At 39.7% G+C, this 71772-nt stretch overlaps 3 protein-coding genes across 6 annotated transcripts; 1 reads left to right on the top strand and 2 right to left on the bottom strand.

Moving 5' to 3' along the window:
• Positions 1 to 8646: 8646 nt before the first annotated feature.
• SMIM8 (small integral membrane protein 8) lies at positions 8647 to 11331 on the bottom strand. Of its 2 annotated transcripts, none has more exons than XM_018077822.2 (4): positions 11306 to 11331; positions 10706 to 10747; positions 10121 to 10262; positions 8647 to 9242 (listed from the first exon to the last, which is right to left on the bottom strand). In XM_018077822.2, exons 3-4 carry the CDS (start codon positions 10238 to 10240, stop codon positions 9084 to 9086), a joined length of 279 nt encoding a protein of 92 aa, XP_017933311.1. In that variant the 5' UTR covers positions 10241 to 10262; positions 10706 to 10747; positions 11306 to 11331; the 3' UTR covers positions 8647 to 9083. The 2 variants fall into 2 exon arrangements, with proteins under 2 accessions (XP_017933311.1, XP_017933313.1); XM_018077824.2 differs by having other exon boundaries at positions 10679 to 10747; positions 11306 to 11321.
• Positions 11332 to 11406: 75 nt separating this feature from the next.
• GJB7 (gap junction protein beta 7) lies at positions 11407 to 27882 on the top strand. The gene is made up of 6 exons (XM_029962826.1): positions 11407 to 11477; positions 11612 to 11674; positions 14789 to 15004; positions 22531 to 22588; positions 25541 to 25583; positions 26574 to 27882. The coding sequence occupies exons 1-6, from the start codon at positions 11407 to 11409 to the stop codon at positions 27329 to 27331; spliced, it is 1209 nt and encodes a 402-aa protein (XP_029818686.1). The 3' UTR covers positions 27332 to 27882.
• A 3434-nt stretch (positions 27883 to 31316) lies between these two features.
• Positions 31317 to 59846, bottom strand: ZNF292 (zinc finger protein 292). Of its 3 annotated transcripts, XM_025895737.2 has the most exons (7): positions 59695 to 59846; positions 59100 to 59178; positions 57633 to 57768; positions 47044 to 47246; positions 44095 to 44231; positions 42737 to 42878; positions 31317 to 41019 (listed from the first exon to the last, which is right to left on the bottom strand). In XM_025895737.2, exons 3-7 carry the CDS (start codon positions 57748 to 57750, stop codon positions 33850 to 33852), a joined length of 7770 nt encoding a protein of 2589 aa, XP_025751522.2. In that variant the 5' UTR covers positions 57751 to 57768; positions 59100 to 59178; positions 59695 to 59846; the 3' UTR covers positions 31317 to 33849. The 3 variants fall into 3 exon arrangements, with proteins under 3 accessions (XP_025751522.2, XP_017933457.2, XP_017933458.2); XM_018077968.2 differs by lacking the exons at positions 59100 to 59178; positions 59695 to 59846 and adding an exon at positions 57991 to 58110; XM_018077969.2 differs by lacking the exons at positions 59100 to 59178; positions 59695 to 59846 and adding an exon at positions 47819 to 47911 and having other exon boundaries at positions 57633 to 57740.
• Positions 59847 to 71772: the final 11926 nt, after the last annotated feature.

The raw sequence follows: 71772 nt of genomic DNA on the forward strand, positions 1-71772 counted from the left end.
GTGACTGTACCCAGAGAGGCTGAGGTGTCTCTCTCACTGGAGATATTCAAGAACTGTCTGGACACAATCCTGTGCCATGTGATCTGGGATGACCCTGCTTGAGCTTATAGACTTGGACCCATATTATTCACTTCCAAATGAGCTCAGTTCTTTCAAGCAGTGAATGTCCTCTTACACTGCCAGACTTTCAAGACCCACTTCAAGTCACTCAACATATTGCTGCTTAGATAGAACCAAGCACAGGAACAGATGAAACTAAGGCTTTCAGACTTTTACAGTATTAGAAGCTATTTGTTCAGGAGAATCTTTGAACCATGTACATTTCAACATCTTAACCTTGGATTTAAAGCTAAAAAGACTGGGGGCACATACTGAAAGAACTCTGCTAGTGTGGTGTGTGTGGAGAATCCCAGGCTATTTTCCTTCTGAATGGAATAAAAGAAAATTTTGCTGTCTTTTTGGCAGCCTCCCAGGAATCCTCTGGCAAGATCATAGTGGTCCCATATCATACTATGAAAGGAATCCAACTCCCCATTGTGCTCGGTGAAAGCCCTGCAGAGAATGGTCTCTACAGAGCTCAGCTCAGAATTGGCAAACCTGCAAGAGCATTTGCCAGCTTGCACAGCAGAGACACAGATCAAGGCCTCAGTCACATGGGGGCATTTCTAATTGACCAGCAATAATGTCGGTGAATCACAGTTCATGTCCCATATGCAGCAGACTGGGTGGCTGGTGGCTTCTGTAACACTGCAAGGTCTCCAGCAAAGTCAGCCAGGAACTCTCCAGTACCTGCCAATACAGCCCCTTTTGGCAGCAGAATTAAAAGAATAAGAACTTTCCCTTGGCAGCAAAATTAGTAATTCCAAGCTTTCACTTACAAAGCTCAGCTTACTGAACTGAACCTAGTATTACAGCCTTATCCAAGACGTGCTTTGAAACAGTTTCTTTCACATTGTTTGTGAGGTACCATGGAAAGTTTCTGCTCTTGACTACAGCAGTTTCAATCTAATGTGGTTTGTAACAGAAGAAAGGATCAGTCCAGTTTGTGATGGAGATCAGATTTCTCTCATTAACAAACACAGCATTCCAAATCCTTTAGGAGTCTTTATCCAGCAGGTCAGCAAGTCTTCTATAGAGAACTATCTGTTTAATAGCCAAGAGGTGAATATTATTGAATAGATCCATACATTCTTGAATGTTACCCAGTTTCCATTCTCAATTATTCATAGATAAATTACTATTTATATTAAAACAGTCCCTAAACAGAATGGGTAACTAACATTAGCTGGTTACTAGAATAATAATTTCACAGATATTTTCTGATATTAATTAAACACATTAAGAAATGGGAAATGCAGCTATTTTTTACTTCCTTGAACTGCCTCCTCTTCCTCATCACAGTCTGTTGTCTTTGCTTTCTGGTTTTTCATTAGCACAAGGATGCAATGCTTGGGTTAAATATATTCACAGACGAAAGTTCGAAGTCAAGCACATTTACTGTCTGTTTTATTTTCTGTTGTGGAATTCAAGAGTTGTCCTGTAAAGAAACACACCACAGGTAGTTAACTTTAAACCTAGGCTCGTCCAAGCTATTATTCACAAGAGATTGCTATTGTGACTTTTAGTTTCTAGTGGAGAAACAAGTTTTGTAAAAAAACCCACGAACAACACAAAACAGTCAGTCTCACAGATATGAGTTTAGGAAAAGTTTAACATAGGCATTACAGCAGCAGGCAGTTCCTCCTCTGCATTCCCCACATGATTAATGATAATGCATTAAACTCACCAGCAAGCATTTACCTTGCTCTCTATTGAATCAAGAGTAAAGGTCCTGTTTTATAACAAAAGATCTAAAAATATGTTGCCTGGATTCTCAGCTATCCCCTCTTAAAGTGGAATCAGGTCCCTGATCCTGTTCACAGCACCACACCAAATGGTTGGGCCAGAATAAAAGAAGGGTGGGGAGGACAATAGGTTAATCCAGTTTTACTATGGGACACTTCATTATGTGAAAATGTGGCCTTGCTTGAAGGTAATGCTAATGTATTTTTAGTAAGGTGAGGGTACTTCTATTACCTGATTCAGAATGTGAAGGGGCACAATCTGTTTTCAATATGTAGCTCCAAGTGCAGAATAACTTTCCAGTTTTAATGAGGAAACTCTCCTTTTGTACAAAGGGGAGAGGCTGTACTAAGAATTACCCCCAAAGGATCCTATCTTTAGTGTTGCCTTGCAGCCCTGCAAGTACCTTGAGGAACACTGACACTTCAGCTTCAGTCCTGACCCAGCTGACATTTTGCTACTAGCCTTGCCAAAGGTGGAAATGTTTCAAGCCTAGTTTAGTGCTTTGATATATCTGTGACACATGCACCCTGACTCTTTGGGATTAGCGACTTTGCAGGCCTCAGATATTTCTGACACTCTCCTGTGGTGTTTGACAGCAACTCCTCATAAAGGTAGTCTTCATAAGAGCCATAAACAACACTTTCCTTTTTCTAGGACTGCCCATCTTCAGGTGACTTGCATGCACATTCAATCATGGCAGGTCCTACTATAACTTGGCAAAAGCCTCCACAAGTTTCTGCTATAGATTTTCCATACTTTTTCTAGTGAAGCACCAGGCATGCTGTGTAAATGTTTAATTTGTAACTCATTATCTTGCACCTATGTGTGCTGTTATAAAGATTGTAACAACCTTGGCTATAAAGTGCCTTAAGTACTGTGAGTGAGTGCCCAAAAGAAAATGTGCTCTACTTTTCTCTAGCTAAACATTGGCTTTGAGTGCAGTTTCTCAAAACCTTCTGTGTTGGTCCTACTTAACAATGAACTAATGAAAAGATTCAAGGAAGCATTAAGTCTCCCTTTGCAGTATCATTTCATTTTGGTTCCTCCATCCTTGCAGGCCAGGGAAAGTCATAAGGCAGAAAGCACAAGTATTTGGTGTTCAGAAGTAAGATATTAGACTTTACAGGAAGAGGTCTGGGAGCTTCAAGACTTTCCAAGGCTATTTAAAGCTATGTCTGTAAACAACAGCTTATGTATATCAGTTTATGAAGTCAAGATGGAAATGTAAGAGAATGCATATCCTGCTGAACAGTATTTTAAGAGTTGACTCCTCATGTTCTTTCCTCATGACAGTCATCTCTAAAGGTTTAATGCAATTAAATGTTCTAGACCAGGTAACCTAAGAATAAATCTCCTCTTATTACAATGACCTTTATTTCAAAAGTCTTTAAATTTCATATATACAAAGGTGTTTATAATACAACAGTATGCAGAAAACCAGTTTCCTCAAAATACAGGAAATTATACATTCAAATGGAGATTATTATTGATACTAAAAATATCCTTCATAACTGAAAATTGAGATGCAATGCCTGAAAACTCACCAAAAATGAATGGTGATGTTGTCCAGCTAGAAGCAGGAGAGCAGAAAACAGGTTTTATGGATGAGATGGAATCATCTAGTCAGTTGATCAAGCATTTCTGGCAGATGGACATATTTAGTACTTTAAGGGGAATGTCACAGAAGGGCTTCAGTTCACTTCAGCTAAGTATCTCAGCATCAGATTCCTACCAATATAATGAAATTATAGTGTGAAACTTCAAGGTGAAGTTTAAGACTGAAAGTGCAGGCCACTGACTTTTAAATCCACACTGAAAATCAGAACTGGGTATAAATCAGGATTATAAACCTCATATTGAAGAGGGACTATCAGCAATATGTCAAAGATGATCGACACCCTAGGTATAGAGGCAAAATAGCTCAGATGTTAGCCTCAGAGTTAAATTACTCTTTTCCAAAATCTAACACGTCCAGTACATGGCAGTAACAGTAAAAAAAACCAAAACCACACAAACCCCAGGAATCATTGTGGGATGCATAGGCAGCACAGGGAAGGGACTGCATCTTTTGTGTCCAGTAGCAATCGTACTCAGAGCCCTGCAACTAATCTGGTATCAGCAATTTATGTTCCCAAGAAGCTGTGAGAAAAGACAGAATTAAGTGGAATAGTCAGCAATATTCTATTTATAGTATGGATTAAGTTTTCAAATAAACAAGTTCAAAGTGCCTGTGTCTTTTGGAAAGTTTATTGGAGGAAGGAAGAATGTAATCTTATAAGAAAAATAATGGAAAAATATGGTGCTTAAACACTTTGATAGGTAGGATTTTTCTCTAGTCACTCAAGCTTTAGGAATAGCATAACAGAGGACTGCAGCTATATACTGGAAAAGTCCAAGTACACAAAAGAAATAATAAGAATGAGCCTGGAGTTAGTTTACTAGCTGTTGTTTATCAAGCTGTTTACCTAACTCTTAGTTTGCTCACAGACCAAAAGGCAGCTCATTATCTGCTAGTCCCAGCAAACTGCAATGGAGGGGGCACAGGTTTTCTCACTTCCCAGGATGTTTCTATCATTGTTGTTGGCTCAGTCTTTCCTTCACTGACATGTCCCCAGGAAGAACCCTGCCTAGATATCCCCAAAACACCCATGTACCGTACTTAATAGCCAATATTAATGCCAGTTGTTCCATCACCTGCATCTCCCACCAGTCACTTGATGCATTCTATTAGTCACTCGTATTCCTTTTCTCTATCTGTATTTTAACTAGCAGCAAATGTGACACTGAACTGTTGTTAATTAAGCCCAGCAAAGGAAATCACATCAGTAACTTATATCACAATGGCTGGATTCTATCTGTGTGGGTACCACACACCCATGCACAGACAGTGTAATCGTTCTGTGGTCTGTTGCCTGTCAGGCACTGTGGTTCCTTAATTGCCTCACATGCACAGACAGCGTGTGCTCACACTCCAAATGCCACCAGCATCATTAGTTCCTTTCACACTTCATTTCTCCACGCATGGCATTCAGAGGTTTCACAATCTGCATATCCTCCTTTTAAGACATCACAGAGCTCCTCTGCAGACCTTTGAGGGACTAACAAGCAAGATGTCTCTAGTTTATTAATTAGCTGCTTATCAGCCATGTTCCACAGCTCTCTACTAGTTCAGCTGCTCAGCTGCAGTAATTAGACAACCCACTTTTCAGTCTTTTATAGCATTGCCTTAGAGAGAAAGTTTCGCTGTTCTTGAGACTGTGGTACTTTCTGGCAATTATTAGACATCTCCTGAATGACTAATAGAGAAATCCTACTTTCTGTATTATTCACTGCAGCCTTACAGCTCCCCATTCTATGTTTTGTCTCATGCACTCTGCTGTCAATATGTGCCATCACTGGCACTCGAGCATCCAGATGTTATCTGAAAGCTTCTTTATTTGCATTATTCAGATAAACAGTCAAAAAGCATGTATTCACACTCCCTCAGAATCAGACTGCAAGTAAAGTGGGTAGTGTTAGTTCTTATGCTGTAATCTTTCTCAAACAGGAACAAAACCAAGCCAACAAACGTATGCCGTCTGCTTCATGCAATGAAAGGCTTGCTTGTATGTCTGAACTCAGGATTTTTATTAGCTACCAATAGCTCGTGCAGTCATAGTACCTGATATGCAAAATTTTATAGAATATGAAACAGCCTTTTCTTTTTCAGTTTGCCAATCAGTCATAATTATCATGGTGTACTGAGTACAACTGGAGGGACTTACCCCTGCAGACAGCCATGGTCTGTATCAGTCACTGCCACTGTATCCCAGATAAAAAGTGGGCTAATCCTGTAAGACAGGGTGACTTGTTTTTCTTCATGCCATCAGTAAGGCATTGCAGAAGTATATGATGATTATATTATATTCTCCATAGTAGAGAAAAACAAAACAAATCTACTTATCTATTACTGTAAGAGAACTTCAACTTTGTTTGTTCAAAGAGACTTGAAAGTACTTCATCATGATGTTGCTTTTCTGACACGCAACTTGCAGAATTGCCCCTCGTGTTGCCTTATGCACAGACATACAGATGAAAACAGCATGCTCTGTGCAGTTTATGCATTTGATTAGACAATTGTGAACACGAAGTTTGGATTTTTTTTTTTATGTGAATGTAAGGGGGAAAATGAACAGGGAACGTCAGCTCTCCACAGAGCTTCCATAATTCAGTGAAGTAAGCTTTACAGACATGTCAGTCAGAAGTATTGCCAAAGTGTGCCACATATCTGTTCAAAGTATTCTATATGAATTAAACTGTTCCACAAGAAACCACTGACTTCACTTGCCTTTACTTCTTAGTTTGGTAGAGTGATGGACACTTGTGGGATTATTCTGCTTTTTTTGTTTGTTTGTTTGTTTTCTGGTGTTGTTTTTGAGCATAAGAAAGAGATGGTTGCACAGATTACTTCACTTAAAATTTCCCTTAAACAAGATGCCTATGGAGAGTTTCTTTCACCATATTATACTTTCTGTCACCTACAGTAAGGAGCAGCTCCTTTACATTCCTCAGCTCACACTCGAGATCCTACACAGTGTTTTCAGATTAACAGGTAACAAATGAAATAGACACAAAACTTCAGTGAATACTACCTGAATGCTGTGAGGTCTTATTACACAGTGAAGACAAATCAGACATTTAGGCAGGCTGAAATCTCAGACACAATCAATGTACTTGAAGCCATGCAGGCTTCAAGCATGTGTGAATAGATAAACTTGAGTCCTCCCATAGGTAAATTATTTTGCATGCCTGGTGGCACATACTTTTTGCCCAAAAGCTGACTTTCAAGCCCCGTGAGTTTTCAGATCATGTAACCACTCACTTGCAAGTACTCTACATACTCATTCACACTCTTACATAGAGTAGCAACTCTGTAAATCTCAGAACCCAAGCTGTAGGTGCTCAAAGCTTGTGTGTCTTACACCACACCTGAGGATACAGGTGTGGAGCCAATGGTCCTCACGGTCCAAGTGCTGATGCTCAACTAAGTGAAAGATTTTCTGATCGAATTTTCTGATTTTTTCCTTCTCAAGAAGGACTTGGTGGGAAGCTCCTTAAGCACTACATGTTCCAACCTCTGCCCTAGCATTTGCAAAACAAAAATTAAGGCAAAGTGACAAGTAACAGTAGCTGCCTACAAGAGTCCTAAGTAAAATCAGTAGCCGTGGTGGAACAGCCACATCAGCACTGCTGCAAAAAGCCAGTCCTGAGGCTCTCAGCTGAAAGCAGATGTCTTTGAACTATCCTACACTTAAACCCCCTCTTCAATCACTCATTCAGTGATGTGTTTGCTTAGATAGATGATGAGTAAATTTTCTGCTACCACCTAAGCTAGTTGTTAGTGAGCACTGTCAACATACCTCTTAAAATGAACTGCAAGAAACAACCCCCAACGAATATAGAACATCTTGCAATTACTTCTGCTGCTTCTTCTGTTTCAGCTGTAGAATTCCGTACCTGCTCCCCAGCCCTTAGTCCCTGGAGTCACTACTATCAGGACAAATGGTTCATGTTCAAATCCTCAGCACTTAGGGTCTGGGAAGATATATAATAGGCTTATAGCAAGTAATTGAATGGTTAAACACAAGGAACTAAGCTTCTGCCAGCTACTGTCAGCAGATGCTATGACAGCAAGAGACAGAGCTCCCTTGGAAAACTTCTCCATAAAATGGAATGAACTCTGTCAAAAGCTTTAGATCACTGTAAACCTCCTCGCTTTTCCTCTTGAGATGCGATGCATATTGCTCTGACCACATGCAGTATAAGCAGACAGCTATTTAGAAACTTATATGAAATAAAATTTCAAAGCAAAACACTCCAGCAATCCTCTGTGTGCCTTTCAGCAGTCGGTGGGAGGCTGCAAGACTAAGGCTGACAGGTGTCAGACGTACTGTGTAATGCCTGGCTGAGGAGTGCTCATATGCTCTAGCAGTAAAAAGCCTCATGAAGCAGTGCAGGAAGGCTCAGATCCAGAAGGCAGTTGCCTTCCTTTTCTTTGCCTGTCTTTTCTCAGTGTAGTGGGCTGACCCTGGTTGGGTGCCAGGTACCTAAGGCCACTCTCTCAGTCCCCTCTGCAACCGGACAGAGGAGAAAAAAAACAACAGTGAAGGATTCATGAGTTAAGAGCTGGGAGAGGTCACCATCATGGGAAAAACTGTCTAGGAAATTTCAGGCACCCAGAAGCAGCTGGGGAACCTCACGAGGGAAGGCCTCAGTGCTGGAATAGAAAGATACTGCCTGTACAGTTCACCCAAAGGCTCACAAGGGATAACCACACGTGCTTGGGAAATGCCACCATGCCCACCTGCCCTCCAGCCACACTCTCAGCAGCACCTGTGGATTTTAGACTTTCCATTTCTTATTTTGAGTTCAGTAACGTACAAGAAATGTTATATAATGTTATATAATCTGCTTTGTAATAGAGTGAAATTTAATTTTTGAATGGAGCTTAAATAAAACTAGTCCTGCTGACTAGTCAAGAACATTGCACAAGCTCTGGACAACCTGGAGTTAAACCTATCGACTGGCAGGATGATGCCAGCATGTTCACTGATCTGTTGTATGATGCCAAACAGGAAAGGTAACAGCTGAGTTGCTCTTGTCTTTCTTTGGCAGAAATATTTCACTTTTTCTCCTCTATCTGGCTGCTGATTTACCTTTTTTCATTTGTAAGGAAGAATATATTACCATCCAATTATAGATTATTTTGGCCAGTATTTTACAGATTCCTTTATTAAATTTCTCACCAATTGCTTTATCAGATCTTTCTTGCCTTAAAATTATTTTATTTGCACCACTGTTATCATCTTTCAACTGACCAAGAGATCAAATTTTTAATTTCACAGACAATACATTATGCCTCGTGTTTTAAAAATAAAAGACAAACACCTGATTTCGTTTAATCAAAGCAAAGAGAAAAGTAAGTTGATTTCTAAGGCATTCACCAGTCCTGACTGCAGGTCCGAGGTAATTTCACGTCTTCTGACATGCTGTGGAGATTGCAGACAGCAATTCTTAAAATCACTTTTACGTTTGCATGTATCTTTATTGCAATTTATTTGTACAGGGCCGGCATTTTATAAAGGAACTTGAATTGGATTAGATAGCAAGAGACATTTACCCATTATGCAATGGAAAGAGAAAAAAACACAGCCTTGAAAAGTTCTGTGACTCATTTGCTGATTTCCTTTCTTACATTCTCAGTCCCACTTGGAAGTTTTCCTTCTCATGTACCTGGCCCCCTCACTGTCGATTGCTTCATAGAGGTCTTTTTTATTCTCTGCTGTTGCATGCAAATAACCAAGGTAGGCCACACAGAGGCTAATTGTTATCAGTCCAAATGCCATCACAGGTTTGTTCTGACAAGAAATAAAAAGATAGTACATGTTTTTTAGTGAAAACTTTTTTCATTCAACTCAAACATTACATTCTTCTATTTTATCTTAGAAAGTGAACAGTAAACTATTGTGACATCTGCAAAAATCATCACTGCCTTCTTGCAGATTGAATTTTTTGATAGCAAAAAGAATTTCCTCTCAAAAAGGAGACAGAACACCACGTTGCCCAGTGCTCTGTATTTTGCTGGGCAGAAATGCTGCTTGAGCATGAATGAATAAGCCAAAACCAATTACCAAAGGTCCTTACTACAAACTTCTAACAGAATTCACCTGGATATACTGCTGGGACAATGCCCTCTGCTCCTACCAAGCAACCTCGATTATAGGTTTTGTACTATTATCACAAAATTTACTTCTATTATACGCATAAAATGTCATTCATTGCTGTGTTCTGCAAGTGCAAATAAAACCTCAAGTTCATTAACTTAATTATAAAAGAAAAAAAAAATCCAAAATCCCCAAAAGCTAGGAAAAATCCCCTCATTTCATATCAAAGAAGTTTGCATTTTATGATTTGTTCCCTTTTAAATATTAAAAACAACTCCTATTAATTACATGGGTATTAATTACATGGGTAACATGTCTGTACACAGACTTTCTGAAAGAAGCTTGACTAGGTACAAAAGAACCAGACAATACAACAGTGAAATAAGAGCTGCAATAAACAGTGTAATGTTCTGGGCTCTTAACAATCGGAGTGGAAAGAAATAAAAATATTTTTAGTTACATTTCTGAGTGGTTTGCATGACAAGAGATTGTTATATAACACACAGAATTGTGATCATTATTTTAAAGCAACTGTGTCTCTTCAAGCATATTTAGTTTCTTGAGCATCTTACAGGTTTAATGAAAAGCTCTGGGTTCACAGCTCGGAAGAGCATAGTTGTCTGGACACTCCTCAGTCCTGGTTTCCTCTCTCCGGGTGTTTCATTTTCATTGGAAGGTTTGGTGGAAGACATGTTACTTAATATTGAATACTTCCTAGAAGCAGAATGAAAAACAGCTGTCATTTTTGTAAAAAACATAAAAGAGCTACATTCACTGAACAGGAGTTCACACTCAATTTGTCTTCCTTCAGCATGAATTTTAGTTTGTGTATATATTAATGACTGCCTTTGGTGTCATCCAACATTCCCAGTTTAAGCACACCAATTAATTTTGTGCACCGTAAAATTAACTTTTGGAGATGCACATCTTCACACAGCAAATCTGAATCTTCTGATAATGGGCTGGGGGTTTTTCACTTGCCTCTGGCTAATGCTTTAGCTACCTGTGCACTGAGCAGCATCAGTCTTCAGACCACTGGCTAAAAAGACAGTGCCAGGAAACATTGTTTTGGGGTTTTTTTAACCCTTATATGCGTCAGGACAGCCCACACCCTGCTGTAGTACACCCACCCAGCAGCCCCAGGACTCAGGTCTCACTTTTGCACACATTGGGCAGGTCCAAGACGCCTTGGGTTCAAACTGAAAGAGAGGAAATCCAGGCTAGTTAGAATACAGAAGAATTAGAGCATGGAAGAAACTCTTTACTGTGAGGGTGGTGAGGCACCAGAACAGGTTGCCCAGAGAAGTTATGGATAGCCCATCCCTTCAAGGCCGGGTGGGATGGGGCAACCTTGTCTAGTGAAAGGTGTCTCTGCCCATGTCAGGAAGGTTGGAACTAAATGATTTTATAGTCCCTTACAACTCAAACTATTCTGTGATGCTATGATTCTATGCCACCCGAGCAAAGGTGGCAAAACGCCCTTGGCTAACGCTGCTGACTGAGGGGCAGAGGCGACACAGGGCTGGGGACCTCCCCGGGAAGGGCAGGGGAAGGGCAGACGCCTCCCGGCGGGCGGCGAGGGGGCTCCCGGCGTCGCCACCGGGACGAAGGGGGCCGTTTGGCAGGGGAAAAGCCCGGCAGGGACTCCCGGGACACGCGGGACTCCGCTCGTCCCCCCCCCCCCTGCGCCTCAGGAGAGACAGGAGGAGGACAGGGGGGAGCGGGGTAAACACCGCGCGCGCCCGCCGCTTACTCACCGCGCGCCGCCAACGCTCCTCCCCGCGGGCGGGGCGGGCAGGGCTGCGCCTGCGCTTGCGCCCCTGCGGGCGGAGGCAGTTGGCGCGCGGAGGCGCGGGACATGGACAGGCCCGGGCCCGCCCGTCTCTTTCAGCCGTCGGCGGCGGAGGCGGACCGGGAGGTTCCCATCGGGCGGGGCTGTGGGCTTGCCTCCTCTATGAATCATAGAATCATAAAGGTTGGAGGAGACCTACAAGATCATCCAGTTCAACCGTCTACCCAGCGATACCACTATAACCCCTAAACCGCTGAACCATATCACCCAGCGCCAGATCCAGGCGCCTCTTGAACGCTTCCAGGGATGGTGATTCCACCACATACCTCCTTGGGTAGCCTGTTCCGACGCCTGACCACCCTAACAGTGAAAAGTTTTTTTTCTAATGTCTGATCTAAGTCCCATCTAAGGCCATTTCCTCGTCCTCTCACTGCAGGCGTGGTAAAAGAGACGATGAGGCTCCCCTTGAGCCTCCTCTGGGCTAAACACTCCTAGCTCCCTCAGCTGTTCCTCATAAGACGTGTTGCCCTTCCCAGACATGCTCCAGCACCTCAATGTCCTTTTTAAAGTGAGGGGCCCAAAACTGAATGCAGTGCTGAACAAGGAGGTGGGGGAAGGAGCTGGCTCTGTGGGCAGAGGAGCCCTTCACTCAGCGCCCGGGCACGGTCACGCCAATCCCAGGAGCTGCCCAGGATTCATCCAGCAGTGCAAATGCTGGCAATCAGGATGTCAGCAATTATGTTTTAAATGTGGGAAATGGAAAAGGAGGGGTAGTAAGTTTTGCCCGTCTGTTGATCTCAAGTGCCAGGATGGGGAAAGGGTGTTTCATGTGAAGACGGGTCTCTGGAAGTGCAGTTGGTTGAGCAGAAAAATACATTGGATTTTAAATATTTGATTTCTGTTGTGTAGATCCAAACCCAAGACTTTGGGCATCTGAAAACTCCTGGTTATGTAAATGCTGCTTTGTGGTGGTGTTTTGTTTCCTTTCATTTGTAAACAGTAAAATTAAGAAAATTGCCCGGAGTCCAGAGGAAACAAAGCCCACTCGATCACCTCTGACTGCTCATTCCACCCTTTCCACTTCCACTGACTTCAGTGCCATTGGGCAGTTTCAGCCCCATTAGAAAGTAGAGGAGAAATTTGAAATTTTAGAAAAAACAATACATGGAGGGTAGGGAGGGACACAGATCAGTGTTCCCCTAGGTAACCAGCTGGCAGAACCAAGATATGATGGATAATATTACAGACTTCTAGCTGCAGCCAGCTGGGGGATTAGCACATATGTAATTCTGGGCTCACCAACTCCAGTTCACACTTCTCCATACCTGGAGGGTGTGTGAGAGGACTTTGGTGGAGCATATTGCAACCATGGGGACAGAAGGGGACAAACATAAGTCTTGGCAGGTAGCTGGCTGAACATGAGCTAGCAGTGTGCCCAGGTAGCCAAGAAGGCCAATGGCATCCTGGCTTGTATCAGAAATAATGTGGCCAGCAGGACTAGAGCAGTGATTATCCTCTTGTACTCAGCATTGGTAAGGCCACATCTTGAGTGCTGTGTCCAGTTCTGGGCCCCTCTGCTGGTTCAGTGGAGGGCAATGAAGATGATGAAAGGTCTGGAGCACAAGTCCTATGAGGAGTGGCTGAGGGAGCTGGGGTCTTCCAGCCTGGAGAAAAGGAGACCTGGGGGGATGTTATTGCTCTCAACAACTCCTGAAAGGAGGCTGTAGCCAGGTGGGGGTCAGTCTCTTTGCCTAAGTAACAAGTGACAGGACAAGAGGAAATGGTCTCAAGTTGCATCAGTGGAGGTTTAGATTGGATATTAGGAAAAATTTCTTCTTGGAAAGGGTAGTCGTGTTGGAACAGGCTGCCCAACAAGGGCTCAAAAGGCATGTGGATGTGGTGCTTGTGGATATGGTTTAGTGGTGAACATGGTGGTGCTAGGTGTATGGTTGCACTTGATAATCTCAGAGGTCATTTCCAACCTTAATGATTCTATGAAATGTAGAGGTATCCAGATACTCGGAACCACTTGCTCCATGGTTTGCTTTTTTTCAGTAATTGAGCTACCTTTTTTTTTTTTTTAAGATGGTGGATTAATAGTATATTGCAGGTTAACTTGTCCCTTCTAAATCCAGATGGAGTATCTAAAGAATTTTTTTTTGTTTTTGTGACTAAATATAAGACGAGAAAATTAATAGGGAAATAAGTTTTAGTGTCAAGAGAGGATTGAGTGGTATGTCTGGGTTTTGTGTCAACATTTAATTCACAACATACCATCTGCTAATCTGGTAGCTATTGTTTTGGCAGCATATGCCACACAGCTGATTTTGTTTGGAAACTATTGAGTAGGAAATCCAAGTGAAGCTTGCTGCTCTTGTTTGTTTTCATTTTTGTCTAATTGAAATAAGTCAATAGGAGGTTTTTGCAGGAGCCTTCATTTTTGGGAAGGTAGCTTGATTTTCTTGAGGGGAAGGGGGATTTTTTACAGTACTGTAAGAGATTATCTGCATACAGCTCCCAAGCAATTTTCCTCCCCACATTTTATATGGGAAGGCAAAAGATTTATATCACCACACTGAGAAAGCACACTTGCTTATCGGCACATGCACACCTTCCCAGCAATTACACCATCCATGCAGATAAAAGTTCTGATCCAATGTCAGTCAGGGTCATGATAGTATTTTCCAGGTTGTGGTAGGATGGGTTTATGTCAGAACACATTTGCCATATAATGGTGGCAAGGACTGTTAGATTGGTGCTAGTTGTCGGGCACTTCCCATCTTCCTTATGGAGGACAGGTAAGTCCCAGACACCCTTGACAGGGAAGGATTCAACTCTGTAAAAAGAACACCATTGGCCAGAGAGAAAATATTCTCCATGTGAAGAGCTGTGAGATAAGGCTTTTTGCATAGAAAGAGAAGCAAAGAGGGACATAGAAGAGAGTTTGGGTTTTGATGTAAATGTTGGTACTTGGCATGTGTACTAAGCATGTTCCAGCTAGCCAGGTTAACCATACAGTGATGAAAAGCTTGTATTGCTTACTGTTTCTAGTTTTGCTTTATGACTGTGGGAAAGTGTTGTATTTTATCTTTAATGTGAATATTTTATTCCTATCATCTGACCTAACAGGATGTTGAAATGTTCAATCCATCAGGGCTTATAAAGCTCTTTGGCATCTTTTTATAGAAGAGACTCTATAAAGAGTAGAGTAGTAAATATCTGTGGAATTTCTGAGTCACCCATCGTCTAATATCTGAGTATCTCTTCTGAAAAATAACCAAAAAAACCTTCCTTTTCCAAACCTAAGTCCGTTACCGAGATTTATTTTCCTTTCAAATAAATTCCTTTGGGATTTTGCATTCAGAGGATTCTGCTGTATGCCATATTCATTCAGAACGTAATAGCGGTTTCTGCTTTTTTTGAGACTCACATGCCCTTATCGTTTGAGCTGCAGAAGAGCCTCTGTAGGGAACAGAGCAAACCCGGTGCTGTGCCCCGCAGACATCGTTAGCATGCGACAGCCAGCCTATTGCAGTCCGGGGAGCAGCAGCAGTGCCTCCACGTCTTTGCTGATTGACCTCACAGCTCCTTCCTATTTCAAGTACCGCACAGGAACAGAGCTTCATATCGTCTTCAGCATAAAGACAGGGTGCCTCAAGCTACTGATAAGATTATCCCTGCTTTAGAAACACAGTTACAGAGCTGTTGTGGGAAGAAAAAATTCTTTTTGCATCAACAGTGGGACTTCACTGGTATGACTTGTACTGAGAGGGGCAACTTTCATCACGTTTGTTAGGGTTTTCATACGTGAGTGTAAACTGTGTGTCTGCACTCCTGTTTTGCCTGATTTTTAAAATGTTTTATACACTGTCAGTTTCACAGTATTTTAATTAGAGTTGATAACTGGGACTTTTTTTTTTTTGTCCTGAACAAGTCTAGGGGAGAAGGGAAAGCAAAAATTAGGAATGAGAAGTACTCCCCCTTGCTCACAGCTAATGATGAGGGAACCCATTGTTGCACTGAGGCATGTGCAACAGTATTGTCATAATAAGGACATAACTGCAGAAGAAAAAACAAACAGACCAGCTAGACAGGGGTGGCATTGAGAGTGTTCTGTGTGGTTGTTGCTCCGCTCATGTCATTCTCAAGAGTTCTTATGCTGCTTTTCAGCAGCTCTTGCTCATTTCTGTCATTCCCATTGAAAAAAGGCAGTTTTCAGACAGCAGCATGCAGTGGTTGGGACCCCTACCACTGACAATCCAAAACAGTTTTAAGGCAATTTACATTTTAAAAATGAAAATCTCTTAGAGTGAATCTTCTGTGTTTCATAACATTTTATGTATGTCTTCTATAATACTTGATAGCCAGCTGTGTCTCTGAGAGACAAACAAGCCTTCCAGCAAAGATTAAAGCAATCATTATTCTTCAAACAAAAATTATTCTTCTGATTAAGCTTACAAATTTTTTTCAACAGAATTCAGTATGGAAGGGAAAAGACACTTTCTTTGGTTCTTCTTTCATTAATGAGTAAGCAAATTGTTTCTAACTGGGAACAGAATAATACCAAAACTGAAAGCATCCCCTCTGGAAAGAAAAAGCTAGGTTCTACTACAAAGGAAGAACAGAGAAACATGTGCAGTACTGAATTTTCTCATTACAACAATATGGAGCCAGATACCTTAGAGTGGGTTTAAAGACAAACTTGAGCTAAGACTGCATCTCCAAAAAGGAGGGGCAAGGGGAGACCTGTTTGTGCTTGTAGTTGCCCTGGTCTTCCTTGCGTGCGATCTCAGATTCACTCAGCCTTGGAGTAGGCCAATTTTTTGCTCAACTCCCTAGTCCAGCTGAAAACTAATATTGCCAGAAAACAAACAAACAAAAAGTATTTTTTTCAGCTGGATGAGTGAGACGATCTGATGTAAGCAGGCCAATGCAGTTGGGAAGGCATTTGGGAGTGGGTCACAGACCCGGACTGACCTCTGCCTTCAACACTTGGGCTCCCAATAAGTTTAAGCTGGGATAAGTTAAAATCCTTCTAGTGCCCTCTCTCATCTAGGCACTCTTCAGATCTCAGACAGGGAACACAGCTCCTAAGAAGACTACAGAGGGCAGAAATTTCACAGGTTCAACAGAGCGAACTCCATAGTAAGGAACTCTGTCACGCAGTAACCTGGAACTCTCAGATTTTCTGCACCTTACAGTTGCTTTTTAATATATAAATACCACCACATAGAATCATAGAATCATTAAGGTTGGAAGAGACCTCCAAATCATTGAGTCCAGCCTTTGACCGAACACCACCATGCCAACTACGCCATAGCGCTAAGTGCCATGTCCAGTCGTTTCTTGAACATTTCCAGGGACGGTGATTCTACTGCTGCCCTGTGCAGCCCATTCCAATGCTTAACCATGCTTTCAGTGACAACAATTCTAGTCTCCAACCTGAACCTCCTCTGGTACAGCTTAAGGCCATTCCCTCTTGTCCTGAGAAGAGGCTGACCCCCACCTGGCTAAAACCTCCTTTCGGGTAATTCTAGAGATTGAAAATGTCTCCCCTGAGCCTCCTTTCCTCCAGGCTAAACACTCCCAGCTCCCTCATCTGCTCCTCATAGGACTTACCCTCTAGACCCTTCTCTGGATGCACTCCAGCACCTCAATGTCTTGCTTGTAGTGAGATGTCTAGAACTGGACACAAGACTTGAGGGGTGGTCTCACCAGGGCCGAGTACAGGGGAACAATCACTGCCCTAGTCCTGCTGGCTACAGTATTTCTGATACAAGCCAGGATGCCATTGGCCTTTTTGGCCACTGGGGCACACTGCTCGCTAATGTTCAGCTGGTGTTGACCAGCACCCCCAGGTCCTTTTCCACCAGGCAGGTTTACAGCCTTTCTGCCCCCAACCTGTAGTGCTGAAGGGGTTGTTGGGACCCAAGTGCAGTACTCAGCACTTGGCCTTATTGAACCTCACACAACTGGCCTTGGCCCATCAATCCAGCCTGTCCAGATCCCTCTGCAGAGCCTTCTTGCCCTCCAACAGACCAACGCTCCCACCCAACTTAGTGTCATCTACAAACTCACTGAGGGTTCACTCTATCCTCTCCTCAAATCATTAATAAAGATATTAAAGAGGACTGGCCCCAACACTGATTCCGGGGGGCACTACAGGTCACTGGCTGCCAACCGGACACAGCACCATTCACCACCACCCTTTGGGCCCAGCCATCTAGCTAGTTTTTCACCTAGCAAAGAGTGAACTTGTCCAAGTCATGGGCTGCCAGCTTTTCCAGGAGAATGCCATGGGAGATGGTGTCAAAGGCTTTGCTGTAAGTCCAGGTAGTCTACATCCACAGCCATCCCTCACCCACTGGGTGCGTCGCCTGGTCATAAAAGGAGATCAGGTTAGTCAGGCAAGACTTGCCTTTCACAAAACCATGCTAGCTGGGCTTGATCCCCTGGTTGTGCTGCATGATGGCTCTCAAGGTGATCTGTTCCTTGACCTTGCCCAGCACTAGAGATAAGGAACCTGTAGTTCCCCGGATCTTCCTTCTTGTAGATGGGTGTCACATTGGTTAACCTCCAGTTAACTGGGACCTCTCCAGTTAGCCAAGATTGATGATAAATGATGGAAAGGGGCTTGGAGAGCTCTTCCACCAGCTCCCTCAGTACTCTCAGATGAATCCCATCTGGTCCTACAGACTAAATGGGTCTAAATGGCTCAGCAGTCCACCAACTACTTCCTGCTGGATTGCAGGGGCCTGTTCTGCTCCCTGTCCCTGTCTACAATTTCAGGGGCCTGTTTGCCCTGAGGATAACCGGTCTTTCTATTGAAGACTGAGGCAAAGAAGGCATCAAGTACCTCAGCCTTTTTCTCATCCTTGGTTACAGTGTTCCCCTCTGCGTCCAATAAAGGATGGAGATTTTCCTTGGCCCTCTTTACAATGTTAATGTATTTATAAAAGCACTTTTAATTATCTTTCACAGCAGTAGCCAGATTGAGTTCTAGCTGAGCTTTTGCCTTTCAGATTTTCTCTGTACATGACCTAACAAGACCCTTGTACTCTTCCTAAGTTTCCTGCCCCTTTTTCCAAAGGTCATAAACTCTCTATTTTTCCCTGAATTCTAGTGAAAGCTCCCTATTCATCCAGGCCAGTCTTCTTCCCCACTGGCTCATCCTTTGGCACACAGGGACAGCCTGCTCCTTTGCCTTTAAGATTTCCTTCTTGAAGTATGTCCAGCCTTCCTGGACCCCTTTGTTTTTAGGGGCTGTTTTCCAAGGGACTCTCTGAAACAGTGTCCTGAACAGACCAAAGTTCACCCTCTGAAGTCCAAGGTAGAAGTTTTGCTGACCCACTTCCTTATTTCACCGCAAATTGAAAACTATATTTTCATGGTTGCTATGCCCAAGGTGGCCTCTGACCACCATATCTCCCACCAGACCTTCTCTGTTTGTAAACAGAAGGTCAAGCAGGGCCCCACCACTAGTAGGCTCACTTACGAGCTGTGTCAGCAAGTTATTTTTCACACACTCCAGGAACATCCTAGACTGCCTCCTCTCTGCTGTCATGAGCTTCCAGCAGACATCCAGCAAGTTAAAGTCTCCCACAAGAAAAAGGGCTAGTGATCATGAAATGTCAGCCAGCCACTTATAAAATAGTTCATCTGCCTCTTCGTCCTGGTTGGGTGATCTATAACAGACTCCCACCAGGGTATCTGCCTTGTTAGCCTTCCCCCTGATCCTTACCCATAGGCACCCAACCTAATCATCACTATCATTGAGCTTTATACAGTTGAAACACTTCCCAGTGTACAGAGCCACCCCACCACCTCTCCTTCCTCTCCCATCCCTTTTGAAGAGCTTGTAGTTATTCACTGCAACACTCCAGTCATGGGAGTTATTCCACCATATTTCCACGATGTGGACTATGTTATAGCTTTCCTGCCACTCAATGGCCTCTGGCTCCTCTTAATTCAATACAATAGAGTGGCACTGTCTAATGTTTATATACTAGGTACGATGGAGATACAACTGTGAGTATCATAAAGATGCTTAAACAGTTTGACATTAAAGTGATAGGATTGTAACTACTCAGTTCAATAGGCTCTTGGGGCTTTTTTTCTTTTCCATCTCTGTAGGACAGTTACAATTGCTCAGATGTCTTTAATGCCATAAAAAAGTTTGGATTTAAAGTTGAATTTTGATTTTCTCAGTTCTACAGGTGATCACAATATTCCTACAGTACTACAGGTAATCCCAGTATTCCTACAGTGATTTTAGCCTTTGAATTACTTATGTCAATGGGACCTTGTTCAGCCATCCATGGCTTTTGTCAGGCATTCAGCAGCAGTACCGGGAGGAAGGTGCTCACCTGGCAGGTAGCTCCCTCCAGCAGGCAGCTGGAAGGCTTTGTTTGGACTTGCAGTCCAGCTCCAAGATATGGTACCTTCAGTCACACTCCAGAGGCATCAGCTTCTCTGGGGTACCAAGGTCCTGATTCAGGCACCCATTAGGCTATGTGGTACCTTCCTCTCTGTAAAACTACAGAACATTCACATATAATTCCTGGATAACAGTCACAGTAAGTTTAAGCTAAATAAACTATACTATGAATAAATTATACTGCAAAGAATTCATGTAAGAGGCAAGGAATTCGGTCTTTCTCCTTATTTTGTGATGTTACTCAGCAGTACAGCCACATCCCAGGTAAAAATGGCCACCAAAGCATTGATATTCAGTAAGATGCATAAGGCAGAACATAAACACTTATTCCTTAGCTTAGTTATTAAAAATAAAGCTATAGGCTTTCTGGTGAGGAGTGGTTCATCTGCTTAGTCCAATGTGGGAATCAATTAACAGGTACAGTAACCAAAATATATTTTAATAAAAAATTCAGGCTTCACTTGCTTAGGAAAACCACCATAATTTAAAATTCTAAGAGAAAGGCTTGTGCAGTGTATTGTTAGGAGTGATGTGTGCCTAAAAGAATATTTGTGTTTTATGGACAGTTGATTTGCCCAAGACAACACAAAATACAAATCTGATGTAAAATGTCAGACAGCAAACAGGGTGGGAGTTAAGGCTCACAACACACGTGTCTTCAGGCTGTGCCGTTGCTACTGTGAAAGAACAAAGTGTGCAGTGTTTGAACTGATGCCAATGAGTGCTCAAAAGATGCAGATAAATCCTGTGACTTCAAATAAATGCCATGGTTTCCTCATATCTTTCTGATGATACAAGAGGCTTTATGGTTCTGGTTTGAACAGTGTGCCAGGAGAGATGATCAGGTTTCACTCATTTAGTTTATATTACCTAGAAGATAAGCAGTTTCCATCTTCAAGGCTTAAAGAGTAACTCCCTTTGTCGGAATGTTAATTGTTAATTCCACTAGAAAGCTAGGGTCCAGCTGCAATCATTCACTGAGGTGCAGGTAAGTTAAGAGTTTCTTGTTATAAAATGTAGTTTCACTGAAGGAGAAGTTGTTTTTCAGATGTCAGATAGGCTTGATAATAGCCTCAATCGAGTGTAGCATCAGTCAGCATAAACCAAGGATATAATCCTCTTTTTGCTGCACTACCGCAGTGCTTTATAACTATAGAGTTAAAAATTTTAATGGGGCCATTGATGATTGCTTGTTCATGTGGAAATCATTTGACTTTTTCAATTCTTTTTTTATTTTATGAGTTGACTAAAGCATTAAAACAGCAACATTAGCCTGAATGGAACCGTAATACTTATTAATGTTGAAGATCATTTGCTTTGGAAGGAGGTTTTTGGTTACATCAGGAGAGCATGAGAGAGATGAGTTATTCATTTGGCATGAAGGTGAGGAGAAATGCAGTTGTAGTTGTGTAGGTGAAATATGTACATCATGACTTAAAAAAATTAAGTCATTTTGCTGAACTTAATTTTTTTTAATTACAGAGTTTACTAAGTAACAAAGAAAACAGTGAACTGTGTCTGCCCTCTCTCAAAACCCATTCATTGCTGCAGAGAAGAGACCACAGCAATTAGCAGCTGGCAAAACATCACACTCAGCAGCTGCTGGTTTTTTAAGTAGTGGTTGTGGTTTTCCTAAATACAAAACAAGACAGAATTTTGTCACCACTTGCTATAATAATAATGCCAAGCATGTTTTATGTTATGAAGCCACTGAAAATGTAGTTTAGAAGTTGTATTTTCAGAGAAGTGAATGTTTGGCAGCTAAGATCCTGAAGCCCAGAAAGGAAGATTTGTCCCAAATCACTGCAGAAGCTCATGCAAAAGTCAGGTGTAAATGCCAAACCAACCAGCTTCAGTATGGAGCTAAATGACCAGCTGAGCCCTTTTCCATCTAGTCTTTTCTTTTCCTTTTCTGTAGTTGTTTGGCAAATAAATACCTAGGCTAATGTTTTTACACACCACATGTATATTTTAAGCACTATTTAATTGTTTGTGGAATTCTACTGTTAACATCAGAGTAACCAGCAGTTTATCTCCCAATGTACGAAAAGGCTTATTTCTTGCTCCAAGGAGCTAAAAGTTAATAATAGGCATAGAACAGTGAGTGGTTAGAATCAGTAAGCTAAGGGGAAAGCAAGGGACTGGGCTATGAGAGATCATCATTCTTTTCACAGATCTGCTTCTGATGTGCTGAGTGATGCTGGATAAACCTCTCTGGTGGACATCTCCACCTCAGCAGCAAGTGTTGTCTTTGTCTAGATTGCCAATGTTTTGAGGATAAGACTTCCTTTCTTATTACATGTTAATGAAGGGTTTATATCAATGAAGTTCATTCTAAAGTGTCTATAGATTACTTTTGTGTCTGTCCATGAGACAAGAGCAAGCTATTGTCAATATATTTACCTCTGCCATTTGGAGGCTTCCACCTTCCACTGAAAGCATCTGAAGGATGAAACAGGTGGGAAACCTTTGGCTCACATCAGCCTGAGAACCACAGACTCTGCTGCACCACCAACCACTAGCAACTGTCGTGGCAGAAGTGAACAACTTGGCCAGCACACGGCCAGGAGAGCTCCGTTTGCTCATGGGTTGTCACACCTTACCTGGCTTGGTTTTGAAGAGCCTTACAAAGCAATGAGTATCAATACTATATTAAGGTTACAGCTTTCCTTATTCTATGATAAGAGATGAGTTGTCTGAAGAAGTCAAAGTTAATTTTTGTGACCTCTGTTTTCTCGTTTACTCTCTTATAAGGATCTGGAGATCACCTTGGAGTTCTCATCATTGAACAGGAAACAAAGGTGTTGCAAGGTTAGTGTCTTGTAGTAATAGTTCTTCAGCTCCTATTGCAGATGTGCAACAGTTTGAACAGCTGGTGCATGTGCAGCTTGGTAGTGTGACTTTGAATTGAATTATACTGTTCCTTGGTGTTCCCAGGAGGTTTCCTCATCCCTCCTCTTCTCTAGCACTGGAGCACTGAAATAGATAGACCATGATGGGGACTGGTGAACTGTCAGGAATAGTTTCTGCACAACTAAGCTGTTTTAAAGCCAGAGAAAAAGTAAATCAGTGTTTTTCAGCCTGTGGACTTCACACCTCTGGCAGTCAGTAAGGAAGCAGTAGGCAGTCCATGAAATAAAGACTCAGCAACCATAAAATGGATGCACACTTCCTTATATCAACAAACAGGGAAGGTAAGGGGAAAATGCAGTTACTAAACAAACATCTGAAGTTAGGCTTCATTATTTGTTTGGTTGTTTATGGAAACCATTGTGCCAATGCTTCTTTTTTCTTTTCCTTGCTGTTTGGGAAAAAACTAAAAGTGCTGTGATGCTGTTTTGATTAAAGTGTAAAAAAAAAAGTTGAGAGGATGAACTCTCAAAACTGTTACCAGCTCTGATATTTTGTGATTCTATACCCTCCTCTGTGATTTCTAATTCTGCTCTCTGCTTTATCATTATTGCCACTATTTACGGTTCTCTTTCTTCCTGTAATATATATAAAAAAAGGGTAAGTTGTAGGTGCAGCAAAATATTCCCCAGGAATGTTTAGTTTAGAAAAAGGAGTTTTTCCATCTCTCAACCTGTGAGGATAATTCAGTTTGCATGTGCAGAATTGATAGATCCACTGTTCACAGGATTGTGTTCTTTCTCTTCTTTCTTGCCATTCCACTTCCATTTCCCATAACACTGTGCCTTCTTCCTGTAATTTTTCAGCTCTCCAAGCTCCAAACTGTCTGCCCTCTTTGTGCCTCTAACACTTTGGATGCTTTCCCCACTTCTTTTTAGTTATTCAGTTTGTTCTTGCATTTTCTTACTGTCCCTCTCCTCTCCCCCAATTTTCCTCCACACAAAGATACCTTTTCTGCTTTTAAAGTAATTAAATTAGCAGAGCTGATTGAAATCTAGGTGAAGCAATTCTCTGAGCCCTGTGCTTTTCAACAGATGCATTACTCAATATACATTAGTCAATCTTCTGTAGACCTCAGTGAATGACAGAAATGAATATTTGATGAATATATTCAACAACAATAGCATTATTCAAACACTTTACTCAATGAAGTACATTCAGCACATTCAGAAGTTAATGGTGCATTCAGGTTACTCTGTTTGCTCAGCAGAGCATGTGCCTAGCCCCAAGGGGGGAAACCAAGTCACTCATACATTTGAGGGAAACCAAGGGGTGGGGAGGCTCTTCTGGTCATTTGTGTCTCTAGCGAGCAGGAAAAAATGTGTGTGTATGTTGGTGGTGGTTGGTTTAAGTCACATCTAGGAAGTAAATTATGTATGTGAGGAGGAAGAGAGATGACTTGCTCTATTTACTGACTGGCAGAACTTGTTCTCATGCTTATCACTTGTACTTCAGTCAGAAATGAGTAAAACAAATCAATGTATCTCTGATCTTCAGCTTTTGTCCCAATTGGAGTGTGCATATATGTATCAAGCCGGGGGTTGAAGTAAATCTAACCTCACTTCTTGTTCCATTCAACATTTTCTTGAGCACTTGGTGGGTCCTTCCAACTCAGAATATTCTGAGAAATGATTCTGTGAAATAATCTATCTTCTACTGATTAAGACTTTTTAGTGCCTCCTTTGTAATTTCCCGTAGAGGCCAAGTCTTTTTTGTGGTCTTAATGTCCACAGTGCCAAATAGATGCTGCTTTGACCCTTTTGTAGCTTTTTTAAACCTTTGAGTATTTTCATTGTCAGCCTCAGCATTGGATGTAAATTGATGTAAATTGATGTCATCTACATTTTCCACAATCTACTCAATTTCTTTAGCCAGCTTCCCTTCTTGACTCCCTTTGATTCATTTTGCACAAAATGAACCTCCTCTGAACGCTAAGGCTGAAATCTCTCCTTGGCTACAAAGATTTGAATCACATTTTTTCTTCTCTTGTCCTCAGGTTAGTCAGAACATAATTTTGCCAAGTGTCACACCCTGACACCACTCAGCATCTGCTTTGATGTGTATTGCCACTTCTAGAAGTGCTACAAAACCTCTTACCACTGTCATATTTTTCCTACTGCTCAGCTGTGTGCTTATTAGAAGATTTCTCTTTTACTGTTGTCTGAATCCTCACCTTGCTCTTAATTTCATACAGCCCACATAATGTCTTTGTCTTCTCTAGCCTCAGCTAACTTTACTTCTCATCAGTCTGTGCCTGTGCTGTTCCATGAAGTCAATTTTCTCTTGTTTATCAGTTGAGTAACTCCTTATCTTTGAGGTCCATTTTAGTTTTTCCATTCCATATGTTCTTTGCAAGGCTTCAGTGCATTAATTGCATTTTCAAAGCATACAAAAGCATCAGTTAACATCCACATCTATAGCAAGAGTGGTGCATAAAGCAAACGAATCTTTTAAAGGCACATTTGCAGCTCCTTTGAAGAGAGGAGCTGTGCTGGTTATAACCCAAATAATACCACGAAACAGGCTCTGTGGCCCTTTAGGCTTGAAGCTGAAGGTTGTCCTTTACAGCCATTTCTCAATATCATGTGAAGGCTGCCAAGTGGAAAAAAATATAACCAAAGTTCTGCAGGCTTCCAGCTGTAGAAGCACTGCTGGCCACAAGACCTGACCTGCAGTCCTTTAGTAGATTTCAGTTTCTCCTCAACAGAGCACATAGACCAGGAACCATCTTCAGATCTGTAAAATCCTCAAAGTAAATTTCTCAGACTATATTTAGGTATCTCCATGGCCTGATTTCCACCAGTGATTTTTGTGCCTTGCTGGTGACCCAGCATATCTTTTATTTCTGTTCAGCTGAAGGCTCGGAACTGGTATAATTCCAGGCATGGATTAATAGGTGACATTAGGCTTTTTACATTAGAAAGGGATGGTGTGGTTATTGTGGCCATTAGCAAAAGCCCCTTTCAGCCATACTCATTTTACATGGCATAACAAAAATCAGTCTTCCCTTCGACAGTGCTTGTGTGCATCTTAAAAATCTTAGGAAGGGCCTCTTTAGGTTTTCTGTCTAATCTTCAGAGGACAGCTCATCCACAAGATGCACACATATGTGCTCACATTCATACCTGCTCCTGTGAACGCTTTGTTTCCTTGCCTGTGCTATATCACAGTGGTATCGTTATGCTTTGCTGTTCAGCTCCTTTGAGACTGATGCAGTGATTGCATTTTACTTACTTAGGAAGCATCAAAGCGCTGGTGCTGCTGTCTTCAAGAACTTGGTTTAATCTTCTGCTTGAGCTCTGTTTGCAGATGTGGAGGACAGAAACAGCTCTTTAAAGAGGTATTTCACGAAGTCACTATCCTCCAAACATGTTTAAAAGCATAGGAGTATATGTCTGAAAAGATATAAGCTAACTGATATTTCCCTGTTATTTTTTATCTGCAGCATAGAGAAGTAGCTTGGTAACCATTCTTCCCAGTATAAATCAGCAATATATTAATTTCTGCAGCTGTCCTTCAGCTCCTTGAGTAAGTCATGAGCTCTAATGGTAGCACTGCAGGAATACCCAAATAACCTTGCTCCCCAGCAGAAGTCTGGCCATAGGCAGAAGTCACGATGGGCTGCAGAATCAAGAGAGAGCAAAAGAAGTACTGAGCTTTACAGAATCACAGAATCATTTAGGTTGGAAAAGACCTCCAAGATCATCAAGTCCAACCTTTGGCTGATCACAACCTTGTCAACTAGACTGTGGCACTAAGAGCCATGTCCAGTCATTTCCTGAACACCTCTAGGGATGGTGACCCCACCACTTCCCTGGGCAGCCTGTTCCAGTGCCTGACATTTCCTGTGAAGCTTTGTGATGCTGTGGCCTCATTGCTACTTGAGTGAATAAATACTCAACAGGAGTTGGAAGAATTTGGGTAGCTGTTGTGTTCATGTTCCGCTTACTGGTTTATGTTGCAGCCGCAGAAGATATCTGGAAATATGAACATGATGAATTTGAATGCAATATCAAACAGCCTGGTTGTGAAAATGTCTGCTTTGACCATTTTTTCCCTGTCTCCCACATCAGACTTTGGGCTTTGCAATTAATCACGGTCTCCACCCCTTCACTCTTGGTTGTTTTTCATGTTGCTTACAGAGAGAACAGAGAGAAGCACCACAACCAGAAGCTTTACAGAAACCCAGGAGAGATAGATGGTGGATTGCTGTGCACTTACCTAATCAGCTTCATTTTAAAAATAGGATTTGAAATAGTTTTTCTTGTTCTGTTTTATAAATTGTACAATGGATTCAAAATACCGCATCTTGTGAAATGTGACATGAGACCATGTCCCAGTAGCGTAGACTGCTATATTTCCAAACCCACAGAGAAGATGATTTTCCTCTATTTTCTGGTGGCAACTTCATGCCTGTGCATCATACTAAATCTAAGTGAATTGACTTATCTAATTTTCAAATACTCCCCAAAATGTTATCTGAAGAGATACATGAAGAAACAGCAAGGCTCCAAAAGCAATTGTCGCAAATCAGAAATCATTGGTTACAACAGAGCAGCACCTGCAGGACAATTCCCCGATAGCTCCTCATCTTTGCCTCTGAATATACGAGATGAACATGAAAAATGTTCCCCGTTGACTTGAAAGAAGGCTGGAGACCACCCTCCCATTACACAAGCTGCTTTTGACAAATTGCTTTTCCCGAGTGCTTTACAGAACTGAAAGGATAGTTACAGAGGAAATACTGTTTCTCTACTAGTTCCCCATTACTCTAGCTGATAAATTCAGTAACGTTATGTATGTCATACATAAAATCATCAAGATCTTTTCATGTTGAAACAAGAAGTGTAGAAGTCTGAGAATCCCATGAAGTTTTAATATAAACACAGATGCTTATGATAAATCATGTGAAACAATTGCTCACAGTTGTGTATTGAATATTGCACAGAATTGCTTTGGTACAAGCAAAAAGAGGCTTTTTATATGCAGAGGTGGAAGAACCTGGGACTGATTAAGAAACTGAACAATAAGGGGATGTACAGCATTTGTCAGGTGGGTGGATCTGATGACTGTTGCAACAGCAATAGGAAAGTGCTGGTGTTTGAAGTGAACTATGTAGTCACATGCCCATTCCACCAGACTAGAAAACATACCAAAACCAGAAAAAAACAAGAAGAGGTAGACGCATCTATTTTAGCCCATGGTGATAAAGACAGACTTGCTTATTTAGCTGTTTATGGAGCACCTCCTTCTGAAAGCATCTGAGCCCTTTACAATTTTAAGGGTATTAATCATCAGAACACATCCTCTAAGGAAAGGCACTTGCTCAAACTTGTGCAAGCAGCACCAAGCAGCTCCCGAGTCATTAGATTTGTCTTCTGCTTTGTGGTTGTGGCATTTAAGAGAAAGGATCATTCCCAGTTCCACAGGAGTGAGTAGAGAAATGCAGACCACGCAATATGGCAGAACAGTAGCCAGTAGTCCCTAGTATTGAGTAGCCTGGAATCTGGTCCCTTAAGTAAGGCTGAAAATACTGCTGCTCTTTCCTTCAGTAGATTTCTCTGCTGTAAAAATATGAAAAACCTCCAGTAGAAACAAAGTAAAAAAGAATCATCTATTCCCTTCCCCCCAAGTTTCAGAGTATCTCTTAAATACCACACACTTCTGCGCCGTGTTATGTGCATCATTTGGGAAAACAGGAAAGGGATAGAAATTAGCTAAGACATGTCTTCTGTTGAACCTAGACTTTTAAGACAACAGAAACTAGTGCCTAAAAAAACTTATTTCAGGGTGGTGTGCTCTTTCTGTTGCTGAAATGAAAGACCTTTGAACAGAAATCAGTAGTGAGCCTGATCAAAATGCACCCTTTAGCACTACATTTATGAGTAGTGGGGTAGCAGTTACAGAATTAACTTTAAGAACTAGTGAATAAACTGTGTGCTTTTTGACTGTGATTTTCAAGGTGTGTTGGTTTTTTTCCTAAAATAAACCTACTTTTATAAGGTTTTGCTGCCAAACTGACCAGTGACAGCAGTCCCTCAGATACCACCTTGCCAGCCTGTGGCCAGTTAAAGTTTTACATCTCGAGTGATGCTGCATCAGTACCTATATCAAGACAAGGTGCTTTATGCAATTCAGGATGTTTCCTGTTAAATTTCTACATACACAGAATGTGGCTCATGACAGAAATACCAGTTAGAAAGTCTTTTGCAGCTACTGGACAAAACCCACCAAAGAATGCATGAAGCAAAACCACTGCCCATGAGCCCTGTGAAACTGTGACTTCCACAGTCTGAGTAACGGAGAACAAAACCCAAAATCATCTTGGACCTTTTGTGCCCTCATGCATAATTTTTTTAAGATAAGGGCAACACTACGAAAGAAAAAAGTGTTTCTAAAATGTCTGGGTTTTAATTATTGAGGACAGATTTTAAGACAGCACACTAATGAAAAAGTATTCATTGTTTTTAAAGTAAGGTTTATTTGGGAGAAAATGAAGAGAAGCAAACACAGTTTAGACAACACAGGTTTCTGATAAATTTGTGCATTAGCTGCTCTCTAATAAAAAAGTGTATAAAGTCAGCGCTTGAAGGGTTTTAGAGCATCCCCTAAAGCTCTGTGGCTGGTCAGAGATTCCCACTTAGACCAAAAATTTTCCCATGAAACAAGAACTCTAATTCTTTGGAATGTATGTTCAAAGTTTTATTTTTAATTCTATCTTCCAACAGCCATGAAATGATAAATAAATTCCAAAATCAACATGTTTCGAGTCTTGGAGGATACTTCAGTTCTGACAAAGCCAGTACCTTACATGAGAAATATTCTGAGAATTTATTATTACGGACCAACTCTGTGTAACCCAACTCACAGCAAACTGCCAAGTAGCCTTCACATCATGTGCTGAAAAATTTGAGTGTTTGATAGAGCAACTCATGAAAAGGAAGGGAGAGTCACACAAGGCAGCTCTGTCAGATTTTGCTGAACCTGAGAGAACAGAAATAAACTCATCTCTTTCTGAACCCTTGTTCTTGGCCATCATTTGGTCTTTTACTGGCTCCTTCCCTTCCACAGTCCTTTCCCTGCCTTTATAGGCTTTTGTTCTCCAGTTTAAGTTTCACTCATCCATACATCCCTGAAGGCGTTAGCTGTTATATTTTTTGGTTCAAATGAGTTTACAGGCTTGGCCCCTAAACTTCTGAGTCACCCAAATAGACATGTTAAAAAAATTAATTCAAGTGCTATGTTCCACAAGGATATAATCAATTGATAAGCTGATCTGAGCCTATACAGTAACGGAGAAAAAACATGATCACTCCATGCACATTCATAAAAAAATATTTACCTCATTCATATTCCAAAACATCAAAAGATCCATGTCTTACATAGACTTTCATTTTCTTTAAAATCCAAGTAAGCTCCTTGCCTTGGGACAGAAAAGGTTTGAAAAAAAGACACAGAAAAATATTTCCCTATTTGCTGATAGTTTATTCCCTCTACTTCCTTCTCCAGTACCACTGGCCCTGTTTCCCACCCTTTTAATAGTATCACCTTCTCCATGCCAAGGCTCCAGCCAGGGCTGAGCATGAGCTTCTCCAGCTCAGGGGACCTAAACCTCAGGGCAGCATGTCCCTGCCTGCACAGGTGGGAGCCATAACCAACTCTTTGGCACAGAAACTCATTGCAACAATTAGCCAACTACTTTTCCTCACCTGATCCAACAACTGGTTCTAGTCTTACTTGTACAAGCATTGCTCACTTGCTATCCAACAGCCATAGACTTGACATCCCAGTGTAACCCACAGTCCCCCCATCCTGCTCAGAAGGACCCCCTAAAACATGTGAGGACAAACCCACTACTCTTATTTACACTGAATTAGGGCTTAGACAATAGATTTCTTTATAAACATAGTTAACCACAAGAGAGACTGACTGTGACTTTCAGTCACAAAACAGTCTGTTCTCTGCATCCAGCCAGACTCCTCGATTTGGTTGTTTCCCCATCAGCACCAACTTCTGTTTTGGTCAGTACATTCCTGATGGCAACAAGGGGCTAAAAGAGCGAGCTTTTGCCTGAATGCCTTCCCCCTGCCCACCCCCCCCTTCACAGGTGACAAGTCTGGAAGGCAGAGACAGAGGAAGGAAAAAGGCAAGGCAGAAGACAGAGAGGGACTAAGCAATGGGGCCAGCGGCACCTCTGGGTGTTGGGGCACCCTGCGGGCTGAGGTGCTGCTGGTAGAGCTGCCTTGGCCACTTTGGAGCCCCATCCTGCTCTGCAGCCCCAAGGGCTTCAGGCTCCAGAGAAGCCATCCCTTCAGGCATCCTGCCGCTGCTACAGTGGGAGGTTTCCTACATCACCGAAGATAAAACATCCAAATGGTATGTTTTATATATATATATATATATATATATATATGTATATATATACCTGTTTTCTTTCCTTGGGAGCCTTTCTAGGTGGCATTACCAAACCAGAATGCCCTCTGCAGTCTGTGACATCTTAAATCAGACCCTGCCTTTGGTCCCCCATTTTAAGTTCAAAACACTTTTTTTTTAAAAAAAGGAAAAAACAAGCCCCATACTAGCTTACCTGTGTCAGTACCCACCTAAAAGGGTCAAGGAAGGCACTGACTACATTGGAACAGCACCTACTTTAATTGGATTGGGATGAGACAGTATTAAATATTTCATTCTCAGAAATTCAGACCCTACATTCAGATACAAACCAGAAATTACTTTCTGGATATTTATGACATTGGAATTTTTTTCCTTTTCTCTTTTTTTTAAATAGCATTCTAGTATAGCATTGTTTAGCTAAATAGTTATATACCATTCTCAGTCCAAGAACTGCAAATGATGTGGAATTTATCATCAGGAATGTCAATGCTGAAACTATTCAATTCACAACACAAAAATTCTTCTAAAAGACTAACAGTTGCGAGGTCTGTTGACAGTGACTGCAGTGGCTAAGTAAAGCTGAAAATGAGATTTCAGGCGATCTTTGTGGATTCACTCCAGAGGATCTCTGCCCTCTTCTCCCCTGCAGAAGTTCCCTCTACAATCACCATGGCTGGTATCCAACAGCAGCTCCATCCAGGGGGACCACGTGGCCTTTAGTAGGTAGAACATGGCACTGTGTGCTTGTAACTATTACAACAAACTCTCCTAGAGTTAAAATGCAAGGATTTGTTTTGGTTTTATCAGACAACACCTTTGATTTACTAACTTGGCAGAATTATCAGTTTAGTCACCTGGGAGGGAACAAAAGCGAGAGGAGCCAAGGGGCTCTGTTCAAATGGAAGCACAGGCTGTCTGTGAAGGTAGGCAATTTAGCACCACAAAGCAAACCAAGGGCTATGCTCAAGTTGAACTGCTGTTGCCTTCCTGCTGTTTCATACATAATCCTCACTCTCGCAACAAGTAATTTCATTTTGTTGTAGGAATGTGCCCTGTGGACTGATATTCGGGAAAACTATCAAAGATTCCAGGTGAATAGCTTAAGAGCAATCAAGTGTAGCATTTAATACAAAGCTTTACATGGCAAGACAAGTTCATAGAAAAAAAAAATAAAAATCAAGCCAATCTCACCCAAGTTAAAGACTATTTTATATTACTGAAGGTAGGTCACACCCAATAATGAGAATAATCCAAGAAAAATTTTTGGTACCACACAACCCAGCTGGCTTGTCCCATCTGAGTCAAGATAATCACATGTGAAAACCAACACTGAAGACTTCTGGGTACTGACAGCTCCCACCAATGCATTCACATTTTTGGTTACTCAACAAACTGGATACCTGTCATTTCAGTTAGCAGCATACAGAGGAATTGCTCCAATCCCGGGCACTACAAGCAGCACCGCTTCTGAGGCTCGTTCCAGTGTGGAAAAGGGAGGTTGTGAGAGTGGTGCCAGGTACAGTCAGCAAGAGGCAGAAGAGCGCAAAGGGAGCCCATGCCATCAATAGAGCACAACCACTGAGTTTATCTGTAAGATCACAATCTCACTTCCCTTTCAGGAAGTGTCTTGTTTATTTAGCTTTTAATGGTATGGCATAAGGACTCGTGTATTTTATGGATAGATACCAAACTGGTATTATCAAAATAAACCATCTGTTTTATAAACCCACTATTTACAAAAACGGTTTCTGAAGTTTTTTTGTTTTGTTTTGTTTTTTTAACAAAAATTAAACTATACACCAATCTAAGTTACAGAAACAAAAATAACCTTTATAAGATCACATGTATAAAACAAGAAATGAAATGTGTTTTTATTTAAGGCAATACTGGGCTACTTCACAAATCACCACCTCAAATATATACACTGCTCCACACTACTAATTTTCTATCACATTCACAACGGATTCTTTAATACCAAATATTGTTTTAAATCTCCAATGTAGCAAACTATTTTTATTCACATTTCCATTTTTATTATGGAATCATAAATGCTTTGTATCCAATTAAAAGCAATGAAAAATGTAGCTATAAGAAAACTATTATATTTATGTGTTAACTACATATGAATAACATCCATAGATACTGGATGTCAAAATTTACAAAAATGAGTGTGTCAGTATGTTTAACCTATGAAATGTGATCTTATCCAGCTCCTCTTCTGTAAATAAATGCTTTATGCAAAATAAACTGGATATGACAGACTTAGCTAGCTTTAGTTCAAAAGTTCTTAATTTAAAATGACTGAAGGACAGTTTTAAAAACTTGCTCACTTAGTTACAAATTAAAATTCCGAATATAAATGTGTCATTTAATAGTTTAGACTTACAGACTGCTGGTGGCAGCAAATGATTTACAATAATAAATATATACAAAAAAATTGTATCTACAAATAAAGAGAACTGTTATACATGAGAAGTAACCTGGTGAAAGATACCAATCACAGACAACTCACAAAGATTTAGTTTATGGAAAGGACAATCTGATAGAAAGTTGAGGTCTTGATAAAGTATTTACAGAACTGAAGCAATTACTCTGTTCTTCAAGTCCCATAGGGATAAAAACAAATAAGATATTTACATGACTCATGTCATGTTTTTTGCTAGATTAAATCACTTCAAAATAAAAGAGCTCCACAGTTACTAGCATGCTTGATGGCTTCCTATTCAAAATAAATTCTATTACGGGTCACGGTTAAACACATTAGGTTTTCAGTATTTTGATTCCCCTTCCTCAGTACCCAAAACAATTACTTTTGCAGCTATAACCTCTGGATTATCCTCCCAACGTCCTTCAAGCCTTCTCAAACTGACAACAGGTTTCATTTCCTGAAGTTGCTCCAACAGACGCTCAGTGCAGTCTTTAAGAGTCTTGTCTAAAACTATCTTTACATTATCACCACATGGGAGCTGTGATGGGTTGGCAAACAGTACAAGGGTTTCAGTTTCAGAACATGACCAAGTGACATTATCACTTGCTACAGGGGTCTTCTCACTGGACTTCCGTGAGTTTGAATGGGATCCTTTTTTGGTTCCGCCACTGTGGAAGTCTCTTTCAGTGTTTTTCTTTTGCTTCACAGCAGACTCTTCAAGGAACTTGAGGAATGACACTTCAAAACCCATTGGCTTAAACGAGCTCCAGTCAAAAGCTGCAGGTTGCTCCTCGGCCGTTTGAATGGCAACAGCAGTCTCTTCCTCCCTATGCATGCTACTCACATCAACAGGCAGTGCTTCCTCAGTTTTTTCAGCTCTCTTTCTCTTATTCTGAGATACATTTTTTTCTTTATTTGCTCTTTTCAGGTTGTTTGATCTTTGCTTCTCTGAGGAGCAGGAGCCGGTCTCCTGCAAGTCACTATTTACAGTGGAGGAGATTTTTGCTTGATTTTCAGCAGTTGAGCAATCCTCATTAATTAGTTTAGTAATGAATAGTTCTGTCAGTTCATCCACTTCATCCTTCTCACCTTTTTCAGTTTCCTTTTGTGGTAAGGTAGTTGTGCTTGAATCATTATTGCTCATTATCAAACTCGGTTCAGGCTCTTTCACATCAGCTTTTTTATCAGTCTCCTCTTGCTCACAAGAGGCTTCCTTAACCGGGGGTACAGACTGCTTTTTAGACACAATAAGGAGATTTCTGTGTTGGGAAGTAAATGCTTTGGACAGTTTGTGACATTTATAATGCCTTATTATGTTACTTTCACTTGTAACCACAGAGGAACATCCCTTTATCATACATGGATACTGAGTCATGAACCTGCTTGTACATTCCGATAAGGCATCATGTCTAGTCTTTATTGAATACACATACTTGCCACGTTTCAGTGAATAAGCCTTATTTTCTTGAACTTGTATTTCTTTTGCGTTGTTATTTTCCAAGCTCACATTTTTCTTTCGTTTTGTTTTCACTGACAGCCTGTTACCTTCTTTTCCTGATCTGTTTTTGAGTGCTCTCTGTTTAGACTTCGATGGTTTCTCCTGATTTGCTTTGCTTGAAATGTTTTCCTGGCCCGGTGTCAGTCTCCTGGGTCTTATTAGATGATCTTTATGCCTGTCATTATGTTTGTTAAAAATATGCCTCAAGAGGTTAGACCTAGTAGCATAAATACGGTCACAGCCTTCACAGTCACACTTAAATACGCCATCATCTTCTACTTTGTTTGGCCTTATCTTAACACCGTGATCTGTCTCAAGATGCACAACATAGTTAAGATATGCTGTAAATGAAGACTTACACTGAGACTGGTCACAAAAAAACCTTCCCACCTCTGGGGCTGATTTCATGTTTCCAATCTGCTCTGGGGTCATGTTGTGAAGCTTCATATAATGTTGTATCAAGCTGGTAACTTCCTGAAAGATGCGGGAGCAGTCACTCACCTCACACCTGAACTCTCTGATGGCAGGTTTGGTTTCCACCTCCTCTCGTTCCTCTTTGCCTTGCTCAATCTCCTCCTCCACTTCAGCAGAGAAGGCAGGAAGGTCTGATTTGTGCACAGCTTGGTAGTGAAGGATTAGGTTTTGTTGTATTGTAAAAGCCGCAAAGCAGCCCTGATGGACACACCGGTATGGTCTGTAAGGGCTGTACCTTGTGGGAAACTCTAGAGACTTTGTTACAGTCTTCCTACCATTTTTCTCCTCTTTTTCCTTCCTGTGCTTCCTAACCTTGCGGGCTTTGGGTTGTGCCTCTGTGCTACCAAAAGAGGCTGCATTATGCTGCTCAAGCGGAACAGTAACCATTTGGGGAGGTTTTTCCAGTCTTTCAGGAATATTATTTTCAGGTAGAAGTTTTTCCAAGACTTCTACAGGTTCTACAACTTCCTTTATCTGAGCTTCTTTGACCAACGGAGCTACAGTTTTGTTTTCTGTTACTAGTGTCTGCGCAGTTTTTATTTCAACAGGTTGTGGGGCTGTGTTTACAGTTTCATTTTGAGATCTTCTGCCATAAGGCCTTTTAATTTTTAATTTTACCATCTCCTCTGTTGTAAAATGATGTACAAGCTGACAGTGTGCTCGGAGATTAGAGTTCCTTGTGAACGTTTTTGGACAGGTAGCTACAACACATTTGAATGGGGCATACTTCAACTGATGTTTCTTGATTTCTAGTATCATTTCTGCAGTGTACTGATGAATCTTGCCATAGTGTTTAAATAATGCATCTTTTGTCATAGCACTGTAATTGCAGCCAGGATTCTGACATACAAAAGGTTTATTAACTCTATCACTAAACTGAATGTTACTTGCCTCTGGAGATATCTGAATGAGGGGCTTATTTTCAATTGATACAACTGGGACTGCTGGTGCTAGCGTGTCTGCTGGAGGACACTGGGAAACAGTCTCAGAGATCTGAAGAGGAGAATCATCTTCGAGCTTCAGTTTTTGCAAGCCCTCCAAAATTTCCAACATTTTAGTATCATCCTTTTGAGATGTCTCGGACTGAGCAGAACTACCCTTTGCAGCAGTGACATTCCCAGTGTGCACAGAAAACTGTGCAGGAGTGGGTAGTTTTACACTGGGTGCAGAATTTTCTGAGGAAGCCTGTGCACTATTTACTTGCAAGTTCTGTCCTGAATCAGCGATGGTATCCTGAATTTCAGTTTTCACCTCAAGTATCTGTGAATTCATAGCAGTTTTAATTATTTCCAAGGTTTTTTCAAAGTTCTGCATAACATTGTCTTCTGAAATCTGTTCCTCCGAATTTGCTCGCACACAAGAATTTACAGTCATCATTTGGGAATCCCCATTTTCACTTTTTACTGTTAAAGGGGGCAACACTCTATGAGCCTCGATATTTGTTTTGAAATTCTCTTTGATACTGGCCATGAATAACTGATTGTCAACGTTGAGTTTTTGCGTGAGATTTTCCACCACTGCTTGAGAGCCACAATTTGCAAGCAAGTTGGACTGAAAACCTTCTCCCTGTATTTTCATGTTTCCTTCAGTGCTTTTGGTTAGAAGTCCCAACACTGTTGCATTATTTACTGCTACCTTCTGTGATATACTGGGCACAAACAAAGGCGTAGTTGTTTTTCTCTTCCTCTTTGAAGAACTGGTTCCCTTCTTATTCAAGTTGCTTGATCCTGAATTCTTGGGACTACTTATAACTGAAACTCGTGAACTGTTCCCTGCAAAGTTTTGTGCTGTTGCAACAGTATTAGAAAATGAGCTAGGACACAAGCCTTTTTCAATGGTCTTTAGCATTAAGTCCTCTGTTGCAAAACCAGGCAAACTCTTGCATTCATGAGGCATTTTGGCACTGAGGGTCCTGTTTTGGTCTGTTAGCAGGGTACTGGGGTTACAGACTGTCTGCAGCAGAGGGGACGTGGCTGAGTTGGGCAGAACAGCTGCATTTATCTGAGTCGTACCAGAGACACAACTTGTTGTCACTACGCGTGGAAGTACTTCTGTGTTATCAAAGGTACTCGGGATGCCTGCACTTTCCAAGGCTTGTTTTATAATTTGATTTCCTTCCTCATTCCCACTGGTATTAGTCACACTGGCTCGTGGAAACATAGTCTGCAGTAAGGCTGTGGAACGATTTTCAGCTGCAAGTAACTGGAGGAATGACGGATCTTTAAAACACGTTTCTGGATTGAAGGCAGACTCCTGGGGTTGCTGCAAGTTTAATGAATTTGAAGAAAGAATCATACTGGCAAGCAAAGATTGTCCATTAGCCTGCAGGGCTTCTGGAGAAATTTCTGATCCTTCAAGAGGCTTACAATACGACCTCTTAGATAAGTGGCCACCAAGTGATCTAGGATTAGTGAAAACTCTGAAGCACCTGCTACAGATAAATTTGCCATCTCTAATTATTGCTGGCCACTTTGCCCGCTTGTTATGTTTTGGCTTCCTTTCTTTCCCATTTGGGCCCTGGCCACGATCTTTTTTCACCTTTTCTGAAGCTGGATGTTGAGAACTAGTTTCACTGAAGTTATTTTCATTACTCAATCGTGAGGGAAATATTTGATCAACACTTTCCTCTTTTGGGAAAACAGAACTAGTGTTTCCTTCTAGTTGCAATGAAAAGCTATTTGTGTTATTTTCCAGTTGTGAGAAGACTGAATTTGGAGGATTCTCTGCTGACGAAGGAAACAGAGACATTGGACCATTTTCTGCAGGCAAAGGAAGAAAAGGATCTGAACTGCCATCAATATTCAGAGGCATAACTGTTTTTGCTAAATCATCCAACTGGGAAGGTAAGGTTGCACCAGAAAGGTTTTCCATTTGTGAACATAAAACACTCTCAGGCTCACTTTTAATACGAGTAGACAAACTTGGATTTATGACACTTTCCACTACAGGCAACATAGGATTGGCCAAATTTTCTAGGTGCGTTGGGAAAAGAGAACTTGAGACATGTTGCACTTGACTGGAACAGGTGGGATTCAAATTTGATTTGTTCTGTGCAGTAAAAGCAGCACCACTGAGATTGCCCACTTGCGATGGCGTAAGATACACAATCTTCCCATCGTTGGGCACATTTTGCAGATTGCTGGATTTTCGTGGTTTCTTATTTTTACGCTGCATTTTAAAAGCAGCATATTCGTCAGGGTGTGCTGCCTTCATATGTTTGCCAATGCTCTGTGACGAGTTGTACGTTCGAGTACAACCTTCAACCTGACAATTAAATTTCTGAACTGGGGTTGCTGGTAACACAGCTGGAACTAGAGAGTTATTTACGTTAGGCTGTGATGGAATAAATGTAATACTTTCTAAAGTTTTTAAAGGCAGGTTATATAGATTAGCTGCAGCTTTAATACTGTCTTCAATTTCAAGTTTGGAAATGGGTAGACTGTTTCGATATCCTGTCTGATTCTGCATGCTGAATGGATTTACAATGCTTACTTGTCTTTCTAAGCTTTTTGATTCAAGGGTTTCTGGTTTTAGTGTGTCTGAGGTCACAGAAACAGTCTGAATATTCTGAGTCTGACTGAGACAGTCTTCCTCCTTTCTCTCCTGGAAAACTGGAAGACAAGAGTCAACTGATGGGCACAACTGCTGCACTCCAGGTTTAGCAGTATCTACTTTACTGGCAATAGCACCCAATTTACCTCTTTTTGCAAAAGTATCTCGGATCTTCTGGTTAACAACAGATAGCTTCATGCTGCCTGCTGGAACTGTCACTTCTGTTTTCACTGAGCCTATAGGAGACTGCTCTAAACCAGCACTAGGCAAGGCATCGCCTTGCTGCAGTATACTCGTCGGCGCATTTACACTTTCGTTCCCTACTGGCTCTGCTTTGATTTGGTTCCAAACAACATTTTCTTCTTCAGTGGAACTACTTTGGTTGTCAGATGGAGGAGATGTCATTTCCTGTTTAACAGTAACTCCACTGGTGTTTTCATTAGCTTTAGAAGATGGACTAAGATTGGACTGATTATTTTGGTTTTCAGGCTGCTGCTCTGTTTCAGGCTGCTTGCTGTGATCCTCAACATGCTTTTCCAATTCATTCTGTGAACGGTATACCTTTCCACAGCCTGTGACTTTGCAGGTATAGGTATTATAGTGTTGTGCTTCATGATCATAGAGTAAATAGGCTTCAGAAAACACTCTGCCACATTTAGGAAACATACACTTAGCTCTGAAGACTTGATGCTCTCTTCTGTGTGTCAGTAGCTCAGCATAACTGTTAAAACCAGCCTTACATTTCATCTGTATGCAGATATAAGGCTTGCTGCCACAGTGCATTTGTAAATGATCGTTCAGGTGAGTAACACTTACAAAATGTCGTCTACAGTACTGGCAAATCACTTTTTTGCTTTGCATTTCAAGAAAACGTTTAGCTTCTTCATTATCTTTATGCCCCTTTGCGTGTGCTATTAGATTTTTAAAATATTTAAAACCTTTTTTACAAAATGTTACAGGGCACGTGAACTCATTAACAGGGAGTGGCTTTTGAACTGGCACTATATCTGGTACATAAGGTTTATCTTTGTCATCATTTTCATCATCTGAGCCATCATTATCATTAAACACAATAAAGTCTGTTGAATAGAGACTGTTCTTCTTAATGGGTCGCTGCTCCTGTTTGGATACAGAATTAGTTTTCTGATTCTCATTGGCAGTTGCAATTTTAGGAGGTCTTCCCAGTCTTCTCAGTGGTTTCATAGCAGCTAATCTCTCTTTGCTGGATTTTTTAACATGCAAAGTTACATGGGGAACAAAGTTTTCTTTAGAATTAAAATTTTGGGCACAAATAGGGCAACTGTAAATTCCATCTTTATAATGTTTTTGTGCATGTCTAACTATTCTATGACCTAGGAATTCTTTGTCACATAACACACAATACTGCATATAAGCTTGCCAGTTCCTAAATCTAGCTGATATGAACCCCCTCTCTCTGAGCTTTTTGATTTCTCTCTTTTTCTGCTTTTCATCTCCGATACCCTTAAGAAGGCTTGTAGCTTCATCAAGGCCAGCAAGCCCATTCATAGAAGTTTCTTTAGTCTCTTCTTGGCAATCCTCAACCTTCTCATAAACTTCACTATCATTTAGTTCATCTATTGAGGACACGATGGACGCCTCCTCTCCCATAAGTGCCAGACACTGACGCTTTAGAGTTTTCCAGTCCCAGAACTCTGGATCAAAAGGCCACTGAGTTTTCAGCACAAGCAAGAGCTCACAGCGCAAAGAATTTGGTATTGGAAGATTCTCTTCATCATACTTCTGGTCAGGCTGATTATACAGCATTTCAACAGCATAATATGCATCCACAGTGGGTTCGAGAAGAAATTCACTCAGTTGACAAGCACGTTTAACTTCCAAATCATCTGGAAGTAAGCAGGAGATGGTCTTGCAAATAGATATCTTGACATCTGCATTTTCACTGGATTCCAAGCGCAATGCTTTCACACATAGTTCAATGCAGGTTGCAAGTCCAGCACCATCAATCTGTAAAAGCAAGACTAATTTTACTAAGTCAGCTTATCATAACCCTTTCTATACTTGTAAGTGAAAGATGTCATTATTCAATCCTAAGTGTCAGAAAAAATGCATCTAGAGTTCACAGTAATACTTCACTTTAAGAAACATAATGGTTTGTCTTTTGATGCTATTCCTTAGGTTGCATAATATGTCTTCATGCTATGACAAAAATGCGGAAGTTTACATACAACTAAAAGACAAATTAATTCTATGTTCTGTCTAGTTTGAGGACTTTAGGACTGTATGTTAGAGGTGTTCATTTTATATTAGAGCAACACTGAGCCTTTTCATTAAACAAAGCCTGTCAGTTGAGTCACAGTTACTGCAGAAGAGCTTCTGTGAAGCATTAAAACTGTGCAGAATTCAAATGGTAAACAGTGCTACAAGTTAAAGAAAAACACAATCTTCAGAAAGATCTATAATTTGGAAATCACTTAAGGTAAAAAGGTTTATTTTTATTTTTAAAGATTATGACATTTCAAAGTCAACTGACCTCAACTGAACACATGGCTTCAGTCCAATTGAAAGCATTAAATATAGTTAAGTATAGTTAAATGTTCCATCATTTGAATGTTCCAAAGGTCATGTGGTCTTTTCTCATTCATACCTTCAGGCAACATCATTTACATTTACATTGACTTTACAAACTTTTTATGCTGCCAGGGCTGCACAGAGAGGCTGTGGTATACATGAGAATAAAGTCGAGCGAATTTATGAATGCACCAGTTTACTACCTAAGTGGTCTCCAATTTCTGCCATCAGTGAAATGATCCACTACTCACTGGAAAAAAATGAATATGGCATGGAACAGACAGAGCTCTTAATATCATAAGACTCCGTGGAAGTTATTCCCCCCCCCCCAATTCCAATTTATTTCAGATCTTTGGAAAAAAACAATCCTTAAGATTAGATGATCATGATTAGCAATACCAGAACACTGCAAAAGGAAAACTGGAATTTTTATTCTTAGAATTAATATCCTGACTTACAGAAATCTCCCAACTAAAAAGCTTCGTAAGAGCTCAGTTTAACTATCAATATTAAATATTGCAACTACTAAGGAAATTAAGAAAATTAGAAGGTGAGGTTAGCCAAGATATATGAACAGTTTTAATATAACATTGGATCTAAGTCCACAAAAGGCAAGTATTTAATTTATTAAAATAAGCAATTAAAAAGGGTTTATTTTTTGTAATTTCTTTTTTTCTTTTTAAGCTTTCTGTAATTTTACTTTTCTTATATATTAATATACACCCATCGTTTCCTTGCCTCATAAGCTTTTCCTCTCCATTTTCTGTAATTTCTGAAATACAGAAAATAATGAGGAGGAATGTTAGGGCCTGCTTACAGAAAATACCTCATGTAGAGGACATGGGCAATAGTAGAGGCTAATAGCCTCACCTTCAGTGTTTCCTTCATCTCAGTTGCTGGTAGTCAGCTTTTCTGTCTACTGGCCCTGCCCCCACACCCATTTTTTTCCAAAGAAACAAGGAAGCTTTAATGATTCAAAATGAATCAACTTTTAATGTAGAAAGAAGTTGCTATAGCCTTTCCTAAAACCAGTTAGGATTGCCCCAAGGTTGATGCTGTACAGCAAGACAGGCTATCCAAGAAGCTTTCATAAATTTTCCTGATTACAGTTCTATTAAAAGTGCCAAAGATATTCTTTTACGAGTATCCTTACCTCTGAATTAATTACTTTAATCAGGAAGAAAATGTGATAAACAGTCTTAGTTAACACAGATAGTTGACGACATCTCTCTAGATACACTTGAATAGAAGGCTCTACCCTTTGCTGCAGTTTACTCCAGAAAAGAGTCAGTTCCCTAGAACAAGAGAACAATATTTCAGGGCCAGCAATGTAACCACTGATCTGATCACAAGAAATGCAAGACTGAGAACAGTTTCCATTTTGTCTTTGGAAAAGGAAAAAATCTGAATTTATTCAAACATTATCTTAGCAAGAAAAGCTTTTATTAAAATACCCATGCTATTAGTATCTAAATTTAAAAATTATGACAATGACTCAGTTCCAGAAGGTCAGTTCAGAATAAAACCAGTATTACCATACTTTATGCTACATAATTTACAGACTCATGATGTGGTCTTAAAAAAAAAAAGAAAGGTCTCGCACAGTAGTTTGACTGGAACTGTACGCTCCTGAACTTTTACTAATTACTAACTGCTATAGAAGATTGCCTTTTCTCTGTGGTAGATGCATTTTTTTTCCTCAAGTTGCTCTGCTTTAAGAGCTGAATCTGACTGTGATTTAGTGAGAAATTAGCCCCCCAACACCAAACAGTAATTATCATCTACTTTATCTCACTACTTCATTCCTCCTAAGGTGCAAATAGCCAAGAGTTCCTAGCACCTTGTGGAATGGTGTAACCCCCTAACTTTTACCAGAATCTCTTGAAGCAAAATCCTGCATTAGCAGTTTTCTCCTGCTGCTGCACATAAAAAGATGCACAAACAAAGCATCTTTTTATGTAATCCTTCAGGAATTGTACAGGTTTGCAAGTTAGCAGATGGAAATTCAGACTCTAACAGCTCAAATATCTGCCAACAAAGACCAGTTATTTGCTCCCACATTAAAGAAAGGAAGCCCTAAACAACAAGTATCTTCATCTAATTTATTACTGTAGTTATAGTAGTAAAGAGCTCCTCCTTTAATAAAAGTGCATTAGAAAAAGAAACATTGTGTTATTACAGAAGGACAAATGGGAACAGTACTTACCCATTAAATGTTGACATAATGTTGACTAGTTGTCTGTAGATATTCAATTTCTTATTTCTACAGAAAAATTATTAACCAGCTATTGGTATTTGCCTCATCACATGTTTGGCCTTCAAATTCTCATAATGGACGCTAATCTTGCAAAATCCTTTTTTTTTTTTAAGCTCTCCAAGAGCCTTATCTCCCTCCTGTTTAGCTCACAGATTTTATCAGCTGAAGAAAATTCACTTATGGCTTATGTATCAGCTCTAACTTTTCCAGACCAAATTTTTGTTCCACTAGACAAAAACAAGATTCAAACTCACCAGGCACAGTACATCTCCCCTTGCTGCAGCTGGCGAGATAGAAATGCTGCACACAAAATTAGAGCACTTTTTTCATCTCCATCAGATTCTAGGTTACAGATCATTTCCAGAGCATCTTTGCAATCCACTTCTGTAATCTAGAAGGGAGGAAAGGATAGAACAAGAAAAGAACAAGACTAAGAAAGTGTTTTCAATTTCAGTCATCTGAGCCTTTGCAAAGATAGTAATTTAGAACTTGGTGAATATTTAGATGAGCTTAAAAAACAAATCACTACATTCCTAGACAGATTGTCAAAACTGACTATGTCACCAGAAAAACCGTTTTATAAAAGTGAATATAAACTAGTTTCTCAGACATATGACTTATTTGTATCTACTGTCCCAGTAACCTAAGAATTTTGAAGTACAACATTAATTACTAATATATATTACATTAATCTTATAACTGTGATACACAGATTTATAGCTTTAAATTGCAGCCTAACACAGAAATAAAACTACCTGAAATTCTAACTCAGTTTACTTGTCCCTGATGTTACTACTGCTTAATACTACAGCTGGGTGATCTGAAGTTTAACACAAATGCTCCAGTATTTAAAAAAAAAATCAAAGATACAAAGGAAAAGGAAAGCTGTACATTAAGAAGCAGGTCAACTGAATGCTCTTCTAGAAGAACACTACAGTCTCTAGAATATAATTTGTTTGTTAAAGTTCTTAGTTTCATGGCAAATCAAAGGAAAAACCACATTTGCCCAGTAGTACTAGACAGCTGTATCAGTACTGAACCAGCGCACTTGTTATAACAACTACTGTCTAATTTGATTCTCAGCAGACTGGCCTGATTACATCAATTAGTGCATCTGGCAGGACATGCTAGTATTTATTCTTTGACACCAGCAGCTAAAGAATAGTTTGACCATGGCAGCAGCACTGTTGGAATTCTCTCTTCAGAAATCACAAGACCCTCCAAAGCAAGAACCAGAAGTGTCCACACCAACACCCATGTGGTTTGGATAAGTACTTCGGATAAGGTGGCAGCACAGCTGCATTGGGCACCGTGGCATCCAGCTACTGCTCCAACAATCAAACTACAACGTTGAACAGTACAACTACTCATTTTTACCTCTAAATTGACACTTTAGGAATATACTCATAACCTTTCACTGAACGTCATTTGAGGTTTAATAACCTCAAAGTCATCTTCTAAAGAAAACTGCCTTTCTTAAGATGGAACAGTATAACTGTTATAGCAATTTAGACTGAAGGTCTGCTTTGCTCAGTGCCCCATTTCAGACAGGGACTATCAATTAAAAGCTTAGAGAAGAATATGGCAAACTGAACTTACAATAACACAATTTTTTTCATGAAAAGCTTTACCAACCTCTCAGACTTCCTAAGGGACCCAGTTTTCAACAAAGGTCTGTGTAGGTCCAGCCATGAAGTCTGTCAGTCTAGCATTTCACATACTGCAGATCTGAATTCTTCACATTATTGAAGCAAACTACTAGACTAATTCAAGCTGAAAATGACCTCAAATGCTACTTTTCTGTCTAACAGATATAAAAATTTTCACACCACTAATATAGTTTTTTACAGTTTATTTTTTTTTACAATTTTCTTGCTGTTCTCACACTACAAAATTACTGTCCTTCTCAGTTCATAAGTCCACCTTGACATGTTAAAGCATATCTGCCTTCTCTTGGTAATACGTGATCTTTCCAGAATGATTAGTAATACTGGAAACATTGCTGCAAGCTGAAGCTGCAAATCTAAGCAATCCAAGCAACCCAAAGATTGGAAATATCTGAATTAGGTTCTCTGTGATAACTCAATTTGAACTTAGCAGTACATTATGGCATCCAAAGAAAAAAGGCTCCCCCCCCTTCCTTTTGGGGATTCACAGCTCATTCACTGAACGAGTCCATTCTGCTCTGGGAGCACGGTGGGGCTGAGTAATAAAGGGGAGCATATTTGCAGGCTCATAAATTCCAAGTTCCATTGAATGTCTTCAAGAAACAAGGATAAGACTGCACAGCCCTTTCACAGCCCCTCCTGAGCCTGTTCAGGCAGGGTTTGCAGCAGTTAGAGCTGGGAGAGCAAGACAAATCCAATCCTACTGAGCTGAAGAACAAGGTCAGTGAGAAGCTGTCATCTTGGAATTTAGTCTAAACTAGGGTAGGAAACTTTTTCAGCTCAAATCAGTGCATAGCTTTCATCTCTTTATGATCAACTGCAATATGCTTAATACTTTTTATTAACATAAAAAGACAGCAATAACAAAAAGACAGTAGAGATACAGACAGACAAGAAAAGCGACAATTGCAGTTAATTATCCTTTAAGAAGGAAAAAAGCTCAGCTAAAACTTTGGGATGGGATAAGAAATGAAGATGCCACCTGAAAGAATGCAAAAGAGCAAAACTGTCATCTCCTGTTTGACTTCTGAATTTAAATTAGAAGGATTTTATATTACAAACCAGATGAAGTATCTGATTTCACCTTCTATCGCACCCAGGAATTTGGGTCAAAAGAGGTTACATTTATTCTCTGAACTGCAAGTAGCATCTAAAGGGCCCCATTCTATGTATTAGGTACACAAAAAGCTATAGCTAAAATAGTAAGAATCGGAAAACCATTATCTTCATCTTACTAATGCAATCTGAGGCAGAGTTTTAAAATACTTCAAGTAAAATTAAAAAAGTTGTGGCAGAGAAATGCCTACAAGCAGAAAATGCCTACTAGCAACTTAATATTAACACTCCCACAAGTGTTTTGAGTCATGACTACTCAGCTTAGAATTGACTTAAATGAAGAAACAAAATACCAAAAATATCTTTAGATCATATTTTAAGAGAAAAACCTCTTCTACAGAAAACGAGCCTATGACTAGTGATTTTATTATCATTAAAGAAATGAGCCTAAAAAAAAAAATCCTTCAGTTTTTTACTTACTTCTTCCATTAGCTTTTCATTTGGTGATCCTGAACAAAGACAGACCAGGTAGGTTTGTTTGAAATTGCCTTTTGCACTGATTTCTGGATGGTCAGAGCAGAGTTTTGCCAGGGCAGTAGCTTGCGTTAATTGCTTTGTTTTCATTAGGTGCTTAATACGCATATCCAGCAGGACAGGGCCTTCAGACACTAAAAATTCATTCACTTAAAAAAAAAAAAAAAAGCCAAAACATTATATGCATGTTGCAGAATTAACAGACGACATTTACTCATTTACGGTTGACCCCTGAAATTTATACAAATCAAAACAGTCACAAAAGGTATGAAGCAAAGATGAGGAAAAGCTTCTGTGTGAACTGTACTTCTTTATCGTAAGAATTCCCTGTCACAGGCCTTGTATCTACTTGCAGGTTTTAATTAATTCTAATTTCTTGGCAAAACAGATACACAAAACAAATTTAGAAAGCACATAAATATTAAAATATTTAGATACCCTTTAATTATAGCTCTACAGAAAGGCAACACAAAGCCACTGCTCTCACATCCTTTGTACATTTGTGCTACACCTTTGCTAACAGTTGCCTTTTAAAGATCTTGCTATTAAAGGATATATCTGAACTGCTTTTTATTGGTGTTATGTTTTGTATACACATCCATAGAATGCAGTCAAACTTATTTAGAAGTTTTTCAATACAAATAAGTTTCCTACAAAAAGAGGTTTATCTTGTATACATTTGACTGTGCATAGTTTAAAACTTATAAGATATGGGTATTATCTGTATTTTTCAGATATGCTCCTACCAGAGTTAAACTCTGTAGTCTATGCTAACAACTCAACTCTAGGTGCTCTAGGGGAAGGCATAAGAATCCTACAAAAAAGGGGAGCACAGGTTAACAGTCCTATTCTTAAATATACATCTTGAGTCTAATCCAGATCTTCAAGACCAAAACTGTTTCAGCTTTGAAGCATGAGGTGTAGTACTACCTTCAAAATATTTAAAGTTAGTTATTAAAACTAGACACCTAGGTAATCACTTTTGCTTAATTCTTTTGACATCAAGCCCTCCCTGAGGCAACTGTTTCCTCAACGTGGATATACACTGAATAAAAAAATATTTTGGTTTTCAATTATCCATATTTCAATTTCATGACATATTCTCAAATCTTTTAAAATCAGAGAATTCAGAATTTTCTACTGTTTTTTGTTTCCACTCTTTCGTGACAAACAGCAGATTCATTATACACTTTCAATAATAGGGTAAAATGTTGATCTTTTCTAAATGAGCTTTTTTCCAGCCTTTGAGTATTTTCATCCCCCCTTCCTGAAACCTTTCAGAGGCATTTCCACTGCTCACTTTCTGACACATCTTGGTAGAAACCTTCATGATATTAATCTTAATTTACTCGCCCTTAATTTCACTTGAATCATGTTACCCGTTTACTTAATTAATGTTTTCTTGACTTTTAAAGTCCTGTTTGGTCTTAATGAAATAAGTATTTTCAGCATGTGAAAAATTGTGTCTCTAGTATTTGGAGTCTTAGTATATCAAACATGAAGTTTACTAAAGGAAAAATAATTATCTCATTTTATTCTTTGCTTCCTCCCATCCTAGTTAGTTTTTGATTCATGACTGTCATTTTATCTCATGATTTCTCCTTTTTCTAGCTACTTATACAGAATATTGCTAAAAGTCCATCTTGAAATTGAAATTAGGTCAACTGTGTTCTTTATCACTTTAGTACACAAAATTTTAGGGTAGAATATATAGCCTTTTGCAGAAATCAGGCTTGTTAGACCTCATCAGTATCTTTCATGCATTTTCAGATTTATAGTTGAATTATCATTCCAACCAATTTCTCGATTATTTATTCAGGATTCTTGTGCCCTGTGACAAATGATCAGTGATAACTAACTCATGCGTAAAAATACCCAAATTAAATATTAATTCCTTCTTCCTCTCCCCATGTTGATGAAGCTACAACCAGATTTTTATTCACACAGGAACAAAGGAAAACCAGAGTGCACTAAAAGACAATTGGCAGACAGTAGCCATTTTTTGTATTTATTAGAGGACATTTGCCTTTTAAGCAGCAGATGAACGTTCCTTTAATGTCATTACCAATGCCTTACAAAAAACGTTCATACTCTTGTCAACCCACAAATGACCCAGTGATTAACTACATTCAATAGTTTCAGCCTTGCTCTTCCTCTACCAGGTTCCAATAATCCGTTCACTCATAACATTTAGTCCCAGATAGTCTGCCTGGAATAACATTGGAACATTCTACCTTATGTCTGTAACAAGATACAGGAAGACCTTAGACTTTAAGCTATATCGGTAACCCAAGATGTTTCACTCTGATTTATTATTATAATTACTGCATTTAATATTTCAGACTCTATGTTCTGTCTGCTAGAACTCAGTAATCCCCTTCCTTTAGTGTTTACTGCTTCAGCCAGCCTGTGTTGCATAAGCATCAGAACATTTTCTGTTATCTTCTCAACAAGATATAGGAAGACCTCAGGGTTAAAGCTACATATTAGCTCTTAAACCTTTATTCTAATCCAAGTGATTATAATCATGAAGTTTAACATTTGAAAGCTCATTCAAAACATGAATTTTAATTATATTTATTTCGTAACTGAACTACAGATGACATTTTTAGACAAAAACAGTGCCCAAGGTTACAGGAGTAAATCTTTGATGGGGAACGGTCTTAAGGATGAGATTTTGACGGTTTTGTGGGTTTTTTGTTTTTTAACATTCAATAAATATGTTTTATCTTGCAATATCTATTTCAAAAGTTATTGTAGAAAAATAGTAACAAATTGACAATTGTAAATTCATAAAACCACTTTGAGGCATAAGTGCTTTTCTAGCACAAGTCACTGAATTGAGCACAAACCCTGAAGTATTTAATGGGAATGATTCTTGGAAAAATTATTAAATGTAATTTTAGTGCAATGTTCCCCTGCTCATTGAAATTTGCAAATATGTTTGTGCAAGGCACGTGCAGAATTCATGTAAAATTACAGAACTAACATGAGAGAAAAAAAGACGAGCAGATGACATTTGACAGGTGGTACAATGATCTACTCACTCTAGCAAGTTAGCTTGCGGATACTGGAATATAACCTTTTAGACACAGTTTCCCTGTTACTCCCTTGAATCCCATAGCTGGCATGTCAGGTCCTACTAACCAAGGGATTCCACGCCAAGTCTGCGAGGACAACCATGAACTTTTATTACAGAAAATGTTTATACTATACTATGGATTGAAACAGAGAAAAAGTAATCCATAGATTAGCAGCACATGAGTGCAGGAACAACCCACAAGCACAATTCTGCAGTAATAGGGTCTCTATGGTTGACAGTCCACACACATATGTCATGTTTTGGCTGACCAGAGGACTTGTAGGGCACAAAGCAAAGAACATCTGCCTTATAAAGCACTCATAATCCTACTATGCTACCCTTCATCACTTACAGGGTAGGTATAGATTTATCTACCACAGACCTTTATGTCTTCTCAACCTTGCTCTGGCCAAGAAGGATGAAACCAGGGAGTGAATGTACATGTGGACAACCCACCTCAAAGAACTTCAGTTACTAGTCAGTAACCTCTTTAGTCATCTTCAGGTGTTTGTCCACATGTGCACTCACACTGTGGGTGACTCTGAACTGGACTCCATACCTTCATATTTACCAGGAGCTGGGACTCAGAATCCTTGATACAAACAGCAACTCAGCACAATTCTGTTGAATGCAGCACCAATCCCAGATGCCTTTATGATGGTATACTGTCTGGTGAAAGGGTAAAAAGTCCACAGGGCTTCTTTGAATATACCCAGAATGAAAACACTAGGTTTTTTGTTTCTCTCAAAAGTGAGGCTGCTGGTATCATTCAACTTCTGGTGACAGATGCTCTGATTACTGAAAATAGTTCCATGCTGGCTGTTAAATTCTGCCTGTTATCCATATTGATAATCTCTGAATAGTGATGGTAGTATCCTTGATGCTTTTTTCAGTGGGACATTCTTCAGAAGCCTGCCTACTACATTTACACTTATGAAAAATTCAAGAACTTAACTCTTGGCATCCAGGTTTAAATCTCTAAGGGTAGTCAGAATCAGGTATCAAAAAAGCAGTGGCAGCATGGCTTTTTGTCAGGTTATCCAAGCTCGTTTTCCTCTAGACAGTTCCTCCACTCACCCTCAGTACCAGCTGAGGAGATACCAATGACAGCTTTGAAGGATTACACCATCACTACCAGAAAATGACAATCTCAAGGATGGAAGAACAAGTTCGTTCTGAACAGCACAAGCCACACTGACAGAAACTGAGGATGAAAGTGCAGTAATAGAGTGTTTCACCACTGAATAGGCTATCACATAACCCCAAACACTGAGGTGTAATTCAGCTTTCAGTCAATGGCACACTAAGAAATAAGGCTGGACAGACAGCCACACAACTTCAGGAAACCTATATTTTTGGTTGTCGTGAATTCAAATCAGCTTTAATTCTAGAATAAGATCAGTCCTGGTCTCAAATTAGGCTATCTGGTAGTTCAGGAGGTATCCAGTAAGACAAAAGACACACTATGATGTGAAAAAGTAAGACAACCTTAGTAAGGTTTCCTTCCCTAAACAATTAATGAAGTGGAGAAACGTGGAAAATTCTTCTCTCCAAATACATGTACTTCTTGTTCATCATATGCAATGTCAAGGAAAAAAGCAGTCGTGCAGGTGAATTCTGAAGTAGAAGCAGGTCCAGTCAGCATGCAAATGCAATGAAATGTCTGACAGCAACATGGAACCAGCTGATGAGTGCATGAGCAGGTGAACCATTTCCTTTCTGACTAGTCAGTGATCACAGCTAATACAGCCTTCTTGAATTTAATGGTGTGGATATTTTATTTTCGTATGTCCTTCCAGATTTCTTTCTGCTTTGGTACTGAGACTAGTTGTTCCCACTATCTGAGGCTCATGGTAAGTGACAGAGTGGTGCTCCACAGCAAAGAATGTTACCAATCTGCTCCCAATGGATCTTTGAAATATTATTTGAGAAGACTGGTACTTTGCTATCCCTGTGACCCAATGGGATTCTGTAATTTTGGGCGATACTTCTCAAATGTCTACAATGCTACATAAACAAAACTCCAAATCTGACAAACATTCTTTAAAGGCAGGAGATAGGTTTAGGTGGAAAAAGACAAAAATTCACATGAACAAACAAGTAGTTTACAGATCCTAAGCACACTTTTAAGAGGTAATACTGCTGAAGAACCAGAATTTGAATAAGGAAGTTGCAGCCTAGTCACATAATTGTTGTCCTGTTAGGTAAAGACATAGGCAAGAGACAGAGGCAAGAAACAAGAAGATATGAGGAACTGGGGGAAGGATCTGTCCTTTCAGCACTGAACTGCTTACGTGGAACATTGCCTGGGAGCTCTTAAATTAATGCAGATTGATCCATGACGCAAAACCAAACAGATCTGGGAAACTCAGAAGGAGTTTCTCAGAAAATCTCTCAGATGGCAGTCACAAGTAATGCTGTCAACTCCAGATATGCACTGAGGAGGCCCACAGATGATAACCAAAGATCCTACTGGCGATTCAGTTGCTGCAAATAAATTTTCTTTGGAGTCACAGCCAAGAACAAGAAAAAATATATTTCTCAGTTCATCAGGGATCCAAATACTCATTTCCAGGCTATTCCTCCACACAATACAGATTAGCATTGTGGGAACAAGTACAGTCACAAATGACAATGGTCATGTTTCACTTGCAGAGGAAGAGAGATAAATTTTCTTCAGAAACAACTCAAGTGGGGTATCAGCATTAAATAGTTCACAAGAAGAGATTCTTTTTTATTCTCTTTTATTTATTATTATAGAATCTAGTAACTGAAGTGGCATTTTCCAACTTCTGTGGTCATGGACTAAAAATCCAGGGCCATGCCAATGTTTGTCACCCAAGCAGGTGACAAAACAAGTAGCTGAATATTTCTAATGTGAATAGATCTTATATGTGCACAAAACCACAAATCTGCATCTATTGTATGCATGTAATTCCTGCACTACAGTTCAAAACGGATTTTACTATTTTATATCATCGTACTGTATCAACATCTTGTAGTAACGCAGCAATACTCATCAGCAAAGAAATCAGTGACAGGCATGCTGTTCTCAACACTGCTTTAAACAACTGGGTATTCATCCTCTAGTTTTTTTCAAGCTCCTTAGTGCACAAATCCTTACAAACACACATTCATCAGAAAACCAAGCAGTGCCCAAGGCAGTCAGGAGTAAGACAAATACTTAATGACATGGCACTCAGAGAACAGTCTCCCTAACATCTTAGGAAGCAAGTACTTCCTGCTCATATTTAGGTGGAGCCAATGCAACAGACTATTCTCAAAACTAGGAGTGCAAGAGAACAACCCAGTTCAGAGAAGCCTGCATTTCCTCTGTAATCAGAACGAAAAAGCTGCACTGTGTGATCAGAGAACATGAACTTATCTCACACTATGTCCTGGATTTGTAAAACTAAAAATAAAGGAATCCAAAAGTATCGATCTCTGAGATGAAACAGACACCTAGCTGCACTTCCTACAGGAGATGCAAAGAGGCAAACTGTCCTTCAGGAGTCAACAACAGAGGCCTTCCATAAGAGATAATCACCGACTCAGTAAATACCCAGTTATGGCAAAGATTCTGAATAGGTCATAATTGAGATGACTAAAACTGGAATAAAATAAAAAAACCATGAAGGAATAACTGAAACAAATAGAGGCATCAAAAGCTTAAGAGGATGATCAGGAAAAACACCTCCAATCTCAACTAATAATTTCACCTCCAATAGACAAATGTTTACGCTAGCCATTACTCAAAGACTGAGTTAATCAAGTCTGCCAAATGATAATAACCCCGTGTAACAAGAAGACTGCTTAAATACTTGGGAACTTCTGAAATAGCAAATGGTAAAGGCAACATTAAGAACAAAAAGCAAAGTCCTGTAAGTGACATTTACAAATATTCCAAAGACTCTTATACTGGAGTTCAGGTTGAAGACTACTAAGAGGCAGTTGTCCACTAAGAGAGGGTAAGTGGTAGAACACTGGGAATGCTTGATTACAGACAAGGAAAATAGGACAATAATTTTGGTATTATTAAAATATCCTTTCAATTAGCAAGAAGATGACACAAAATAATGCATTATTACAGAGAATGACAATAGCTAGAAAACAGCTTGTCAACTGAGATACAAAAATAGGGATGTGTAATAACAACAATCTTGCCACTGATACAAGCAACAACTGTTATAAGATTCAATCAATCAAGTACAAGGCAGAAACATCCCTGAGTAAACAACATTCAGAAGCAAAAGGAATCCTGAAATGTCTGTAAAAAACTTTGCAGGAAAACACTGATAAAATGAACAGTCATCAAAACCAAACTCATTACGAAATCACGAAATGGGTAAGGTTGGAAGGAACCACAATGATCCAACCTCTGTACTCAAGCAGAGTCATTCAAGAGCACATTCCACAGGATTGAGTCCAGATAGTTCTTGAGTATCTGCAGGGAGGGAGACTCCATAACCTCTCTGGGCAATCTATTCCAGTGCATGGTCACCTGCACAGTAAAGAAGTTCTTCCTCATACTCAAGAGGAACTTCTGCACATCAGTTCCTGTCTGTTGCCTCTTGTCCTATTGCTTGGCACTACCAAGAAGAGCCTGACTCCATCTTGACACCCTCCCTTCAGATAGTTATAGACATGGGTGAGGTCCCCTCTCACTTGTCTCTTGTACTGAAGGGCCCAGAAGCAGACACAGCACTCCAGATGTGGCCTCACCAGGGCAGAGTAGAGGGGCAGGATCACATCCCTTGACTGCTGGCAATGCTCTTCCTAAAGCACCTCAGTATACCACTGTCCTTGGCCAAAAGGGTTGTCTCATGGACTGCTTGTTGCCCATGAGGACCCCCAGGTCCTGCTCCACAGAGCTGCTATCCAGCAGGTCAGCCCTCAGTCTGTAATGGTACCTGGGGTTATTCCTCCCCAGGTGCAGGACCCTGCGTTTGCCTTTGTTGAATTTCAGACAGTTCTTCTCTGCCCATCTCTCCAGTCTGTCAAGGTCCTTTTGAAGGACTGCATGGCCACTCCTCCCAGCTTTGTGCCATCAGTGAACTTGATGAAGGCACTCTACTGGTCTCTTGTGCCAGAGATTCCTGAGGGCTGGTTTTGTCACTGAAGATCAATGCAAAGAAGGTAAGTAACTCTGCCTTCCCTGTGTTTGCTGTCAACAGGGTCCTCTCTCCAGTTAATAATGGGCCTACACTATCCTTTGTTTTCCTTTTGTTATTGATGTATTTGAAAAAGCCCTTTTTGTTGTCCTTGACATCCTTGGAAAGATTTAATTCCAGATGGGTCTTGGCCTTCCTTGTCTCATTTTGACTTATTCCGATAACCTCTCTGTCTTCATTCCAAGTGGCCTGACTCTGCTTCCATCTCCTGTGTATTTCCTGCTTATGCTTGAGTAATGACAGGAGTTCTTTATTCAAGCATGCAGGTCTCTTGCCCCCTTTGCCTGATTTCTTGCTCATTGGAATGCATTGTTCTTGACCCTGGAAGAGATGATCCTTGAATATCAACCAGATCTATCAACCCTTTCCCCTGCAGGACCTGTTTCCGTGGGATTCTTCCAAGAAAATCACTAAAGATGCTAAGATGAGTTCTCCTGAAGTCCATGGTTACAATTGGACTTGCTACCCTGTGTCCTCCTCACCCAATGCTGAACTCATAAGGGAGTTCTTAAAAAGCCTCAACTATAAGGCGAGTAAAATATTAATTAAACCTCTCTCTTACAAGTACCTTTCTGTTATGATGGTTAGAGGGTGGTTGATAGGAAGCTAGTAAAGGAGTACACCAGGGAACTCTGAGAACTGCATGCAAATCCACAATCTCTATCAGATGCGTAATAAATAATTAAAAGAAGTGACAAAATGTAAATCTTGTGGAAGAGTAAGCACAACTTTTGTAAAAAAAAAAACAAAACACCAGATTATACATTTACTGGACTTATCCAAGAATGCTGTGGTAGTATGAATAAAAGGAGATATCCAATTAATTTTCTAAAGGCACTAAAAGAAGTCCCTCAAATCCTTAGAAGACAGCAACCTCTCTTGGTAGTAAAACAAAGATCCTTGTACAGGTAAATTATCAGTTAATAGAAAAAGAAAAGAAAAAAACCCCAACAAACTCAGTGGGTTTCCAGAGGATCTGTACCAGGGACCCCTACCTATGTCCAACATTTTTACAAACGTTTGGAAAGGGACAGTAGAGAACAAGGTCACAAAACACGCTGACAAAAGCAGGGTAGTTAAAACATGCTAGCAGTCCATAATGTGGCAAAACAGACAAAACTAAAATCTTGATAAAATCACCAAAATTATTTTCATTGAGGAAAAAATGTCCTAACTATATATACAGAAAAACAGGCAGCATGCTAGGGGAAAGTGCTAACACTGAAACAGGTATTAGTCCTCAAGGAAGAAACATGTCTGGTTTAGTCCTGATTTAAGAAAACACTGGCTCAATGCTCAGTCAAGAAGCAAGTCTAATGCTAGGAAGCATTATGAAAGGAATGCAGAAGGAAGCAGAAAATCAGTACGCCTACGTACCGACTGCTGGATAAACCTTTGGTTCCCCATATGAGGAATGGGACAGTCAAGCAAGAAGATACAGAACAGATACAATCGAAGAGAGAAGATACGACAGTAGTCTAACGAATCATGTCTTATGATGCATTCATTAAAAGACACAAGAATTGTTTACTTGTTAACAAATAGAGATTATCATACGAAATAAGCAGGCACCATGCTAAAGGCAGGCAGATAGCAAGAGGAACTAGTTTACTTGATATAAGAACAGTGCAGCTCTGCCACAGATGCTCAGGTGTGACACTCATAAAGATTCTAAAACCAATTTTGCAAAGAACCAAAAAACCAGCTAAGACTTCTTTAACACAAGGATATCTCTTCTGAATTGCAATCATCAACAATGGAAATAATATATCAGGACAGTATCACTGTAAGCCCCTGTTGATCATACACCCTTCCCCACACAACTGCTATCAGCCATTCTCAGAACTCAGGTCCAAACGAATCTTCAGCAATGGCCCTCTCGGCATTTCATAACTGAGTAAATGCCATTCTCATTAAATATATATATATATATGTACAGTTTGGGGTTTTTTTGTTTACATCAAGTAATTTTTGTATTCTAGTACTGAACTTATCCCATTGCAAATTAGCCTGTATGTAAACTCCCTTCACACGGCTTACAAAGAAAACTGCAAGAGATCTCAAGGTATGATTATGTTTTGTGTGAAATGCCAACATAACTTGTCTATTCCTATGAACATAATCTCTTCATAATTCAGACAATGCTACACATATATTTATTTATACAGCTTATAAACTATCACAAACTATATGAAACAAAGAACTTCCATGTATCATAATAACATATCAATGTATTATAAAAACGAGGTGTATTTTATCCCAACCATAATTTTAAATTTTACCTTTATCTGGGTCCAACTGTTCCTGGGAAAGAATACCACACAATACTGGGTTCTTCCACACTCCTTTCTCTTGTGTAAGTGTAGTTAAAATGTGCAGTTCCCGGCTGCCATTTTCCATCAAGTTTTTATGAGCCACCTGAATAATATATTTTACAAAACAAAGTATTGTTAAAAAGACATTAAAAATGAGTTTTTCACACTCCTTTATACCTTATGTGGAAAAAATAACCCCTTACCAGACAGAGAGTTAAATGTATAACAAACTATACTTAATATTCAGCCGATACAGATCTTACTTCTGCCACTGTTGCCTAAGATTTAGGTTGAGAAACGAAAACAACTGAGTCCTCAAACTCACCTTGAGATTTAATAACAGGGCTACTTCTGAAATTTCTGAAACTAAATTTTGAAATAGGTCTCTCTTTTAAAAATGGACGAGCAATTTCTCTGGTCCACGTATTGGTCTGGTACCAGCTGCCTAAATTATTATTCTTCTCAAACGCTTCAGCGGCTCAATTTCTAAGTCCTGGAGACACTGAAAAAACATTTTTGTAATTGCGAAAGATTTTAGCTGTAAGACCTCACTGCATGGTTCTATGCAAATAAGATGAAAGCAGACTGGAGTCTTAAAATCAATTAAAATACTTTTCACTGCATTTATATACTAGTATAAATCTAGGAGCAGACATACACTTGGGAGCAAACAAAGTACCTGCAAAAATCAGCTGAAGTAGCGATGCACAACTTACACTGGTCCTTAAAAAAAAAGAAGGTTCACATCTTTCTTTTCATTTTTCTATTATTTTTTTACCTACTCTGAAGGTTCTGGAACACCTCAGCAAACACATCTCTTCAGAACTGATTTATATAAGGCAGTTGCTAATCAAAATTCACTATAAAATAATCAGCCTTGCATCTTCCTATGTTATTTAGGCTGAGAATCCTGAGTCAACAGTATCTGGTCTTTTTCAGTATTATTCTTTCCTCCTCCCCAATCCCCCTTTCTTCTAAATTGTAGACAGGACCTCCCACTACATATTTGTGATAAATACTGAGGAGCAGAACTTGTTCCAACACTCTCCTTTAAAGTAGAGCTCTAACCTTAACCAGCTATGCCCTCTGTGAGATCTAACAATCCTGCAGTATCAAGAGGCCTTTCATTCATAAGTTTCAAATGTACAACAACATATAGTAAATAATGACTTATATGATAATATTTCATTTCTAGGAGTGTTAACAGACAAATATATCTTAAAACATGAATTTTCTTTCAATAATGTGTAAATATTTTTTCTCCACAGCTGCTGCTGCATGCAGGTGAACATGAGCTTCAGCAATTACTGCAGAGTACATAGGATTTCCAGCTGAAGGCTTTGCTCTTTACAGACATGTTACATGCTCAACATTCCTAAGTTTCCAAACCATTCTGAAAAGCTATTAAGACTCCACTCCATGAATCAAACTCACCTGTACAAAAGCCTGAAATTCTTCCCATTTATTTTCAGGTAAATCCAGAGGCAGACACAGTAGAAGTTCAATACAGCTTCTGGAAGTCAAATGGAAGAATCATTTGAGGCAATTTTTGACTTTTAAAACGTATAATCAACAATTCTTTATTCTAATATCCAAACAGTTATTTGTTTGAAACATCAGTCACAAAAGTTTGCTTTCTTTGAACGCATAAAGAAAAGAAGGTCCTAGACACTCTTGCAGAAACTGTGAAAGCAAACTCTCTAAAGATACTGTTAAAAAAATAAAAAAAAAAAAGGATTTGTCATCAAATCTGATCCTCCAAAAGCCTGTGTAAACTGATGCACTTTCAGATTGCAAGCAGACCAATAGTAGCAAAGTGTTTCAAGCCAGGAATGTTGGCTTGCCCTATATCAGGAGTCCTTCTTGCCTCATTTCAAACAATGAAAGATATTTTCTCTCACATATAGCATCCACCACGAGGAAGGTAGGTGCTTCCTAACCTTTTTAACACCAAATTGGGAAAGCATTTAGGCAGTGCAAAGTTAAAACTGTACAGGTTGGTTTTAGTAACGAAAAAGAATATACTCACAGTGCTAAACGTTCAAGCACAAAGGCTACATTTTCACACTCAGAGGTAAGATAAGGTCGTGCTTTAACATAACTTCGGATAGCCACCGTGTACACCTCCAGCAGAGGCAGAGGGTCTTCTGATGTTTTCCACTTTTCTGCATATTCCAACAAAGTCTGTTTGGAAAAGGAAAAAACAATCACAAGTTCAAGAACAAGTGTAAATTTTAAATTTTATATTCCTCACTAGTAGACCACCCTCCTTAATGATTACATATCTTCTCCCTCATATGAATTGCATGTTCTCAAAGCATGCCTTTTTCCATTAAAATTTATTGTTTCATTAACATCTGGAACTTAAGACTCCACACACAATCATTCTCTGATCATATAAAAACGTTATGACTGACACTTCCTCTCTGTGGTACCATCATATGATTCATTTTACATTCATATTTTCCAAGCATAGAAGCCTGAAGAGCATATCATAATTAAGGTACTGAAAACTCATTTTTTAGACATTCACCTCTACAGTTCAGCTTCTAAAGCAAGTAAATTTGAAAGTTCTAGCCTTTACTTTATCTTCTCTGTCTTGCCACCTTACTGATACAGGTATCTTCAGGACATTGCTTTTTACATGGCCCTGAAAGAAATATGAAGTATGCATTTTAAAGACACCATTTATACACCAAAAAATCATTAGTCAAAAAGCTGTTTTGCTACTTGCCAGACGAATACCTACAAAGAGTGATTTCAAAATAAAACTCATGAGTGATGAAATAATCATTACCACCTAAAATACAAAAGGCTTCTATTAATGTCAGTCAAGGCTGGAGGACTCAGACACACGTTAAGGGAGAGTAGATAGTAACGTTCTCATGTCAACATCCAAACCATATCCCTCTTGGATCCCTGCTCTCAAGCCTAGGGTAGCTTAACAGATTGCAATCTAATTCTACCCTATGGCAGGTTGCACGCAGCCTGTCATATTAAGATGATCAATTTTGCTCTTTGCTTCTTGAGGGGCATAACAGGCAGAAAGCCAAGAGCAAGAGAGAGTAATTTTGGTTGTCCTGACATCCTGCTGAAAGCAGGGCCATTAGAACATGTTGTTTGGAGGAATGTCTGATGGATCTGTAAGCATCCTGAAGGACAGAGACTCTGCAGCCTTCGTGGGCAAACTGTTTCTGTTTGACTATCATTTATCAGGATTTTCCTCCACGAGTACTTAGATGCAGTCCCACAGGTTCTCAATAGAGGGATTAATCTCCCTCAACTGGTGCTAGCACAGCTGAGGATGTAGCTGGTGGTCTGCCAGAAGGGCACCCTGGAGGCTGCTCAGGAAGGCAGCTGGGTTGGTGTCTCCAGAGCTGGTCCCCAGCCTCTACTGGTGCATGGGGCTAGTCTCTCCCACCTGCAAGGCTTTGTGCTCACCTGGGCTGAACTGTGTGTCAGCCCATTCCCCCTGGATACTGACATCCCTCTCAACAGCCTCTCTGACCTCCCTTACCTCACTTGCTCCCACCAGCAGCATCTGCTGCTATCTCCTCATCTGCAAAACCAGCTATTTCATCATAGAAGGAAATTAGGTTTGTCAGGGTGAAAGCAAGTTACATAGCTCATACTGTCAAGGCCATTTAGCAAAAGTCACAGTTCCCCTTTTCATTAAGGTCAGCTATAATTAAAAGAATTTTGACAATAGTGGTTCAGTTCTGACAAGGTTTATTCTGGTAAGGCAAATCAGATCCCTCTAAACAACAAAGCTCTTCTGCTCCAGAGTCTCCCACATACCTGAACAAAAAATGGAACAAAGTGGTTCTCAACTCATTGTAACATGAAATGGTAAGATTTTGTTTAATCGTTAATATGCAAATGCAACAATCTAAAAGATCTTGCTATGTCTGAGATACAATGCAACTCAAGTGATAAAATCATACTTGGAGCAAGCTTATGTATTAGAAAGTAAGAAAACCAAACTTTAACTATTCCTGAAAGGCAAGTCAGTCACATTAAAAAAATACAAGACAAACCAAAACTCGGACTATTCCTATCCTCAACTCTACTAAGCTTAGCCTAATTTAAATTAGCATTAACAGCATTGCCCTGTCTATGCTTGCTATCTGTACTGAGTTAACCAATGGTACTATTAAGAACATACCTAAAATTCTCATATTTGGCAATGTCCAAAATAAACCCTCTTGATAAAAAATGTCAACTATACTAACTGAATCAGAAAACTGTTTCATGTGGTCATTTGCAGTCACAATACTACCACCAGGTTACAAATAACTCAGTCTGAACACAGATCAATCGTACTGCATTCTTTTGAATTCGCATTCGCAGAACAGGTAAGAAATATGCAGGTTTTAGCGAATGCTGCATTAAAGCCTAATACACAGTCACCTTAAAAGAAGTCACATACTCTATCCCTCTCCTGCAGCAGGAGATGCTTCTGCAGCATCTAGTGCTTCCTACTGGAATCTTGACCCTGACTGGAATATTGTCTGTTTTACTCCAACCGTCAACATGACGCTCTCCTAACAGCAGCAAAAAAGCAACACATATCATGGCAAAGAAATCAAGGAAGAGCAAAATAGAGCTGAAGCATGAAAGAAGCAACAGAGAAGAACTGGATAAATAAGCTAACAATATTAGCAAACATCAGTACCACTTGGTGATTTTGATCAATGCACTAGAATAATCAAATTAGAACAAAGCACTTGGCTTCAAAGAATTTTGAAAGAAACTAAAGCAAAGAGCCTCCCTTTGTCCTAATACTCACATAACCAGAAGTATTATGATTTCTATTACTGACTTGTCGTATGTGACATGTTTAAGGATGCCAGTGGCAAAACAGCAAAGCTGAACAAAAAACACTCCAGAAAAGTATACTATAATCCTTCACTTTTGGGGTCTTGAAGCAATGTTTTGGATGGAACAGGCAACAATTTCTTCCTCTTGTTCAGATGATATAAGTATTCACATTAAAAGAGCGAATAGGACAAGTTTCCGGTTTACATGAATACCACAGACCTGTAGAAGAAACCCTCCTTCCTATCTTGATGTTTCTTGCTAAGTATACAACAGACCAATCAATGCTGCACCTTTCACAGTGTAAAATAAAAACATGCTCATATATAATCCTTTTTCCTTATGGAATAAACTTTTTCTTCTTTTAAATGCTTGGGTATGACTTGTATTTTTGCACCGGAGAAAACAACACACAACTGCTTTTTGTTAAATGAGTATTACAGCTTAACCAATTTTACACTTGCTTAAAAGAAACAATTCTCCCTGTAAAGGTAAAATGTGAAAGCAAGTTACTGGTACTACTGAATAAAAGAGGGACAAACACGGTAATCAGAAATTCAGCACAGCTTACTGACTGTTCATACTGATTTGTAGATATACTGGGAAAATTCTTTGTGTTCGTTTGGAATGCTACAGAGTCAGTTTTGTAATTGAAGATAAATAGTTAAAGCTAACATTGTCATAATGAATTACTTTCCTTTCTGATTCATTTGAAACAACATATTTCTCTTTTTAGACTAAATATATTAAAAAATCCAAACCAGAACACAATAACCCACCCCCCAAGCAGTAGCTAACATATTAGACCAAGGCAGTAAGAGGTTGCATAAAGTATCATTTTTACCCAGCTTTTATCCAGGTCATCCAAACTTGTTACAACTGGCCTGGCAGCCAAACAGCCAAATTTGCCAAATAGTTTCTGCCAGTAAATTAGGTTGATATTTAGGAAGCTCATCTATGAAGTCATGAATCCTACCTAATACTTGAAACAGTAGGTTGACCTATTAAAGACTTGATGTCTCATTTTGAATGTAGCCCACCTACCTTTACTACTCTCCTCTTCAAAAGACCACAGCAAGCAACAAGACTAATGCAAGCTTTGGCAAGTGAAGGACATTTCAAACTTAGTTACCAAGTCAGGACAACATATCCTGGAGGTGTCTCAAAGTGTTAAGTTGAGCAGAAGAGGAAAGAAGAGAGGGGTGAGAAAAGAGGAGGCAGGGAGATATAACCAAGTGACTGGTCATCTGAGAAGCCTGACTGAAGAATATCAAGAGGATTCTCGCCTGCCATTACAAAGACAGCAAAAACTAGAACCTGAAGAAGAAACCAAGAGCCTCAGTAGAGAGACTGATTCATAATGGAGGCTGTGGCAAGTGACCAGGGAGGCCTGTAACAACTATATCAGAAGACCTCAAGTTTCATGGGGCAGGAGAGACAGACTTTATAGGCAAGTAGTCAGCATGCTAAAACACTTCCAGCTAGGCAGTATCACCATCTGATCTGCACAAGGGATGATACTGAAGACTGCTGGCCCATTATGACAGAATCCAAGATAGAATTCTCACAGATAATTAGGAACTTTACAGAAATACCATGTGGACCTTAACGCTTGGATGGGAGAATTACAAAAGCACTTGCAGAACCGACAACAGTCCAATGAAGATCTCTACAATTCAAATCCAGATTAATAAGAATGAATTGAAGTAAATAAAATTTCATTTTTAAAATACGAGGTTTAGTACTAATAGTAAGTAAAAATAGATACAATCAACAGATTGGAAAATTCTCAGAATCCATCATCTAACAAAAAGTATTTAGTGTGCTGGTGACCTGTTACTACGATCTTTTAAAAGTGCAAATACATTCTATAAAGCAAGCAGAGAAGTCTGCACTATAGCACAATGGCACTAATTTCAGCATGAAATAGTGCTATTTTTATCTCATATATATAGATCAGCCACTTCCAAGCCATTACATGAACTATATTATGCCTGCTGCACCCTTCAAAAATATGACAGATTTCCTTGTCTGAGTGTCCCTAGACTATACAGCACTGCCACTGGACAAAGAAAATCAAATTCATTCTGTTTTGCTTAATGAATTATTGTTGTGCTCTGCTTGCAACCGTAAAAAGGAAGAATTTTACCCCCAGCCCTGGGCCTCATTAAGTTATTTATCTCCCTAGTCAGGACATGCTTGTTAATCAAGCCAAGTAGTGCATTCAGAGCACAGCAGCAAGGTTTTGTTCCTCTGTGAGACTGAAATGGGCATTTTATTTTAGCAGCAGCTTACATAGTCAAGAATCCTCCAAAAAGGGAATCATCTTGATCTGTACGATAAAAATAAATATGTATTATATACATGATTTAAACTGTGGAAAATATTTAGCCACAGGTAAGTTTCAAACAATACATTTCATCATTTTCAATCCTTTATCAAAATCCTGACAAGAATGTTGCTGTAGCAACACACCCACCAGAGGATGCTTTCCTACTTTACAAAGTTATACTGAACAACCCTCTCTGCTAAAACTAGATCTGCAACACCAAAGCAGTGTTTTATACTAAAAGGCGGCATTATTTATTTACTATTAACTGAAGTTACACATGTATGGTCCACATCTGTGTGTTTCTTCACCTCTTAAAAAAATTATTCTTACCCTGTACGTATCTGGATAAGGGCAAGCTTACTTAAATTTATGTATGCCTGGGACTATTATTTTCATTCCTTACTAAATCCAAAGGACTAAGATGCTGGGCAAGTGACAGAGAGTGGTCACACAGGTAAGCTGCACTTCCCAAACCACTTCAGTAACTAGCAAAACCTCTATTACAGTGACTTTCCTCAAGCATATCCACACAGCAGAAAAGTCCAAGCAACAAGTTTGATACGCTCAAGTTATCTGGCAATGAGTGTTTAGGAGCTGCACACAGAGTGGTTGCAGGAATGCCCTCCATGAAATAAACTCCACAGTGGCAGAGGTAGCAAAGCAATGAGAGAGCTCCACGCAAACAGGCAAGTGCAGGAGCAACAGCACTTCTCAATGAGATCACTGTGCCCCTTCAGGTTCATATTGCGCATTCCCACAAAGGCAGGACTCCCCTCAGTTGGCACATTCCCACCTCTCACTCCTCCAGTACCTCTCAACAACCAACTGATCCAAAAGAGCAGCTGCTTTCACAGGAACCATCAAAGGATCCAATTCAAGAAAAAATTCAAAGTTGGTAAGGAATGCCTACAATTCTGCTAGGATCAACTGAAATTTCAAAGGAAAGTGAGGGCTCCAGCCAAGAAAGAGTGTAACTTGAGAAAATCAGTGAAGCAGGTATCCCGTATGAACCATGTACATGATTTAAAGAACCTTTTTCTTGGCTCAAGATTCTCCCCTGTGAAGAAGGCAGGTATGTTCTAATGACCAGAGCCATTCACAGCTTGTATCACTAACTAGATGGATCATGAAGAAATGAAAATGAATTGGGGAACCTGGGTTTGGCATCATCATAGAGGAAGATGCAGACAGATACTGTACACCCTAATGAGCCTGATAACATAACTACTTCAGTCAAATCAAGTTCCACTTACTTCTCTGGACTGGCTTAGAGTTGGCTATTTAGGACTAAAGGGACTGCAAGAAAGAACACATATACCAGAACTTGATCCAGAAGAAGTGTCCCTCAGGGCTCTTTCTTGGGACCAATGCTATTCAGTATCTTCATTAATGACACAGATACTGGGACTGAGTGCACCGTCTGCAATTTGCAGATGACACGAAGCTGAGCGATGCAGTTGACACCACAGAAGGAAGGGATACTACCCAGAGGGACCCAGACAAGCTTCAGAAATGTATCCACAAGAACATCAACAAGTATCCACAAGAAGTTCAACAAGTCCAAGTGCAAGGTGCTGTACCTGGGTCAGGTAACCCCAAATATGATTCAAACAGATGTTCTTTGTGAGCAGCTGTCTTCTACATTAGATCTTATTATAAACTCAGATCTAGTGCCAGGCATTGCCTTTAAAAACATACAACAAAAGTGACAGGAAGAAGATTTTGCAGTACCACATACTGTTTCTCCCACGTAAGTACTGCTCAAGTGCTACTCATCATCTGTATAGTTTTCTTTTCCCACACAAACTGAGGAAAAATAAAACTGTGTGTATTTCCCTCAGGTCATGAAATATATTGTCTGTGGTCAGCTAATGAACAGTGCAAAAAGGGAGTGGTAACTCTAATACTGACCTTTAAAAGCTCCATGTTCCGATCAGCTTGCAATTATTTCCACTCTTGCTTCCTCGAATTTCTAGTGTACTACTTTAGATAACCAACAACTACCTTTCAAATATACACAACTGTACTTCAGCAATGTAATGCACAATAATAATCTAACTCCTGCTTGTTGATGTCCAAGTTACTAAAACCTGCAATGATGAGCCATGGGAACTAGACAAAGCAAGACACTGCAGCAGTAAGGATATGAAAATACTTATCATACCTATTGAAAGAGTCTTCTTATGCCAACTGACTGCTGCTGAATGTAAAGAACACTGTCAATGCAACTATGATGACCCGTGAAGAAAACAGAACAGGTGATGTTCCCCAATTTTGTATTACTAGCACAGTCATCTTTGTATTACAAAATTGAAGTGGAGCCCTGAAAGTAATCTGAGTCTTACCAAAACTTAAACTGAAATTAAAATGGAAACGGTGGCTACTATATCCCAATATCCAGTACCCTACACATTTCATCCTTCTTGAGCTGCCATCTTTCTGCTTTTGACATGCAAAAGTAATTTTACTGAAGTTTAGACAAGTGAGATTCACTGTGTCTCTTGTAAAAAATATTTTTCCCCTTCATGATTCTGTACTTCATTTTTGTTGCCTTTCGCATTTATCTCCATACCTTGCAGATAATCACTAAATGAAGACAAGGGTTTAAAAGTCTGACTAGTAGGCCCAGATCATTTCTCTCTACTTTATTTTTTTTCCAATAAAGGAGCAGTCTACTATTCGGTTACAAAAATAACCCAATTAGTAAGATTAAAGACACCCCTCACAATACTAACTCCAAGGGTCTGTACTCTTAAGTCAGTTTTCACTTCCAAAACTAAAACCTATTTGCTTCTCCCTGAAAAAGTATTTTCCCATGCATATGCTTCACATCGATAACCTTAAAGGTATGCTAGTCACGAGCTGCAACTGCTTATGTTTAACTATTGCTCAAAAGAAAATAAAATATCTGAGATGAAATCTCTAAAAAATTAATACAGTACTTCTCTTTAATACTGATGAACTCACTAATGAAATATCTACAGAAAATACACATAAACAAAAAGTATTTTTTAAAAAATCAATGAGTTATACTATGTCTAACTGCAATGTAAAAATTAAACTATTATATATAACCTTATTGTACATACATAAATTCTTCAGATCAAGAACAGAACAATACAGTGAAGTGAGAAATAAAACACCTTTATGAAAGGAGTCAACAAATGCTGAATGTTCACCAAGACACTGCTTTCTAGGAGTAAAGATAACAGAAAGAAGGGATCTCTAGTCTTCTTAGGATAGCCATGAAGAAATTTCTCAAATTGCATGCAGAGGTGACAAGACTCTAAAGAGAAACAGAGCATAGGTACTAGAGAGACAGCAAGTGCTACAAATTGCAAGACACCTTAGTTCATGACAAAGCCCTTGAATCCCAAGAGATGAACATGATGACTTGAGATGTGGATTCTTAATCAAGTAGCTAGGTATACAGTTGTGATGCTGATGCTGTCTTCTGACTTAACACTAGGGGAATAAAAGTGTTGGTTTGTTTGTTTGGTTTTTTTTCTGGAAAACATAGCTATTGCGCTGGGGATAGATATTCATTTCATTCAAGCGAAGTTCAACTTGAGGGCTGTGTTTTTCAGAGTGAGCCTGAAGTATAATCTCACTGACTACTGCAACCACTAAAGAACTGAGCATTGTTCAAATTCCTGGAAAGTTGATAACAGTTTACTTTTGAGGTCAATTTATGACAGCTTACAAACTAAGTTAGGCTTCTGGCCTTGAGTCTTCAGTGCAACTCCAGTCTTGTCCCAATATCATTACAGAATCAAATGAAAAGTCATGGAATTGAACTGGTAAAATAGAAATAAATCTCTAAGTGAACAGATCTCTCCCTTCAAAGTGGAGCATTGGTCCTGGTTTGCAGTAGTCAAATCATCCCTGCCCCAAGAACCCATTGTAAATTAAAAGATGACTAGGATGATAGTAGGCATGACCAATGAGCAGAGAACCATGGACTAGGCAGCCATGTCCTCACAGCATCTAAAAATGTCATGTCTCTCTTCTGTAAGGAAAATGAACACACTGGTTGACAATAGCTTTATAACACATTTCCTTTTTAATCAACTAGTTGGGATACTAAAAATATATTAGAAATCCAAGTTCAGACGTATCTGGAGTGAACAGGCTTTTGTACCAATGCATTAGTACCAGATGATGTCTTTGCAAAGTCACACAGTAAAGTTACCTCCTAAGGGGACACCAAAACAAACCAGAGGTGTTAAAATACCATCATTCTCAGCCTCAATGATCTCCAGCTGGTAGAGCTGAAGACCGTGTTTTATTGTTGTGATTTCTCTCCTCCTTGTTGTTCAGTGTTTTACCAGAAGATGGAGAACAAGAACTTCATACATAAAAAGCCAACTGCTACAAGTCCTTTTAAGTTGTTAGGTTAAGGTTCCCATGAAAGGCACTTTAATTTGAGGAGGCTAGAGGCAGCTAAGGAGTAGCTGGGATGCAACCAGCATTTATGACCACTTTGTACACGGACAAACTATCCAACTAAGAAGTGAATCAAATAGAGTATTCAAGTAAAAACTTGAATAGTTCTTTAACTAGTTCTGTGTGTTAAAAAAACCCCTTAACTACTACTACTATGTCTAATTTAAACCAAGCCTACCTCAGATTGCCCATGAGACTTCACCATTTACGGCACTAGAAATAAATACTGTAACAGATGATTTTTAAAGCATTTGAAAGAGTAAACTGAATGTTTATATAGTATGGACCCCATCATACCTCCAGCCCATTTTAAAAAGTATGGGGGAGAAGAGGAAAATAAAAAAAATAGGAGTACCCTCTGATCGAGGCATTCTCTGAATCGCCATAGTAATAATCCCTCTTTATTCCCCTTTCAACTTTGCCTCCAACAAAGAAACTCAAACATAAATGACCTGTTTCCATTTTGGTTTTTTAGTTGGGATGCCCTACAGGCAAACTGATTTTTAGATTACAAAAAAACTTACACAAAAAAGCACACAAATTTCAAACCTGTCCACAAGCATCAGACAAAACAGCACCATCTGAAACACTGCTGCCCTCACAGATATGCCAAAACCAAATCAACAAAATCAGTTTCTATTTATTTAGAACTGTGCATGGAGAGGTCATTGTACAGCAAGACAACATAGCACTGTACTTCTAAATAATTTCCAAAGCAGTTTAATTATGCAAATGAAAACTGGCACTACCTAACTGATTCAGTATTTGTTTACCAGGGTAAACAAACTTTTACCAAGGCAAACAACCATTGTTACTTTGACTTTGTAGCTAGACGACTGCTGAGAGAATATTAGCTCTTACAGGTTTGTTATTATAATACAACATAATACAACAATATAATCCAGAATCAAACAGTAAAACTCCATCAGATACAGAATATCAGACTGCATTTACAAAACTAAGGATGACTGTGGTGGGTTGACCTTGGCTGGATGCCAAGTGCCCACCAAGCTGCTCCATCACTCCCCAGCTGGACAGGGGAGAAAAAACAGGATGGAAAATGACTTGTAGGTTGAGACAAGGCAAAAGCGAAAGTTTGTGTGTGCACAAGCAAAGAGAAAGAACGTTTATTCTCTACTTCCCATCAGCAAGCGATGTCCGTCCACTTCCTGGGAAGGGCTTCAGCACGTGTTGTGGTTTCTCAGCAAGCAAACACTGTAAATAACAAATGTCCCCCCCTTCCTCCTCCTTCCCTTAGCTTTTATATCTGAGCTGACATCATATGGATGGAATATCCCTTTGGTTAGTTTGGTCAGCTGGCCTAGTTGTGTCCCCTCCCAGGATTTTGCCCACCCCCAGCCCTTGATGGGGGGGAATGCTGAGAGACAGTACTGATGCTGTGCCAGTGCTTCTCAGCAGCACCCAAAACATCGGTGTGTTATCAACACCTTTCCAGCTACCAGTGCAAAGCACAGCACTGTGAGGGCTGCTATGGTGAAATGAACTCCATCTCAATCAGACCCAATACAATGACATAATCAAATGCAATTATATTTTCTAGTGTTCAAGCACTATTTAAATTATGGTTATAATCAAAAAATATCAATACCAATTTGTACTCAGTTTTAGTTTCTAAAACCTTTCAAGATTTTAAGTTGTTGATACGCTATTTTTGCTTTGAATATGTCTTCTAAATAGTTTCACAATGAAGTTGTTAAGCAAAGTATAGCTCTAGAAAACCAAGATACCTTTGGCTGAAGAGTGAGATGCTGCTGCTTTAATTCTAATGGAGATATTGACTTGTGCCCAGAAGAGAGGACTGAAGCCAGACTCTTCATTCCATCACTTACTACAAGATTGTATTTAAGCAAGTGTTTTCATTATCAATTTCTGCAGGCATGGTGCAGAGCTATCCAATTTTTTTTTTCCATTACTACTCCTCTTCTCCACTGATAGGCAGCAGTTCCAATCTTCTTCACTGTTTTTTTCCTTTCCCTTTAAAGAGAAAACTCCAGCTACTTTTACACTTTGCAATGCCATCCTAACACCCGATACCACTGGCTTCTCTACCCCACAGCTGAAAGCAAGGAAAAGTTAAGTCAAGATTAGTGAGTACTGAATCAGTGAGTCCAAGAAATACTCATGAAGTCAAGAGAGACTCATTCAGAGACTAAGTTCAAAACCAGAACTGGAGTTTGTAGTTAAGTTGTGGTCCACAAGAAGTTCACAATGACTATAGTGTTTCAATGCAATGTGCAAGGGGGAGATCCATACAGCAGAAAAGGCATTTCTGAGAACCCAAGTCCCCAGTGAAATCATCAGAGGTGGTTGTATTTCAGACTTTCTTATTCCAGCTGGTTCCATTAACCAGACACCCATTAGTGGCTGAAGCAGACTGTCTGCAACTGCTTCTGGAGCATAGCTTGTAGTTTAATTTCATCCAAAACACTTTGAAATTTCCACACTGCAAAGACTGTTCCACAGTGTAAAACAAAGTGTGGTGACAGTGAT

The sequence above is a fragment of the Manacus vitellinus genome, unplaced genomic scaffold, assembly GCF_001715985.3.
Source record: "Manacus vitellinus isolate BGI_N305 unplaced genomic scaffold, ASM171598v3 scaffold_4_pilon, whole genome shotgun sequence".
Taxonomy (NCBI): domain Eukaryota; kingdom Metazoa; phylum Chordata; class Aves; order Passeriformes; family Pipridae; genus Manacus; species Manacus vitellinus.

Excerpts from the sequence above, each read along its gene's own strand:
- ZNF292 (XM_025895737.2), bottom strand. The coding sequence starts at position 57,750 with ATGGAAAATGGCAGCCGGGAACTGCACATTTTAACTACACTTACACAA. Across the intron at positions 44,232-47,043 it reads ATGAAAAGCTAATGGAAGAA|ATTACAGAAGTGGATTGCAA; the intron begins GTAAGTAAAAAA and ends CCTCCCTTCTAG. Across the intron at positions 42,879-44,094 it reads GGGGAGATGTACTGTGCCTG|GGAACTGACTCTTTTCTGGA; the intron begins GTGAGTTTGAAT and ends CTCTTGTTCTAG.
- SMIM8 (XM_018077822.2), bottom strand. The coding sequence starts at position 10,240 with ATGTCTTCCACCAAACCTTCCAATGAAAATGAAACACCCGGAGAGAGG. Across the intron at positions 9,243-10,120 it reads CAGAGCTTTTCATTAAACCT|AACAAACCTGTGATGGCATT; the intron begins GTAAGATGCTCA and ends ATTTCTTGTCAG.
- GJB7 (XM_029962826.1), top strand. The coding sequence starts at position 11,407 with ATGGACAGGCCCGGGCCCGCCCGTCTCTTTCAGCCGTCGGCGGCGGAG. Across the intron at positions 11,675-14,788 it reads TCCACCACATACCTCCTTGG|CTGCAGAAGAGCCTCTGTAG; the intron begins GTAGCCTGTTCC and ends TTATCGTTTGAG. Across the intron at positions 25,584-26,573 it reads TTCCAGGCATGGATTAATAG|TGAATAAATACTCAACAGGA; the intron begins GTGACATTAGGC and ends TTGCTACTTGAG.